The 72089-nt window shown below is 42.2% G+C and overlaps 2 non-coding genes across 2 annotated transcripts; both read left to right on the forward strand.

Annotated features, from left to right (window-relative positions):
- The first annotated feature begins 20690 nt into the window (after positions 1 to 20690).
- Positions 20691 to 20765, forward strand: Trnat-ugu (transfer RNA threonine (anticodon UGU)). Its single transcript has one exon. It is a non-coding gene; the product is annotated as a tRNA-Thr (tRNA).
- A 17858-nt stretch (positions 20766 to 38623) lies between these two features.
- On the forward strand, positions 38624 to 38698 carry Trnat-ugu (transfer RNA threonine (anticodon UGU)). The gene has a single exon. It is a non-coding gene; the product is annotated as a tRNA-Thr (tRNA).
- Positions 38699 to 72089: the final 33391 nt, after the last annotated feature.

Genomic DNA, 72089 nt, shown 5'->3' on the forward strand with positions numbered 1-72089 from the left:
CTTTACACGTGGGATATCTTCACCATTCAGTAATTCCGAAATATATTCAACAACGCGTGAGAGCAAGACGTCGCCTTGGTATCAGCTATTTACTTCACATAATTTCCTGCATAGACAAAAGGCAGACGAAGCGTTTTCACAAGCAATAGCGGCGAGCATCACACATTTCCTCCGTCACCCCATAGACATATCTCAATTTCAGTGGCCAGTTACCAAAACCTATACATGCCCTCGCAGCAGATAAGCCCCAAAACTCAACAGTGCACCACCACGATACCAAACCCGAGGTCCCATCAAGTCACTGATGGGATCTCTCGCTGACCCTGCCCATAGCGTACAGGTCTGGTACCACAGGCCTCACGGTAAACGTCAACAAGCCACCTCCGACCCTGCGAATCTCCACTCCGCTGTCTCTTTTCTCCCCGTTAACCGCCCGACCACCGGCCTGAATCGCGGATGGCAAAGATGGTGACCCTATAATCGATGGCAGCGATGCCATTGTAAGTGCGAGAACACTGGCGCCAGCCGCGCCACGGCTCAGCCATTAAGCAGTAGAAGTAATAAGTAATTCTTCTCTCCGAGCTATTAAGTTTAAGGCGCTGATGAACGTAGGTCGACGTGAGCTACTGCGTTAATTACTACACTCTAAGGGCAAAAAAGTTGAAAAACAAGAAAAAAAGACACACAACGACGGATTATGTGATTGGAACCGACGACGGTAGATGTGATGTACGTATATGTAAGACACGTCTTCGGTTTGGACTGTCAATGACGGTAGTAAAACTGTCTTCAGTAATGAGTCTCTCTTCGAACCGGCTCCAACAGTCAGTGGAGACATGTTTGGAGATGAACCATACAACTGTGAGATACCAACTTTCAGTGATGTGTGTCTCTTCGAACTGACCCCAACAGTCAGTGGAGACATGTTTGGAGATGCCCCAGACAGCTGATATCAACCTGACTGTCACCTTCCGTGCAGCCCGACAACCAGGAATGATGGTTTGGGGTGCCACTTCATTTCGTAACAGGGCCCTTACAGCAGATCGGTACGTCGACGATATTGTATGCCCGTTTTGCTGCCCTTCATGGTAAGCCATCCTGGCCAAACATTTCATTAAGATAATGCCCACTCAGACACGCCGAGGGTTTTTAATGCTTGTCTTTGTGCTTTCCAAACCCTACCTTGGCCAGCAACGTACTTGGATCTCTTGGCGCCTGCCGCGGTGGTCTCGCGGTTCTAGGCGCGCAGTCCGGAACCGTGCGACTGCTACGGTCGCAGGTTCGAATCCTGCCTCGGGCATGGATGTGTGTGATGTCCTTAGGTTAGTTAGGTTTAAGTAGTTCTAAGTTCTAGGGGACTGATGACCACAGCAGTTGAGTCCCATAGTGCTCAGAGCCATTTGAACCATTTTTTGATCTCTTGGCAACTGACAACTTTTGGGAGAATTGTGAGCAGGGCCCTCCAGCCACCGTGGGATTTTGACGGTGTAAAGTTCCATTTAGACAGAGTATAACAGCATATCTCTGAGGAGGACACCCTACAACACTACCAATCAATGTCAAACCGACTAACTGCTTGCGAAGTAGCCAGAGGTGGACCAAAGCGTTCTACATCTACATCTACGTCCATACTCCGCAAGCCACCTGATGGTGTGTGGCGGAGGGTACGTTGAGTTCCTCTATAGGTTCTCCCTTCTATTCCAGTCTCGTATTGTTCGTGGAAAGAAAGATTGTCGGTATGCCTCTGTGTGGGCTCTAATCTCTCTGATTTTTACCCCATAGTCTCTTCGCAAAATATACGTAGGAGGGTGCAATATACTGCTTAACTCCTCGGTGAAGGTATGCTCTCGAAACTTCAACAAAAGCCCGTACCGAGCTACTGAGCATCTCTCTTGCAGAGTCTTCCACTGGATTTTATCCATCATCTCCGTAACGCTTTCGCGATTAATAAATGATCCTGTAACGATGCGCGCTGCTCTCCGTTGGATCTTCTCTATCTCTTGTATCAACCCTATCTGGTATGGATCCCACAGCAGTATTCAAGCAGAGGGCCAACAAGTGTACTGTAACCTACTTCCTTTGCTTTTGGACTGCATTTACTTAGGATTCTTCCAATCAATCTCAGTCTGGCATCTGCTTCACCGACGATTAATTTTAGAAGGGTCATTCCATTTCATTCCATTTTAAATCACTCCTAATGCCTACTCCCAGATAATTTATGTAATTAACTGCTTCCAGTTGCTGACCTGCTATATTGTAGCTTTCTGTATATTCGCAGCACATTACACTTGTCTACAATGAGATTCAATTGCCATTCTCTGCACCATGCGCCAATTCGTTGTAGATCCTCCTGCATTCCAGTGCAATTTTACATTTTTACAACCTCTCGATAAACTACAGCATCATCCGCAAATCGCCTCAGTGAACTTCCGATGTTATCCAGAAGGTTATTTATATATATTGTGAATAGCAACGGCCTACGACACTCCCCTGCCGCACACCTGAAATCACTCTTACTTCGGAAGACTTCTCTACATGCTGCGTTCTGTTATCTAGGAACTCTTTAAGCGTTATTGGTTTTCTCAATGAGTGAAGCTCTTTTTCTTGAATAAATCACACAGTTTTTTCTGAGAGTGTAATCATTTGTTGGTCTCCACATGTAAATCACATCTACCGATTTCCGTCCCATTCGGGTAATTCTTTCGTGGTCCGTGGTTTTGTTTGTCTTTGAGTGTAATTGTAATACATTGTCGTACGTACTGTCATCCATAATTTTTATGTTATTTGGGAAACAGAATCGTGATTAAAGGCTTATGATTATCTGTTCCCTTTATATGTACCAAATCTGTGTCACAGAAATAAGGACATAACTTCGGTGCACAGTTGGGCGCTATAAGCAGAAAGCTACAAGGTGACGTAGTCCCTTTACGAATCAATACACTGATTGCGCAATGTAGAAGTACAGTATTAGATATGCGCGTCTATTTCCTTCCACTGCAACAAGTTTTGTGGACGCATTTGTGTTTTGGACAAGTCAGATTGCTTTTCCTAATTTGTTCTCAGAGGGATTAGAACTACATCTTTGGAAGTATTGTCCGTATCACTACTTTTGAGAGTAGTCTATGCTTTAAAGTACACAGTCAACAATCATTGTCATTGCAATTACGTGGCAATGTAAATACGTGTCTTACACTGATAAATTCTTTGATGATGGGTGATTACAATAGCCTACCACTTAACTTATGCATCTCAGTGTATGGCACATTAACATTTTCTGTGTGCAGTACATTACCGTTCGAATGAATGTTTAACATTTTTTAACGTTTTCCACATCGACGAGAACCATTTCACACCGACTTGACGAAGGGACATTAGCATACTTTTTGTAAAATAAAATGTATGATTTACTCTTGTTTTATGACTTTACGTCTTTGATGAACTCCTCACTATGAATGTATGGAACAAAATGTACATCCAGTCTTAACACATGTCACTGGCTTGCACTTCGTAATTGATGTTTCGACTACATAAATGACTACTATCTACCAGCAATTGGGAGAACTCACCCTTCATCTCTCAAGGTTTTGTACAGGCAGAAAGACCATAAAGAACCTGCTCCATACACAATACTATGCAGACAGCCCATTCGTAATTACCCCCGCAGCTGAGGGAGCATGTGTTGCTCACAGCAGTCTATGCAAGCTGGTGTGAAGCAGTCACAGCTGCTACTAGAAAGAAACGTTTAACACCCTGCATCGTGACATACCTATCTTGTAGCAGACCCTCAATACTGCTTTAATGGCTAATCCAATACCACTGATGATATCACTGAATAATGTACTGTTTCCAGACTGGATCTTCTACTCGGGATCCGAACATAATACTTGAAAAAGGGCACTCGGACATTAGTACTTTGTACTGTGGGTGGAAAAAATCAGAGACAGAGCACTTGATCAGTACTGAAAGCTGTAAACGCGAGTTAAGGATAATTATGAAAAATCGTTTCAAAATTATTAACACATATCTCACGTTATGGGAGAATAAGGTGACTGATTGTCGGCGACTTTCCCTGCCGAAGATGGAATGGACGTGTACAGCAGAAGAAGGTACTGGCGAGGATGCACTAACTTCTTTATTACCTCTTTATTAATTTATCCAGGTTGTACCCCACCACGTAAATGGTCCAGAGGATGAACAAAAGACTTTAATTAGTCCATTCAAATCCTACAGTCATCGGAGTGAATTTCTGTATTCACGTAATTTTCTGGCTATGGAGCAGCAGACAAGGTAGCACATCATACAATGGACGCAACTGCATGGGGGACAGCAAACTGACCTGGCATCTGCAGTATACTGGTACTGAGTTGAGAGCAGTGGGCAGGAATCACTTGTCGGTTTCTTTGGTGTAGGGCAGCTGGGGATATCGACCAGCGAAGCGGAAGGTGACGGTGTTCCAGCTACATGGTGGTGACAAGGCCAGAAGACAGACAGGTGCAAGTCCATTGGTCAAGGCCCGGCAGCGGCAGTGGCGACATCAGCAGCTTCTGTGTCACATGCTGACACGTTGGTTCAGGTGGCCTTAAATGCTGCTACAGCTCGCTGACTTTGCTTGAGCCATGGTGTGAATGAGTCACGCTGAATTATCAGGAATGGAGGCAATTATCAACAGTTGTAATTGGAGTGGGTTGAGTTACAGTTCTTCTCTGTCGTCGGCCCAGTTTAATTATGTAGACAGTTGTAATGCAGAAATAGCAGAAGTCTGTTGAGATTTAGAGTGGCTCTCCAACATCTGGCTGACTCCAGTACGTGGCCTAAATACCATCCTGACGCAACATCACTGGCCTGAAGCAAAAAACTTGGGAATTTGTGGTAAGGTTCTATAGGACCAAGCTGCTGAGGTCATCAGTCCCTGGGCTTACACACTACTTTAACTTAAACTAACTTACGCTAAGGACAACACACACACCCATGCCCGAGGGAGGACTCGAAACTCCGATGGGGCGTGCCGCGCGAACCGTGACAAGCGTCCTGTAACTTCTTCCCTTTACATTCTCTCTCTTCTATGAAGAAAATTTGCCCTCGAATTTTGATGAAACACTGACACTGGTTTGTTCACAATTATTTACGTTTCACATTTCTATTAACACTCATGATATCACTTTGACCTTTACACTATTTACGATATCCGCTCGATGTCTCTGGTACTTGGCTTATACAGAAGTTTTTGTACATGTGCTAAACGTTTACTTCTTATTTAGCAGCTTTTGTTTTCACTGTATGAGAGGGCGTACGTATCTAGATGGCTTTCTAGCACCACGATCTGATTTGTCTCATCTATATCATCTTCTACAAGTTTATGCTAGTAAACTCGAAAAAGGCAAATGCATGTACCGTGGGCTGAACTGTACCTTAACCTACGTGGAACAAAACTGACCTCTGCGAACAGAATGGTTCGTTCATTGTCCTCTTCTTCAGCGATACTGGCACGTGTGAGGTCTGCATTTTGCATTCATTTTGATTTATCTTCTCACGCCTCAGCGATTCACAAAAGTTAATTTACAAGCGTAAGCGATTCATCGTGGCCTTACTTCGAGCACATTCTTTTGAAACTTTAATTGCGGAATTTAGCCAGACTTCAATAAACTACCATTGCTCCCCCTCTCCTTATTAATTCCTAAATAATTCGTCTCGCTCTGAGAGATTTAGCCAGTGAAAACACTTGAGGAGTTCGTTGATACCACAGGCCCAGCCGCTGGTGCTATATCCGCGCCATCTGTGCTGTACTGTAACCCTATCATTTTCTAGCTACAGGCGATATATCAACCTCATCTATGTGTACAGCAATCCTATCATTACCTGGCTACCGGCGCTATATCAACCTGACCTGTGCCGTACGATGAAAGATCGCTTTTATTCCTTTGCCTTCACACACTTTCCAACATCTTTCTCGTATATCGCTGTTTTGATACACAGAGTGCACAGAGTAAAACCTAACCAAGCAACACCGTTGCGACTCCTTATTCTTGATCTAATACCGTGACTTAATAACTGTTAATGACCTAAGTAGTACCTGTCAGTGCTGTAAGTAGTACTTGTCAGTTCTTGAAACCCTCAAGGTAGTATTCAAAAAACACGCCACACGACTATACAGGAACTCGAGACACTCGAACAATCATTTCATCCTTACTGTGGGAAACTACGATCACAGCCATAGGTCGAAGGATAAGCGGCCAAAGACACTACTAGCTAGGGCATAACAACCTATGGCAAGCTAACGTACACCAACAAGCGACAAACGTCGGCAAGCCCCTGCATATCAGCAACGTTGACTGGAAATTACCAGCTGCTATTAGATCCGACAAGCAGGCCACAGCAGAGACACCGACTAGTTCCCCACTGACGCACAAACAAATAGCCAACATCACCCTACACTGTGAATCCGATATATGACCTATCGGACACAAAACGATGGTAAACCTAACTGTTGCAGGTTGCTGACGCTGACCGTCAGTTCAACACCGGCACCCAGCGGCAGCCGCCGAGCAACACCACCGCACAGCGTCAAAAGTATCGACATGCATGATACTCACTACTAACAAAGCCTACCATTGCATGACCTATCGCAGACAGCAAGACATCCGCTACTGGTCTTACCACCCGACCTAACTACCGCAGAGCTTTTTTTTTTTCACTTGGCTCTCGTCTTGGCACATTTTCCGCTCTGCCCTTCAAACCGCTACCCTTCGTTCGACTTCGACCCAATCTATCTCCAGACGTACACAAATATCGCAGTACCCACATCCTGCGACACCTCACTCTAGTGAAAACTAACAATTATGCAGTGATGGCAGTAGATCTTTTGAGTTGGCCATAATGCTGTGTGGGCGTGGAGGGGCTCCACCTTTAAGAAAAAAAAGTCTGGGCTTTTTCCTTGGTGTCACATTTTCCCATATTCCATCTCCTAATATATCCGACTTAGCCAGTACCTTAAATCCTACATGGTGTCTGTCGTTAACCATTGACTTACGTGTTACACCTGTCGCCGATACTCATACAACAACATTTACGCCATAGATACTGACGAACTTGTTAACAAATTAATCTGGTATACTCATTTAAGTTACGCACATTACGGAGCCAGAAAATGTTTTCTTACACTGAGACAGAACTGTTATTTTACCAACATGGAGAAACGTATTCGACGAGTTTTAGCGTCATGTAAAATCTGCCAGAAAGCTAAGTCAGATACGACTTCACATATTCCTCCATTACATCCCACTGTACCTGTTAAATTGAGGCACATGGCTGCTGTAGACATTTTTGGTCCGATTCCGAGAACTAATAGAGGTTTTTGCTACATCTTTGTCGCTGTTGAACTCACTTCAAAATTTGTTACCTTCACTCCGTTACGCAAAGCTACTGCTAAAACTATTTCGAAAGCATTTGTAAAACATTTTCTATTTCATGTAGGGCATGTATTGAAAGTAATTTCCGACAATGGATCACAGTTTCGATCTGCTATATGGACACGTATGCTACGAGCTAGAAACTTTTGTCCGATCTATATATCCAGGTACCATGCTTCTTTGAACCCTTGTGAACGATTAATGAAAGAAATTGGTAAACTGTGTAGAATATACTGCCATAAAAAACATATTGATTGGGACACACACATACTCTCATTCCAGGATGTAATTAATTCCATACCAAATGAATCTACTATGCTATCTCCGACTGTTATACTGAAAAATGTTGAACCACCTAATAAAATTAAAGAATTAGTAACCTTTCCTACATCTCGTCGACTACGACACCATGAAATAATTGACATTGCGCTGAACAACATCAAACGTGCCGCAGAGCGCCGGAGAAGACAGCAAAAACAGGTTTGTACACGCCGTGACTTTCACATTGGACAGAAGATATTAGTATGCACACATTATTTATCTAATAGAGGAAAAAGTAGATGTAGTAAATTTGAGCATTTATACGCAGGTCCATATCGAATTCGCAGCATTCCTCACCCCAATGTAGTACACGTCGATACTCTGAGAACCAGAAAAACCAAAGGGAATCACCATGTCTCCAACATCAAACCCTTTATTGAATGAACATACTTTATGATTTATCACACTGTCATGCCATTTCCTGATTTTTTTATGACCACTTATGCAATTATATTCACATGAACTCTTACTGATGATTATCATATTTTTTTCTTGGCAAGTGCCCGGCAAGGTAAGGTTAGCAGGTCGCTTTTCTTGTCGTTACACATCAGACCGTGCACATTTTCCATTCTTCATGTATATATGATTGTTTTGCTGTTTTGTTTGTATGCACTATGAAATATTTACGATATAACAAACACCAGTTGACTTTGACATTTTGCCTTATGATAGCTCAACATCGTAACTATTTTACATTTTTTTTTGATGCTACATTGTGATACTCTGTGTACATTTTTGCACCTGCACACTGTCTATGTTTTTGACATATTACGTTTTCTGTCATGCTATGCTGTACGCTTAATTATATCACTAGAAACCAGTTTTTATTTAATGGGTATATGATTTAAATGCAAGAAATTAATCATTGTTTATCATTTTCAGAAAGCAATAACGTGTCAAGGAAATAAATTAAACAAACCACAGTGGATTACTGTGAAATGGGAATTTCACCTTCGCAATGAACGAAAGAAGATGCAATACCTCGTCACGAAGAGTAAATGGATCAGATTTAACAAGCATTAACAAGTATATACTATACACATCGTATGATAGCAGTCTTATCTAATTTTTTCTTTCAGAATACGAGGCGATTGATGCAGGCTGTCAGACAGAACTACACATCTTAGTTTTAGTGATGAAATATGCTAGAAATAAGGAACTCTATACTATGAATAGTTGTATGATGATGTGTCTTTTTGCAGATGATAATGAATGATGATGAATAATGATGAAGAATATAGTGATATGGATAATGAAGTTTTTCTTTGCAGGTGATGATAGTAATGATAATGAAGTTTTTCTTTGCAGATGTGGATAATGTTGAAGTTTATGTATTTATGCTATGTAGTTATTTAAGTATTTGTTGCAGTTTGTCTTGACAGTATGTCTTATGTCGCATGGTATGATGACTGAAAGTTTTGGAAAGGACAGCTAGAGAACATATATATTTAATACACATTTCATTACCTTTTAATTCGAAGTTCACTACTTTTCAGCATAATATGCGTTTCTTCTTTCAGCTTAATAATCCATTTTGTATTTTTTGCAGGAGAAATTATTCATGAAATTAGTGTGCTATAGGCAGTTGGTCATTAAACCTGTGTCATTCATGAATGTGATCACATATACTCTATTTGTTTCATAACCTTGCTACAGCTGACTCATGATGAATGACGTTACCCATCTTCATTTGCAGCAATAAGTCAAAAGCAAATATTGTTATGCCCCAGTAATTAATTATCGATCCCAACGCAATGCATTGCTAGCACAAAAAAAAATGTATTATCAGTCCCAAATAATGCTACCAGTTTAACAGAGTTATGAGTAATACTGAATGATGTTTTCCAACCACAGAGTTGAGTAATAGTTACAGTATGTTACATTTTAAATATGTCTTATGTCACTTGAATGATGAGTTCTGAGTAATAATGAATGATATTTTGTAGTAATGCATGCATGCTAAACTCATTAGCTCCTGTTTTGACTGATGACTTCTGATGATTTGTAACTGATCAATGAGTGCCAATAATTATTTTAAATATGTCGTATGTCACTTGAATGATGAAAAATGTTTTGTAATATTCAGTACTTGCTGACCAATGAATGCCACTGTTTCTTATATTTTAAATATGTATTATGTCACTTACATGCTATATATACGAATACCAGTAGCTTGATGCTACACTCATTAGCTCCTGTTTTGAATGATGACTTCTGATGGTTTGTAACTGGTCAATGAGTGCCAATGTTCTCTGTAAACAGATGACTTATGAACATTATTCTGTAATACTTCATACATGGTACAGAAATGTTCAGTAACTGGGCGATGAGTGCCACCAGTTACTCAAATCAGTTGTTAGACTAGTGTAATTTTCAGTGAAGACTAGCATGTGACTTAATGTCCTTCACCTTCTGACCTAATTACCAGAAATTACTATAATATCCGTTTGTCCTGTCTATCCTCATGCTCATGGAGCACTATATTTGGTTTTTGCACTAATTCTACGTTGGTGTACCTTACAAGAACGTGGTGTTGACACGACATGCTGTCCACCACCATGAGCGATGGAGATGTTATTATGGTCCCACTGTTTGGTGTACCTAATGTACTACCAAAATGATAACATGGAATATTAATACGACATTTCAGTGTCTTGGCTACACTGATTAATACTTCAAGGAAAAGAACTTCAGATTGTCTCACTTGGTGTTGTGCTTCTGTAGAAAGATATGGACTTTCAGTGCAGCTACGTGCAACCTGTGCTACAACCATGATGCAATCCTTCCCTTTCCTATCCTAGTTCTTGTAAAATAGTAAAAAAAAACTACAGTGCGTGTGCACTTTTGTCATTTGTTAATATGATTTGTACTCATTGCCTATACATTTTGTGGTTTCCTGATATGTTCTGTACTACAGTGCGTGTGCACTTTTGTCATTTGTTAATATGATTTGTACTCATTACGTATACATTTTGTCATTGCTTGATATGTTCTGTACTCAGTGCATGTGCACTATATTTTATTTCATGTTCTGCACTTATATATATGTATATATTTTGTGATTGTAAACTTAGTTAATTAAGAAAAATTTGTTGCTCATGGCAAGTCCAATTGACTCACCATCGCTGCCAAATTTTTGCCCCCCCCCCCCCCAGTGGGGGGTTATGTAAGAGGTATGCGCTATATGCGCTGCCTGCAATAGGCAAGGCATAGGAGAGTCTCTGACCAGAGACCAGTATGTTGTTAGTTGTCGGCTTTTAGTCTTCAGTAGTCGGCAGTAGTCTGCAGTAGTCGGCAGGAGTCTGCGCGTGTCTGCGCTTGTGTGCAGTCTGCTCTGGTCACGACTCTGGAGGATGAGTATTATTGTATAAGGTAAAGAAGCAGCCTTGCGCATATCTAGTAATGCATGTGAACTGTCATTCCAATTTTTTTAAAAATGCCATAATAATAATTTTATGATATAATTTTTTTTAAAAAAAAGGATTCATTTCAATTTAAAGATTTTATCCAATGCATGATCATTCCTCTCACGAATCACAAAGCATAGGCCAGAATTGCACGGAGCTGTGCCGAAAATGGTTTAGGTAAGAGCAGATATATTCGCAGTTTTTATTGAGGTAAGAATTTTTGCTTTTTTTTTTTTATTCAGAATACAGGGCCGTGGCTCAGCGTTGCTGTCGTCCTAAAATTTACCAAGTTACTGAATTTTTTATTTTGTGGTTTAGGAGTTTTTCTGTTTCGAACTTAACATTAAATGAGAAAAGAATTTTGTGGGTACATTAAATGTGAATGCATTTCTGCACGGATATAATAAATGGGAACCAATTTTGTTCAGAGGTTACATTAAAATTAGAATCACATTCATTATTTATTCACATTTTTAAAATTCGTGTGTAGAATCACATTCATTATACATATTTAATAATTATTACGTGTGGGGAGGTTACACGGTATCATGTTTGACACAAACGTGAAGTTCTTGTGACACATTCTTGTTTTGGCGGTTAAAAAACGAAGAAATAGAATATACACTGATGGCAGAGTATTGTAACACCAAGAACGAGTTGTACACATGAAAGATGGTTGGTAGGCGAGTTTACACATCTGAAAGATAATGTCTATTCAATTTTCGCACCAGTCGCATAAGAGAGGCGCTAGCAGCGCCACTATAAGGGTGCTAGTGAGGTTTGCTTAAAATACGTGCAGCAGCGGTCGTGAGCATTAGTTAACTTGGAGATTTGACATGATGAGTTGATATTAATCAGGCATGTGTTTAAGGTGACAAAGACGGTATTATCAACACCCGACTGAGTTTCAACGACGTCAGGTAATAGAGCTACGAGAAACTGGACGTTACATCTGCGATATTGGAGGAAAACTTGACATGAATGTAGCCGCTATACTTGACTGCTGGCAGCGGCGGTCACAAGCATGTACAGTCGCTAGATGACCGGGCTCCGGACGGCAACGTGGCATTACCGACAAGGAAAACCATCGTGTTCGGCGTACTCTCTGGCGCACCGTACCGCATCTGCAGCAGCAATTTGAACAGCATTAGGCACCAGAGTGACACAACGAACTGGTACAAATCGGTTACATCAAGGACAACTCCTAGTCAGATGCCCTGAAGCTTAAAATCCACGAAACCCAAACCAGAGCCATTTGTGACTTCAGTGGTGTCAAGTGAGAGCTTACTGGAGGGAAAGTTTTGTATCCCGCCTGGAAGGCGGCACGTATGTCTGTTCCTGAAAACAAAGGTTGGCCGAATGAAGGAAGCGAGTAGGAGCAGGTGAGGTGAAACACGTCGGTACGAGGTGCGTTCAAGTTCTAAGGCCTCCGATTTTTTTTCTCCGGACTGGAAAGAGATAGAAACATGCGCATTGTTTTAAAATGAGGCCGCATTCATTGTCAATACGGCCCAGAGATGGCAGCACCGTACGGCAGATGGAATTTCACCGCCAGCGGCGAGAATCAGAACTGTTTTAAATAATTAAAATGGCGACGTTTTCCTTACTTGAACAGCGTGCAATCATTCGTTTTCTGAATTTGCGTGGTGTGAAACCAATTGAAATTCGTCGACAGTTGAAGGAGACATGTGGTGATGGAGTTACGGATGTGTCGAAAGTGCGTTCGTGGGTGCGACAGTTTAATGAAGGCAGAACATCGTGTGACAACAAACCGAAACAACCTCGGGCTCGCACAAGCCGGTCTGACGACATGATCGAGAGAGTGGAGAGAATTGTTTTGGGGGATCGCCGAATGACTGTTGAACAGATCGCCTCCAGAGTTAGCATTTCTGTGGGTTCTGTGCACACAATCCTGCATGATGACCTGAAAATGCGAAAAGTGTCATCCAGGTGGGTGCCACGAGTGCTGACGGACGACCACATGGCTGCCCGTGTGGCAGGTTGCCAAGCAATGTTGACGCGCAACGACAGCATGAATGGGACTTTCTTTTCGTCGGCTGTGACAATGGATGAGACGTGGATGCCATTTTTCAATCCAGAAACAAAGCGCCAGTCAGCTCAATGGAAGCACACAGATTCACCGCCACCAAAAAAATTTTTGGGTAACCGCCAGTGCTGAAAAAATGATGGTGTCCATGTTCTGGGACAGCGAGGGCGTAATCCTTACCCATTGCGTTCCAAAGGGCACTACGGTAACAGGTGCATCCTACGAAAATGTTTTGAAGAACAAATTCCTTCCTGCACTGCAACAAAAACGTCCGGGAGGGCTGCACGTGTGCTGTTTCACCAAGTAACGCAAGCGCACATCGAGCTAACGTTACGCAACGGTTTCTTCGTGATAACAACTTTGAAGTGATTCCTCATGCTCCCTACTCACCTGACCTGGCTCCTAGTGACTTTTGGCTTTTTCCCACAATGAAAGACACTCACCGTGGCAGCACATTCACCAGCCATGCTGCTATTGCCTCAGCGATTTTCCAGTGGTCAAAACAGACTCCTAAAGAAGCCTTCGCCGCTGCCATGGAATCATGGCGTCAGCGTTGTGAAAAATGTGTACGTCTGCAGGGCGATTACGTCGAGAAGTAACGCCAGTTTCATCGATTTCGGGTGAGTAGTTAATTAGAAAAAAAAATCGGAGGCCTTAGAACTTGAATGCACCTCGTACTGCAAGTAAGTAAAAGGGGTTTACTGGTGCATGAATATATACAGAGGCATACATAATTTTGTACAGATGAGCGCGTAGGTGCGAAGCCGCAGACCCGTCGTAAGTAGTGCAAGGTCTCTATACCAACCGCAGCTGGAGCGAAGTGTCCCGGCCGTCTGCTCTTGATGATCTCCGAAAGTGGAGCGGCGCTCGTAGAGCTGCACAGTGTCGGCTAGAGGGCGCTGCCGTCGGTGTGGATCGTCTGCTCTCGTAGTGCCAACCTAAGAACGGGCACCTACGCTGTGGCATCATAGCTATCGATATCACAGAAAGGTGGAAGCCTGCTGTATTTTCCGATAAGAGGTGGTTCTGCTTCGGCGCCAGTGATCGCTGTACGCAGGTTTGAAGGAGCCAATCGAGGTCCTGCAGCCAACCTGTCTGCGTGCTAGACACACTGGACCTACACCTAGAAATCTGTGCATCAATCTGGTTATTCGACTTGCCGAGAAGCCAGTCATGAACAGCATTCTAGCTGGTGTTCCCCAACAGGATAACACACACCCACTTACCGCTGTTGTAATCCAACAGTTCCTATATAATGTCGACACTCTGACCTGCTTGATCATCAGGTCTGTCTCCAACCGAGCACATGTGTTACATCATCGCACGAGAATTCCAAGGTCATCCACTTCTAGGAATAATCGCCCCTATGTTGGTTGTCCAACTGCCGCAGGCGTGGAACTCCTTCCCACAGACTGATATCCGGCACCTCTACAACACAATGCACACACATTTGAATGATTGGATTCAACATTCTGGCGGTTAGACCGTTTATTAATGTACATCTACATCTACATCCATACTCCGCAAGCCACCTGACGGTGTGTGGCGGAGGGTACTTTGAGTACCTCTATTGGTTCTCCCTTCTATTCCAGTCTCGTATTGTTCGTGGAAAGAAAGATTGTCGGTATGCCTCTGTGTGGGCTCTAATTTCTCTGATTTTATTCTCACGGTCTCTTAACGAGGTGTACGTAGGAGGCAGCAATTTACTGCTTGACTCCTCGCTGAAGGTATGTTCTCGAAACATCAACAAAAGCCCGTACCGAGCTACTGAGCGTCTCTCTTGCAGAGTCTTCCACTGGAGTTTATCTATCATCTCCGTAACGCTTTCGCGATTACTAAATGACCCTGTAACGGAGCGCGCTGCTCTCCGTTGGATATTCTCTATGTCTTCTGTCAATCCTATCTGGTACGGATCCCGCACCGGTGAGCAGTATTCAAGCCGTGGGCGAACAAGTGTACTGTAACCTACTTCCTTTGTTTTCGGCCTGCATTTCCTTAGGATTCTTGCAATGAATCTCAGTCTGACTTCTGCTTTACCGACGATAAGCTTTATATGATCGTTCCATTTTAAATCACTCCTGATGCGTACTTACAGATAATTTATGGAATGAACTGCTTCCAGTTGCTGACCTGCTATATTGTAGCTAAATGATAAGGGATCTTTCTTTCTATATATTCGCAGCACATTACACTTGTCTACATTGAGATTCAATTGCCATTCCTTGCACCATGGGTCAATTCGCTGCAGATCCTCCTGCATTTGAGTACAATTTTCCATTATTACAACCTCTTGATATACTACAGCATCATCCGCAAAAAGCTTCAGTGAACTTCCGATGTTATGCACAAGGTCATTTAAATATATTGTGAATAGCAACGGTCCTACGACACTCCCCTGCGGCACACCTGAAATCACTCTCACTTCGGAAGACTTCTCTCCACTGAGAATGACATGTTATGTTCTGTTATCTAGGAACTCTTCAATTCCAATACACAATGGGTCTGATAGTCCATATGCTCTTACTTTGTTCATTAAACGACTGTGTGGGACCGTACGAAACGCCTTGCGAAAGTCAAGAAACATGGCGTCAACCTGTGAACCCGTGTCTATGTCCCTCTGAGTCTCGTGGACGAATAGCGCGAGCTGGGTTTCACACGATTGTGTTTTTCGAAACACATGCTGATTCCTATAGAGTAGATTTCTAGTCTCCAGAAAAGTCATTATACTCGAACAGAATACGTGTTTCAAAATTCTACAAATCGACGTTAGAGTCATAGGTCTATAGTTCCGCACATCTGTTCGATGTCCCTTCTTGAAAACAGGGATGACCTGTGCCCTTTTCCAATCCTTTGGAACGCTACGCTGTTCTCGAGACCTACGGTACACCGCTGCGAGAAGGGGGGTAAGTTCCTTAACGTTCTATGTGTAAAATCGAATGTACCAGTATTTCACGTTTGTAATGTCTTGTCTCGCGCTTAGATAAACATGTGATCCTGCAAGGTCAATCACTTAAATATGTTACCTAGATAAATTTACTCTACATTCATTTTTTTGTGTTGCAGTTTTTTCAACAGTTTATTATTACATTTTATCGAGAAGAGAATTTCTTCAGCCAAGAAGTAATGAAGAGGAAAAACGTCCTTGAGAGCTAATCAAACGCCCTGGGTCTCGGGTTCGTTTCCAGACGCTCTTTGGGTTTCTGGAACAAACAGAATACCAGTCACGGTGGCCCAAGACTACAAGAAATCGTCCTCATTCTACCAACGGCTTAGACAAAAGTGGGTGAAGGAGCCGTTAAAGCTTCAAGGTATGCTCCACCCTCTTACAGTTTATAAGTCTTGCGCTGGTTTCTTACAAAATTTTGACAATGCTGATGTTGCTAAATGTTAATTGAGGCAATCAGATTCACGCTCTATATTCTTCCCCGAAGCGTGTTATAAAGGAGAAGGGGGACATTTGTGTTTAACGTCCCGTCGACAACGAGGTCATTAGAGAAGGAACGAAAGCTCGGGTTGGGAAAAGATAAGGAAGAAAATCGGCCGCGCCAATTCAGAGGAACCATCTCGACATTTATCTCGATACATGCTACAGTCATGTTAACAGAATCTCCCGTCGGTTCTTGGTAGAACAACATTGCAATAAATAAAAAGCTCTAGTTTGCTTTTGTTCTGTAGTATTAATTTTATTATTTTAACCGGTTTTCGGCTTACAAGGCCATCTTCAGAAATTTTCACAGTAAATGTCTGAATATGGCCTCAACAGAAACGCTTGTTTTATATAAAGTATCAATACTGTTGTCATCGATACTTATTATTCTTAAACAGAAATTTAAACACATACGTGAACACTGACGCCAGTCCAAACATCAACTGACTACGAAAGGCGAAAAGTCATAAGGTACATGAACAATCACAAAAGCACATAAAAGTACGAGAGTTAAGAATTTATTAGGTTCGTATGGTTCTTCATGACAGTTTGGCAATAAATTCAACAGATGCACACTATGAAACAACTTTAAGGACAGTATAGCTATAGCGGTGCTAAAATAGTAAGTGACGACGATACAGAAGCTCACACGTCAGCAAGTAGCAATTTAAACAATTGTCATTTTAAAGCTAAAAAATATGAGTGGCTGCGAGAACTCTCAGAAGCGTGAAGATAATAAATAAAACGAAAAGTGTGATAAGCGAATGTTACGCATTCAACAGTAAAAGGTCTGTGATAATAACCCCAGGATGTACGTTGGCTAAAATAAAGAATAAACTACCAGGATGTTGTAATATGAATTGTACCAACAGTCTCTGTATCTGCAATTCGTACGTTAATGAAAACATGATACGCTCATGGGCTACCTCACGTAGTGGTGATGCGATCCTTCCTGATACCAGGAATACGTAGCGTACTGCAAAAGAAATCTCATAAATAAATAGATGAGGGCAGTTAACGTTGTCTCACGTGGAAACTATCTGTAGAAAGGGAATAAATTATATAGGGAAGTTACTGTGCATTCATGAAACGGTGAGATTAGAAACAAGTAGCAATTCTGCTTACAAAAAATAAAACAATCCCATCGTCACAGCATTTGAAATTCCAGTTAAAAACACTGAATGAATTCAGAGATGCTACGACGGTATAATACTTAAGAGAGTGTAACACAAGTGACCGGGAAACATAACTGGGAACATTTGAAAGAAAAATGTAGTTCTTGCAAAACCTGGTGAGTAAATACAGCGATGTTACTCTTGCCGTCATGGAGTACCGATTGACGAAACTATGAGAGCACAGTGCAACGTTGTGGGCATCCCCTCAGACTAAACACAATCTTCCGTAATTTCTTCACCAAAGAAGACGAAGTAAATATCCCAGAATTCGAATAAAGAACAGCTGCAAACATGAGAACATATAAATGCACTGAAGAGGCAAAGAAACTGATACACTTGCTTAATATCGTATAGGGCCCCGGCGGACACACAGAACTGCCGCAACACGAACTGGCATGGACTCAACTAATGTCGGGAGTAGTTCTGGAAGGAATAAACACCATGAATCCTGCAGGGTTGTCCGCAAATCAGTAGGGGTACGAGGGGGGTGGAGGGAGGGGGGATATCTTCTGAACAGCACGTTGCAAGGCATCCTAGATATGCTCAATAATGTTCATGTCTGGGGAGTTTGGTGGCCAGCGGAAGTGTTTAAACTCAGAAGAGTGTTCCTGGAGCCACTCTGTAGCAATTCTGGACGCGTGTGGTGTCGCATTGTCCTGCTGGAATTCCCCAAGTCCGTCAGAATGCACAATGAACACGGAAGGATGCAGGTAATCAGACAGGATGCTTACGGACGTGTCTCTGTCAGAGCGTATTTAGACGTATCTGGGGTCCCATTTTATTCCACCTGCAAACGCCCCACATCATCACGGAGCCTCTAGCAGCTTGAACAGTCTCCTGCTGACATGCAGGGTCCACGGATTCATGATGTTGTCTCCATACCCGTACACGTCCATCCACTCAGACTCGTCCGACCGGGCAATATGTTTCCAGTCAGCAACAGTCCAACGTCAGTGTTGACGGGCCCAGGTGATGTAAAGTTTTGTGTCGTGCAGTAATCAAGGGTACACGAGTAGGCTTTCGGCTCCGTAAGCCCAAGTCGATGATGTTTCGTTGAATGGCTGGCACGCTGACACTTGCTGATGGCCCAGCATTGAAATCTGTTGTAATCTGCGGAAGGGTTGCACTTCTCTCACGTTGAACGATTCTGTTCCGTCGTCGTTGGTCTCGTTTTTGCAGGATCTTTTTCAGGCTGCAGCGATGTCAGAGATTTGATGTTTTACCGGATTCCTGTAGTAGGTAGTAGGAGTAATCCACTAAATTACAGGCTGATATGATTAACGTCGATATGCAGCAGGATTCTGGAACATATATTGTTTTCGAACATTATGCATTACCTAGAAGAGAAAGGTCTATTAACACACATTCAACATGGATTTAGAAAACATCGTTCTTGTGAAACACAACTAGCTCCTTCCCCACAAGAAGTGTTCAGTGCTATTGACAAGAGATTTCAAATTGATTCCGTATTTCTAGGATTCCAGAAGGCTTTTGGCACTGTATCACACAAGCGGCTTGTAGTGAAATTGCCTGCTTACGGAATATCGTCTCAGTTACGTGACTGGATTCGTGATTTCCTGTCAGAGAGATCACAGTTCGTAGTAACTGACGTAAAGTCATCGAGTAAAAGTGAAGTAACTTCTGGCGTTCCCCAAGGTAGTGTTATAGGACCTTTGTTGTTCCTTACCTTTATAAACGATTTACGAGAGAGACTGAGCAGCCGCCTTACATTGTTTGCAGATGACGCTGTCGTTTGTCTATGAGTGAAGTCATCAGAAGATGAAAACAAATTGCAAAACGATTTAGGAAAGCTATCTGTATAGCGCAAAAATCCGAAATTTAGCCTAAATAACGAAGAGTGTGAGGTGATCCACATGAGTGCTAAAAAGAATCCGTTAATCTTCGGTTACACGATAAATCAATCAAATCTAAAGGCCGTAAATTCAACTAAGTATCTAGGAATTACAATTACGAAAACCTAATTTGGAGGGAACACATAGAAAATGTTGTGGGAAAGACTAACCAAAGACTGCATTTTATTGGCAGGACACAGAAAATGTAACAGATCTACTAAAGAGACTGCCTACACTACGTTTGTCTGTCCTCTTTTAGAATATTGCTGGGCGGTGTGGGATCCTTACCAGATAGGACTGACGGAGTACATTGAGAAAGTTCGAAGGAGGGTAGCACATTTTGTGTTATCGCGAAATATGGGAGAGAGAGTCACTGAAATGATACAGGATTTAGGGTGGACATCATTAAAACAAAGGCGTTTCTCGTTGCGGCGGGATCTTCTCACGAAATTTCAATCACCAACTTTCTCCTCCGAATGCGAAAATATTTTATTGACACCAACCTACATGTGGAGAAACGAACATCATAATAAAAGAAGGAAAATCAGAGCTTGCACGGGTAGGCATAGGCGTTCGTTTTTTCCGTGCTTTGTACGAGAGTGGAATAATAGAGACTTATTGTGAAGATGATTCAATGAAAATTCTGGCAGGCCAAGAAACAGTAAAAGACCTTAGAATAATGTTGGATGAACATTTTCAACATGTCCCCAATGAAGTACATCAACGCCTCTTTGCAGCTAGGGTGTCCATTTAGTTATCATTTCATTTCTAGCAAAGCTGCATGGTCATCCACGGTAACTGTTCTTTCGGGAACAGATACTACCGTCATATATAGTTAAAATATGGCTTCCCGGCCACTGACCTTCTTGTGCGAACGCACACGCTAAGCCCGAACTCGTACGGGACTTGGTAGATCAATCTGCCACGAGTAATGAGTATGATGGGCAAACATCTATTAGGCGCACTACGAATGTAGTGGTGTGGACATGTTGGGAATGTGGATCTCACGGGGAGCGTGCAAGGGATAAGTCCCTGCAGACGCACTATACTCTGTGCCCACGGTGGCTCAGATGGATAGAGCGTCTGCCATGTAAGCAGGAGATCCCGGGTTCGAGTCCCGGTCGGGGCACACATTTTCAACATGTCCCCAATGAAGTACATCAACGCCTGTTTGCAGCTAGGGTGTCCATTTAGTTATCATTTCATTTCTAGCAAAGCTGCATGGTCATCCACGGTAACTGTTCTTACGGGAACAGATACTACCATCATATATACATTCCATTTTAAATCACACCTAATGCCTACTCCTAGATAATTTATGGAATTAACTGCTTCCAGTTGCTGACCTGCTATATTGTAGCTGAATGGTAAAGGATCTTTCTTTCTCTGTATTTGCCGGCCGCGGTGGTCTCGCGGTTCTAGGCGCGCAGTCCGGAACCGTGCGACTGCTACGGTCGCAGGTTCGAATCCTGCCTCGGGCATGTATGTGTGTGATGTCCTTAGGTTAGTTAGGTTTAAGTAGTTCTAAGTTCTAGGGGACTTATGACCACAGCAGTTGAGTCCCATAGTGCTCAGAGCCCTTTGAACCATTTTTTTTCTGTGTATTTGCAGCACATTATACTTGTCTACATTGAGATTCAATTGCCATTCCCTGCACCATTACCAAGGATTATGTTGATTTTGGTCCTGGATCGTCCACGCATCTGGTAGCTATATGTAAGTTGCGACTCAGTTCGGTGTTGTGTGCGTATTGTAGAAGGCAGACGTTATTAAAGATAAGGGAATACTTTTTGCATTTTTGGCACTTTGAAACTGCTCATTGGGTATTTTTTTTTTTTCGCAGAGCCGTGTAAGGATTCCGTAAAACATACAACTGATTTACTCTACAGGAACTTGCATTTCGGATGTTGGATGGTGCTCGAAGTAAGGTAGTTGCTTTAGCCGATTTCATTCTCGAGTGCACAGCCCCCTACAATGAGCTGGATAGTTAATGGAAAATCACCACCATCATAGTACTACCGTATTTTACGGACTATAGGACGCGCTTCTTTCTTCGAAAAATTGTCTCCAAAATTCAGGTGCCTCTTATACTCGAAATTAATATAAAAAGTCCAGTGTTTGAATTAAATTACCCACCTATCTGAAAAATGTCCATGAATTCGACGCCGCGATAAACCTGTCTCTATCTTGGCAACACTGGATGCAACCGGCAGCAGTGCACCGGTGCGACGAACGTGAGTTGCGGGGATTCACGAGCAAGCTAACAACACTGTCTGCCTCCCGCCCCAACATCACAAACCCAGAACACTGTCTGCCTCCCACCCCAACATCACAAACCCAGAACACTGTCTACCTCCCACCCCAACATCACAAACCCAGAACACTGTCTGCCTCCCGCCCCAACATCACAAACCCAGAACACTTCTGCCTCCCGCCCCAACATCACAAACCCAGAACACTGTCTGCCTCCCGCCCCAACATCACAAACCCAGAACACTGTCTAGCTTGTGATGCATCATTGTAGTGTACGGTGCCAGCAGACTTGAACTGAAAGCGATTTGTATTATCGGTAGCAGCACAATATTTTTGTTAGCAGCTAGCTTTCGGACTATGCTGATGCATTAGCTCCATACTTAACAATCATATACAACCGTTCGCTCGTCGAAAGAACCGTACCCCAAAGACTGGAAAGTTGCACAGGTCACACCAATATTCAAGAAAGGTAGAAAGAGTAATCCACTAAATTACGGGCCCACATTGTTAACGTCGATGTGTAACAGGATTTTGGAACATATATTTTATTCGAACAGGCCCGGCAGCGGCAGTGGCGACATCAGCAGCTTCTGTGTCACATGCTGACACGTTGGTTCAGGTGGCCTTAAATGCTGCTACAGCTCGCTGACTTTGCTTGAGCCATGGTGTGAATGAGTCACGCTGAATTATCAGGAATGGAGGCAATTATCAACAGTTGTAATTGGAGTGGGTTGAGTTACAGTTCTTCTCTGTCGTCGGCCCAGTTTAATTATGTAGACAGTTGTAATGCAGAAATAGCAGAAGTCTGTTGAGATTTAGAGTGGCTCTCCAACATCTGGCTGACTCCAGTACGTGGCCTAAATACCATCCTGACGCAACATCACTGGCCTGAAGCAAAAAACTTGGGAATTTGTGGTAAGGTTCTATAGGACCAAGCTGCTGAGGTCATCAGTCCCTGGGCTTACACACTACTTTAACTTAAACTAACTTACGCTAAGGACAACACACACACCCATGCCCGAGGGAGGACTCGAAACTCCGATGGGGCGTGCCGCGCGAACCGTGACAAGCGTCCTGTAACTTCTTCCCTTTACATTCTCTCTCTTCTATGAAGAAAATTTGCCCTCGAATTTTGATGAAACACTGACACTGGTTTGTTCACAATTATTTACGTTTCACATTTCTATTAACACTCATGATATCACTTTGACCTTTACACTATTTACGATATCCGCTCGATGTCTCTGGTACTTGGCTTATACAGAAGTTTTTGTACATGTGCTAAACGTTTACTTCTTATTTAGCAGCTTTTGTTTTCACTGTATGAGAGGGCGTACGTATCTAGATGGCTTTCTAGCACCACGATCTGATTTGTCTCATCTATATCATCTTCTACAAGTTTATGCTAGTAAACTCGAAAAAGGCAAATGCATGTACCGTGGGCTGAACTGTACCTTAACCTACGTGGAACAAAACTGACCTCTGCGAACAGAATGGTTCGTTCATTGTCCTCTTCTTCAGCGATACTGGCACGTGTGAGGTCTGCATTTTGCATTCATTTTGATTTATCTTCTCACGCCTCAGCGATTCACAAAAGTTAATTTACAAGCGTAAGCGATTCATCGTGGCCTTACTTCGAGCACATTCTTTTGAAACTTTAATTGCGGAATTTAGCCAGACTTCAATAAACTACCATTGCTCCCCCTCTCCTTATTAATTCCTAAATAATTCGTCTCGCTCTGAGAGATTTAGCCAGTGAAAACACTTGAGGAGTTCGTTGATACCACAGGCCCAGCCGCTGGTGCTATATCCGCGCCATCTGTGCTGTACTGTAACCCTATCATTTTCTAGCTACAGGCGATATATCAACCTCATCTATGTGTACAGCAATCCTATCATTACCTGGCTACCGGCGCTATATCAACCTGACCTGTGCCGTACGATGAAAGATCGCTTTTATTCCTTTGCCTTCACACACTTTCCAACATCTTTCTCGTATATCGCTGTTTTGATACACAGAGTGCACAGAGTAAAACCTAACCAAGCAACACCGTTGCGACTCCTTATTCTTGATCTAATACCGTGACTTAATAACTGTTAATGACCTAAGTAGTACCTGTCAGTGCTGTAAGTAGTACTTGTCAGTTCTTGAAACCCTCAAGGTAGTATTCAAAAAACACGCCACACGACTATACAGGAACTCGAGACACTCGAACAATCATTTCATCCTTACTGTGGGAAACTACGATCACAGCCATAGGTCGAAGGATAAGCGGCCAAAGACACTACTAGCTAGGGCATAACAACCTATGGCAAGCTAACGTACACCAACAAGCGACAAACGTCGGCAAGCCCCTGCATATCAGCAACGTTGACTGGAAATTACCAGCTGCTATTAGATCCGACAAGCAGGCCACAGCAGAGACACCGACTAGTTCCCCACTGACGCACAAACAAATAGCCAACATCACCCTACACTGTGAATCCGATATATGACCTATCGGACACAAAACGATGGTAAACCTAACTGTTGCAGGTTGCTGACGCTGACCGTCAGTTCAACACCGGCACCCAGCGGCAGCCGCCGAGCAACACCACCGCACAGCGTCAAAAGTATCGACATGCATGATACTCACTACTAACAAAGCCTACCATTGCATGACCTATCGCAGACAGCAAGACATCCGCTACTGGTCTTACCACCCGACCTAACTACCGCAGAGCTTTTTTTTTTCACTTGGCTCTCGTCTTGGCACATTTTCCGCTCTGCCCTTCAAACCGCTACCCTTCGTTCGACTTCGACCCAATCTATCTCCAGACGTACACAAATATCGCAGTACCCACATCCTGCGACACCTCACTCTAGTGAAAACTAACAATTATGCAGTGATGGCAGTAGATCTTTTGAGTTGGCCATAATGCTGTGTGGGCGTGGAGGGGCTCCACCTTTAAGAAAAAAAAGTCTGGGCTTTTTCCTTGGTGTCACATTTTCCCATATTCCATCTCCTAATATATCCGACTTAGCCAGTACCTTAAATCCTACATGGTGTCTGTCGTTAACCATTGACTTACGTGTTACACCTGTCGCCGATACTCATACAACAACATTTACGCCATAGATACTGACGAACTTGTTAACAAATTAATCTGGTATACTCATTTAAGTTACGCACATTACGGAGCCAGAAAATGTTTTCTTACACTGAGACAGAACTGTTATTTTACCAACATGGAGAAGCGTATTCGACGAGTTTTAGCGTCATGTAAAATCTGCCAGAAAGCTAAGTCAGATACGACTTCACATATTCCTCCATTACATCCCACTGTACCTGTTAAATTGAGGCACATGGCTGCTGTAGACATTTTTGGTCCGATTCCGAGAACTAATAGAGGTTTTTGCTACATCTTTGTCGCTGTTGAACTCACTTCAAAATTTGTTACCTTCACTCCGTTACGCAAAGCTACTGCTAAAACTATTTCGAAAGCATTTGTAAAACATTTTCTATTTCATGTAGGGCATGTATTGAAAGTAATTTCCGACAATGGATCACAGTTTCGATCTGCTATATGGACACGTATGCTACGAGCTAGAAACTTTTGTCCGATCTATATATCCAGGTACCATGCTTCTTTGAACCCTTGTGAACGATTAATGAAAGAAATTGGTAAACTGTGTAGAATATACTGCCATAAAAAACATATTGATTGGGACACACACATACTCTCATTCCAGGATGTAATTAATTCCATACCAAATGAATCTACTATGCTATCTCCGACTGTTATACTGAAAAATGTTGAACCACCTAATAAAATTAAAGAATTAGTAACCTTTCCTACATCTCGTCGACTACGACACCATGAAATAATTGACATTGCGCTGAACAACATCAAACGTGCCGCAGAGCGCCGGAGAAGACAGCAAAAACAGGTTTGTACACGCCGTGACTTTCACATTGGACAGAAGATATTAGTATGCACACATTATTTATCTAATAGAGGAAAAAGTAGATGTAGTAAATTTGAGCATTTATACGCAGGTCCATATCGAATTCGCAGCATTCCTCACCCCAATGTAGTACACGTCGATACTCTGAGAACCAGAAAAACCAAAGGGAATCACCATGTCTCCAACATCAAACCCTTTATTGAATGAACATACTTTATGATTTATCACACTGTCATGCCATTTCCTGATTTTTTTATGACCACTTATGCAATTATATTCACATGAACTCTTACTGATGATTATCATATTTTTTTCTTGGCAAGTGCCCGGCAAGGTAAGGTTAGCAGGTCGCTTTTCTTGTCGTTACACATCAGACCGTGCACATTTTCCATTCTTCATGTATATATGATTGTTTTGCTGTTTTGTTTGTATGCACTATGAAATATTTACGATATAACAAACACCAGTTGACTTTGACATTTTGCCTTATGATAGCTCAACATCGTAACTATTTTACATTTTTTTTTGATGCTACATTGTGATACTCTGTGTACATTTTTGCACCTGCACACTGTCTATGTTTTTGACATATTACGTTTTCTGTCATGCTATGCTGTACGCTTAATTATATCACTAGAAACCAGTTTTTATTTAATGGGTATATGATTTAAATGCAAGAAATTAATCATTGTTTATCATTTTCAGAAAGCAATAACGTGTCAAGGAAATAAATTAAACAAACCACAGTGGATTACTGTGAAATGGGAATTTCACCTTCGCAATGAACGAAAGAAGATGCAATACCTCGTCACGAAGAGTAAATGGATCAGATTTAACAAGCATTAACAAGTATATACTATACACATCGTATGATAGCAGTCTTATCTAATTTTTTCTTTCAGAATACGAGGCGATTGATGCAGGCTGTCAGACAGAACTACACATCTTAGTTTTAGTGATGAAATATGCTAGAAATAAGGAACTCTATACTATGAATAGTTGTATGATGATGTGTCTTTTTGCAGATGATAATGAATGATGATGAATAATGATGAAGAATATAGTGATATGGATAATGAAGTTTTTCTTTGCAGGTGATGATAGTAATGATAATGAAGTTTTTCTTTGCAGATGTGGATAATGTTGAAGTTTATGTATTTATGCTATGTAGTTATTTAAGTATTTGTTGCAGTTTGTCTTGACAGTATGTCTTATGTCGCATGGTATGATGACTGAAAGTTTTGGAAAGGACAGCTAGAGAACATATATATTTAATACACATTTCATTACCTTTTAATTCGAAGTTCACTACTTTTCAGCATAATATGCGTTTCTTCTTTCAGCTTAATAATCCATTTTGTATTTTTTGCAGGAGAAATTATTCATGAAATTAGTGTGCTATAGGCAGTTGGTCATTAAACCTGTGTCATTCATGAATGTGATCACATATACTCTATTTGTTTCATAACCTTGCTACAGCTGACTCATGATGAATGACGTTACCCATCTTCATTTGCAGCAATAAGTCAAAAGCAAATATTGTTATGCCCCAGTAATTAATTATCGATCCCAACGCAATGCATTGCTAGCACAAAAAAAAATGTATTATCAGTCCCAAATAATGCTACCAGTTTAACAGAGTTATGAGTAATACTGAATGATGTTTTCCAACCACAGAGTTGAGTAATAGTTACAGTATGTTACATTTTAAATATGTCTTATGTCACTTGAATGATGAGTTCTGAGTAATAATGAATGATATTTTGTAGTAATGCATGCATGCTAAACTCATTAGCTCCTGTTTTGACTGATGACTTCTGATGATTTGTAACTGATCAATGAGTGCCAATAATTATTTTAAATATGTCGTATGTCACTTGAATGATGAAAAATGTTTTGTAATATTCAGTACTTGCTGACCAATGAATGCCACTGTTTCTTATATTTTAAATATGTATTATGTCACTTACATGCTATATATACGAATACCAGTAGCTTGATGCTACACTCATTAGCTCCTGTTTTGAATGATGACTTCTGATGGTTTGTAACTGGTCAATGAGTGCCAATGTTCTCTGTAAACAGATGACTTATGAACATTATTCTGTAATACTTCATACATGGTACAGAAATGTTCAGTAACTGGGCGATGAGTGCCACCAGTTACTCAAATCAGTTGTTAGACTAGTGTAATTTTCAGTGAAGACTAGCATGTGACTTAATGTCCTTCACCTTCTGACCTAATTACCAGAAATTACTATAATATCCGTTTGTCCTGTCTATCCTCATGCTCATGGAGCACTATATTTGGTTTTTGCACTAATTCTACGTTGGTGTACCTTACAAGAACGTGGTGTTGACACGACATGCTGTCCACCACCATGAGCGATGGAGATGTTATTATGGTCCCACTGTTTGGTGTACCTAATGTACTACCAAAATGATAACATGGAATATTAATACGACATTTCAGTGTCTTGGCTACACTGATTAATACTTCAAGGAAAAGAACTTCAGATTGTCTCACTTGGTGTTGTGCTTCTGTAGAAAGATATGGACTTTCAGTGCAGCTACGTGCAACCTGTGCTACAACCATGATGCAATCCTTCCCTTTCCTATCCTAGTTCTTGTAAAATAGTAAAAAAAAACTACAGTGCGTGTGCACTTTTGTCATTTGTTAATATGATTTGTACTCATTGCCTATACATTTTGTGGTTTCCTGATATGTTCTGTACTACAGTGCGTGTGCACTTTTGTCATTTGTTAATATGATTTGTACTCATTACGTATACATTTTGTCATTGCTTGATATGTTCTGTACTCAGTGCATGTGCACTATATTTTATTTCATGTTCTGCACTTATATATATGTATATATTTTGTGATTGTAAACTTAGTTAATTAAGAAAAATTTGTTGCTCATGGCAAGTCCAATTGACTCACCATCGCTGCCAAATTTTTGCCCCCCCCCCCCCCAGTGGGGGGTTATGTAAGAGGTATGCGCTATATGCGCTGCCTGCAATAGGCAAGGCATAGGAGAGTCTCTGACCAGAGACCAGTATGTTGTTAGTTGTCGGCTTTTAGTCTTCAGTAGTCGGCAGTAGTCTGCAGTAGTCGGCAGGAGTCTGCGCGTGTCTGCGCTTGTGTGCAGTCTGCTCTGGTCACGACTCTGGAGGATGAGTATTATTGTATAAGGTAAAGAAGCAGCCTTGCGCATATCTAGTAATGCATGTGAACTGTCATTCCAATTTTTTTAAAAATGCCATAATAATAATTTTATGATATAATTTTTTTTAAAAAAAAGGATTCATTTCAATTTAAAGATTTTATCCAATGCATGATCATTCCTCTCACGAATCACAAAGCATAGGCCAGAATTGCACGGAGCTGTGCCGAAAATGGTTTAGGTAAGAGCAGATATATTCGCAGTTTTTATTGAGGTAAGAATTTTTGCTTTTTTTTTTTATTCAGAATACAGGGCCGTGGCTCAGCGTTGCTGTCGTCCTAAAATTTACCAAGTTACTGAATTTTTTATTTTGTGGTTTAGGAGTTTTTCTGTTTCGAACTTAACATTAAATGGGAAAAGAATTTTGTGGGTACATTAAATGTGAATGCATTTCTGCACGGATATAATAAATGGGAACCAATTTTGTTCAGAGGTTACATTAAAATTAGAATCACATTCATTATTTATTCACATTTTTAAAATTCGTGTGTAGAATCACATTCATTATACATATTTAATAATTATTACGTGTGGGGAGGTTACACGGTATCATGTTTGACACAAACGTGAAGTTCTTGTGACACATTCTTGTTTTGGCGGTTAAAAAACGAAGAAATAGAATATACACTGATGGCAGAGTATTGTAACACCAAGAACGAGTTGTACACATGAAAGATGGTTGGTAGGCGAGTTTACACATCTGAAAGATAATGTCTATTCAATTTTCGCACCAGTCGCATAAGAGAGGCGCTAGCAGCGCCACTATAAGGGTGCTAGTGAGGTTTGCTTAAAATACGTGCAGCAGCGGTCGTGAGCATTAGTTAACTTGGAGATTTGACATGATGAGTTGATATTAATCAGGCATGTGTTTAAGGTGACAAAGACGGTATTATCAACACCCGACTGAGTTTCAACGACGTCAGGTAATAGAGCTACGAGAAACTGGACGTTACATCTGCGATATTGGAGGAAAACTTGACATGAATGTAGCCGCTATACTTGACTGCTGGCAGCGGCGGTCACAAGCATGTACAGTCGCTAGATGACCGGGCTCCGGACGGCAACGTGGCATTACCGACAAGGAAAACCATCGTGTTCGGCGTACTCTCTGGCGCACCGTACCGCATCTGCAGCAGCAATTTGAACAGCATTAGGCACCAGAGTGACACAACGAACTGGTACAAATCGGTTACATCAAGGACAACTCCTAGTCAGATGCCCTGAAGCTTAAAATCCACGAAACCCAAACCAGAGCCATTTGTGACTTCAGTGGTGTCAAGTGAGAGCTTACTGGAGGGAAAGTTTTGTATCCCGCCTGGAAGGCGGCACGTATGTCTGTTCCTGAAAACAAAGGTTGGCCGAATGAAGGAAGCGAGTAGGAGCAGGTGAGGTGAAACACGTCGGTACGAGGTGCGTTCAAGTTCTAAGGCCTCCGATTTTTTTTCTCCGGACTGGAAAGAGATAGAAACATGCGCATTGTTTTAAAATGAGGCCGCATTCATTGTCAATACGGCCCAGAGATGGCAGCACCGTACGGCAGATGGAATTTCACCGCCAGCGGCGAGAATCAGAACTGTTTTAAATAATTAAAATGGCGACGTTTTCCTTACTTGAACAGCGTGCAATCATTCGTTTTCTGAATTTGCGTGGTGTGAAACCAATTGAAATTCGTCGACAGTTGAAGGAGACATGTGGTGATGGAGTTACGGATGTGTCGAAAGTGCGTTCGTGGGTGCGACAGTTTAATGAAGGCAGAACATCGTGTGACAACAAACCGAAACAACCTCGGGCTCGCACAAGCCGGTCTGACGACATGATCGAGAGAGTGGAGAGAATTGTTTTGGGGGATCGCCGAATGACTGTTGAACAGATCGCCTCCAGAGTTAGCATTTCTGTGGGTTCTGTGCACACAATCCTGCATGATGACCTGAAAATGCGAAAAGTGTCATCCAGGTGGGTGCCACGAGTGCTGACGGACGACCACATGGCTGCCCGTGTGGCAGGCTGCCAAGCAATGTTGACGCGCAACGACAGCATGAATGGGACTTTCTTTTCGTCGGTTGTGGCAATGGATGAGACGTGGATGCCATTTTTCAATCCAGAAACAAAGCGCCAGTCAGCTCAATGGAAGCACACAGATTCACCGCCACCAAAAAAATTTTTGGGTAACCGCCAGTGCTGAAAAAATGATGGTGTCCATGTTCTGGGACAGCGAGGGCGTAATCCTTACCCATTGCGTTCCAAAGGGCACTACGGTAACAGGTGCATCCTACGAAAATGTTTTGAAGAACAAATTCCTTCCTGCACTGCAACAAAAACGTCCGGGAGGGCTGCACGTGTGCTGTTTCACCAAGTAACGCAAGCGCACATCGAGCTAACGTTACGCAACGGTTTCTTCGTGATAACAACTTTGAAGTGATTCCTCATGCTCCCTACTCACCTGACCTGGCTCCTAGTGACTTTTGGCTTTTTCCCACAATGAAAGACACTCACCGTGGCAGCACATTCACCAGCCATGCTGCTATTGCCTCAGCGATTTTCCAGTGGTCAAAACAGACTCCTAAAGAAGCCTTCGCCGCTGCCATGGAATCATGGCGTCAGCGTTGTGAAAAATGTGTACGTCTGCAGGGCGATTACGTCGAGAAGTAACGCCAGTTTCATCGATTTCGGGTGAGTAGTTAATTAGAAAAAAAAATCGGAGGCCTTAGAACTTGAATGCACCTCGTACTGCAAGTAAGTAAAAGGGGTTTACTGGTGCATGAATATATACAGAGGCATACATAATTTTGTACAGATGAGCGCGTAGGTGCGAAGCCGCAGACCCGTCGTAAGTAGTGCAAGGTCTCTATACCAACCGCAGCTGGAGCGAAGTGTCCCGGCCGTCTGCTCTTGATGATCTCCGAAAGTGGAGCGGCGCTCGTAGAGCTGCACAGTGTCGGCTAGAGGGCGCTGCCGTCGGTGTGGATCGTCTGCTCTCGTAGTGCCAACCTAAGAACGGGCACCTACGCTGTGGCATCATAGCTATCGATATCACAGAAAGGTGGAAGCCTGCTGTATTTTCCGATAAGAGGTGGTTCTGCTTCGGCGCCAGTGATCGCTGTACGCAGGTTTGAAGGAGCCAATCGAGGTCCTGCAGCCAACCTGTCTGCGTGCTAGACACACTGGACCTACACCTAGAAATCTGTGCATCAATCTGGTTATTCGACTTGCCGAGAAGCCAGTCATGAACAGCATTCTAGCTGGTGTTCCCCAACAGGATAACACACACCCACTTACCGCTGTTGTAATCCAACAGTTCCTATATAATGTCGACACTCTGACCTGCTTGATCATCAGGTCTGTCTCCAACCGAGCACATGTGTTACATCATCGCACGAGAATTCCAAGGTCATCCACTTCTAGGAATAATCGCCCCTATGTTGGTTGTCCAACTGCCGCAGGCGTGGAACTCCTTCCCACAGACTGATATCCGGCACCTCTACAACACAATGCACACACATTTGAATGATTGGATTCAACATTCTGGCGGTTAGACCGTTTATTAATGTACATCTACATCTACATCCATACTCCGCAAGCCACCTGACGGTGTGTGGCGGAGGGTACTTTGAGTACCTCTATTGGTTCTCCCTTCTATTCCAGTCTCGTATTGTTCGTGGAAAGAAAGATTGTCGGTATGCCTCTGTGTGGGCTCTAATTTCTCTGATTTTATTCTCACGGTCTCTTAACGAGGTGTACGTAGGAGGCAGCAATTTACTGCTTGACTCCTCGCTGAAGGTATGTTCTCGAAACATCAACAAAAGCCCGTACCGAGCTACTGAGCGTCTCTCTTGCAGAGTCTTCCACTGGAGTTTATCTATCATCTCCGTAACGCTTTCGCGATTACTAAATGACCCTGTAACGGAGCGCGCTGCTCTCCGTTGGATATTCTCTATGTCTTCTGTCAATCCTATCTGGTACGGATCCCGCACCGGTGAGCAGTATTCAAGCCGTGGGCGAACAAGTGTACTGTAACCTACTTCCTTTGTTTTCGGCCTGCATTTCCTTAGGATTCTTGCAATGAATCTCAGTCTGACTTCTGCTTTACCGACGATAAGCTTTATATGATCGTTCCATTTTAAATCACTCCTGATGCGTACTTACAGATAATTTATGGAATGAACTGCTTCCAGTTGCTGACCTGCTATATTGTAGCTAAATGATAAGGGATCTTTCTTTCTATATATTCGCAGCACATTACACTTGTCTACATTGAGATTCAATTGCCATTCCTTGCACCATGGGTCAATTCGCTGCAGATCCTCCTGCATTTGAGTACAATTTTCCATTATTACAACCTCTTGATATACTACAGCATCATCCGCAAAAAGCTTCAGTGAACTTCCGATGTTATGCACAAGGTCATTTAAATATATTGTGAATAGCAACGGTCCTACGACACTCCCCTGCGGCACACCTGAAATCACTCTCACTTCGGAAGACTTCTCTCCACTGAGAATGACATGTTATGTTCTGTTATCTAGGAACTCTTCAATTCCAATACACAATGGGTCTGATAGTCCATATGCTCTTACTTTGTTCATTAAACGACTGTGTGGGACCGTACGAAACGCCTTGCGAAAGTCAAGAAACATGGCGTCAACCTGTGAACCCGTGTCTATGTCCCTCTGAGTCTCGTGGACGAATAGCGCGAGCTGGGTTTCACACGATTGTGTTTTTCGAAACACATGCTGATTCCTATAGAGTAGATTTCTAGTCTCCAGAAAAGTCATTATACTCGAACAGAATACGTGTTTCAAAATTCTACAAATCGACGTTAGAGTCATAGGTCTATAGTTCCGCACATCTGTTCGATGTCCCTTCTTGAAAACAGGGATGACCTGTGCCCTTTTCCAATCCTTTGGAACGCTACGCTGTTCTCGAGACCTACGGTACACCGCTGCGAGAAGGGGGGTAAGTTCCTTAACGTTCTATGTGTAAAATCGAATGTACCAGTATTTCACGTTTGTAATGTCTTGTCTCGCGCTTAGATAAACATGTGATCCTGCAAGGTCAATCACTTAAATATGTTACCTAGATAAATTTACTCTACATTCATTTTTTTGTGTTGCAGTTTTTTCAACAGTTTATTATTACATTTTATCGAGAAGAGAATTTCTTCAGCCAAGAAGTAATGAAGAGGAAAAACGTCCTTGAGAGCTAATCAAACGCCCTGGGTCTCGGGTTCGTTTCCAGACGCTCTTTGGGTTTCTGGAACAAACAGAATACCAGTCACGGTGGCCCAAGACTACAAGAAATCGTCCTCATTCTACCAACGGCTTAGACAAAAGTGGGTGAAGGAGCCGTTAAAGCTTCAAGGTATGCTCCACCCTCTTACAGTTTATAAGTCTTGCGCTGGTTTCTTACAAAATTTTGACAATGCTGATGTTGCTAAATGTTAATTGAGGCAATCAGATTCACGCTCTATATTCTTCCCCGAAGCGTGTTATAAAGGAGAAGGGGGACATTTGTGTTTAACGTCCCGTCGACAACGAGGTCATTAGAGAAGGAACGAAAGCTCGGGTTGGGAAAAGATAAGGAAGAAAATCGGCCGCGCCAATTCAGAGGAACCATCTCGACATTTATCTCGATACATGCTACAGTCATGTTAACAGAATCTCCCGTCGGTTCTTGGTAGAACAACATTGCAATAAATAAAAAGCTCTAGTTTGCTTTTGTTCTGTAGTATTAATTTTATTATTTTAACCGGTTTTCGGCTTACAAGGCCATCTTCAGAAATTTTCACAGTAAATGTCTGAATATGGCCTCAACAGAAACGCTTGTTTTATATAAAGTATCAATACTGTTGTCATCGATACTTATTATTCTTAAACAGAAATTTAAACACATACGTGAACACTGACGCCAGTCCAAACATCAACTGACTACGAAAGGCGAAAAGTCATAAGGTACATGAACAATCACAAAAGCACATAAAAGTACGAGAGTTAAGAATTTATTAGGTTCGTATGGTTCTTCATGACAGTTTGGCAATAAATTCAACAGATGCACACTATGAAACAACTTTAAGGACAGTATAGCTATAGCGGTGCTAAAATAGTAAGTGACGACGATACAGAAGCTCACACGTCAGCAAGTAGCAATTTAAACAATTGTCATTTTAAAGCTAAAAAATATGAGTGGCTGCGAGAACTCTCAGAAGCGTGAAGATAATAAATAAAACGAAAAGTGTGATAAGCGAATGTTACGCATTCAACAGTAAAAGGTCTGTGATAATAACCCCAGGATGTACGTTGGCTAAAATAAAGAATAAACTACCAGGATGTTGTAATATGAATTGTACCAACAGTCTCTGTATCTGCAATTCGTACGTTAATGAAAACATGATACGCTCATGGGCTACCTCACGTAGTGGTGATGCGATCCTTCCTGATACCAGGAATACGTAGCGTACTGCAAAAGAAATCTCATAAATAAATAGATGAGGGCAGTTAACGTTGTCTCACGTGGAAACTATCTGTAGAAAGGGAATAAATTATATAGGGAAGTTACTGTGCATTCATGAAACGGTGAGATTAGAAACAAGTAGCAATTCTGCTTACAAAAAATAAAACAATCCCATCGTCACAGCATTTGAAATTCCAGTTAAAAACACTGAATGAATTCAGAGATGCTACGACGGTATAATACTTAAGAGAGTGTAACACAAGTGACCGGGAAACATAACTGGGAACATTTGAAAGAAAAATGTAGTTCTTGCAAAACCTGGTGAGTAAATACAGCGATGTTACTCTTGCCGTCATGGAGTACCGATTGACGAAACTATGAGAGCACAGTGCAACGTTGTGGGCATCCCCTCAGACTAAACACAATCTTCCGTAATTTCTTCACCAAAGAAGACGAAGTAAATATCCCAGAATTCGAATAAAGAACAGCTGCAAACATGAGAACATATAAATGCACTGAAGAGGCAAAGAAACTGATACACTTGCTTAATATCGTATAGGGCCCCGGCGGACACACAGAACTGCCGCAACACGAACTGGCATGGACTCAACTAATGTCGGGAGTAGTTCTGGAAGGAATAAACACCATGAATCCTGCAGGGCTGTCCGCAAATCAGTAGGGGTACGAGGGGGGTGGAGGGAGGGGGGATATCTTCTGAACAGCACGTTGCAAGGCATCCTAGATATGCTCAATAATGTTCATGTCTGGGGAGTTTGGTGGCCAGCGGAAGTGTTTAAACTCAGAAGAGTGTTCCTGGAGCCACTCTGTAGCAATTCTGGACGCGTGTGGTGTCGCATTGTCCTGCTGGAATTCCCCAAGTCCGTCAGAATGCACAATGAACACGGAAGGATGCAGGTAATCAGACAGGATGCTTACGGACGTGTCTCTGTCAGAGCGTATTTAGACGTATCTGGGGTCCCATTTTATTCCACCTGCAAACGCCCCACATCATCACGGAGCCTCTAGCAGCTTGAACAGTCTCCTGCTGACATGCAGGGTCCACGGATTCATGATGTTGTCTCCATACCCGTACACGTCCATCCACTCAGACTCGTCCGACCGGGCAATATGTTTCCAGTCAGCAACAGTCCAACGTCAGTGTTGACGGGCCCAGGTGATGTAAAGTTTTGTGTCGTGCAGTAATCAAGGGTACACGAGTAGGCTTTCGGCTCCGTAAGCCCAAGTCGATGATGTTTCGTTGAATGGCTGGCACGCTGACACTTGCTGATGGCCCAGCATTGAAATCTGTTGTAATCTGCGGAAGGGTTGCACTTCTCTCACGTTGAACGATTCTGTTCCGTCGTCGTTGGTCTCGTTTTTGCAGGATCTTTTTCAGGCTGCAGCGATGTCAGAGATTTGATGTTTTACCGGATTCCTGTAGTAGGTAGTAGGAGTAATCCACTAAATTACAGGCTGATATGATTAACGTCGATATGCAGCAGGATTCTGGAACATATATTGTTTTCGAACATTATGCATTACCTAGAAGAGAAAGGTCTATTAACACACATTCAACATGGATTTAGAAAACATCGTTCTTGTGAAACACAACTAGCTCCTTCCCCACAAGAAGTGTTCAGTGCTATTGACAAGAGATTTCAAATTGATTCCGTATTTCTAGGATTCCAGAAGGCTTTTGGCACTGTATCACACAAGCGGCTTGTAGTGAAATTGCCTGCTTACGGAATATCGTCTCAGTTACGTGACTGGATTCGTGATTTCCTGTCAGAGAGATCACAGTTCGTAGTAACTGACGTAAAGTCATCGAGTAAAAGTGAAGTAACTTCTGGCGTTCCCCAAGGTAGTGTTATAGGACCTTTGTTGTTCCTTACCTTTATAAACGATTTACGAGAGAGACTGAGCAGCCGCCTTACATTGTTTGCAGATGACGCTGTCGTTTGTCTATGAGTGAAGTCATCAGAAGATGAAAACAAATTGCAAAACGATTTAGGAAAGCTATCTGTATAGCGCAAAAATCCGAAATTTAGCCTAAATAACGAAGAGTGTGAGGTGATCCACATGAGTGCTAAAAAGAATCCGTTAATCTTCGGTTACACGATAAATCAATCAAATCTAAAGGCCGTAAATTCAACTAAGTATCTAGGAATTACAATTACGAAAACCTAATTTGGAGGGAACACATAGAAAATGTTGTGGGAAAGACTAACCAAAGACTGCATTTTATTGGCAGGACACAGAAAATGTAACAGATCTACTAAAGAGACTGCCTACACTACGTTTGTCTGTCCTCTTTTAGAATATTGCTGGGCGGTGTGGGATCCTTACCAGATAGGACTGACGGAGTACATTGAGAAAGTTCGAAGGAGGGTAGCACATTTTGTGTTATCGCGAAATATGGGAGAGAGAGTCACTGAAATGATACAGGATTTAGGGTGGACATCATTAAAACAAAGGCGTTTCTCGTTGCGGCGGGATCTTCTCACGAAATTTCAATCACCAACTTTCTCCTCCGAATGCGAAAATATTTTATTGACACCAACCTACATGTGGAGAAACGAACATCATAATAAAAGAAGGAAAATCAGAGCTTGCACGGGTAGGCATAGGCGTTCGTTTTTTCCGTGCTTTGTACGAGAGTGGAATAATAGAGACTTATTGTGAAGATGATTCAATGAAAATTCTGGCAGGCCAAGAAACAGTAAAAGACCTTAGAATAATGTTGGATGAACATTTTCAACATGTCCCCAATGAAGTACATCAACGCCTCTTTGCAGCTAGGGTGTCCATTTAGTTATCATTTCATTTCTAGCAAAGCTGCATGGTCATCCACGGTAACTGTTCTTTCGGGAACAGATACTACCGTCATATATAGTTAAAATATGGCTTCCCGGCCACTGACCTTCTTGTGCGAACGCACACGCTAAGCCCGAACTCGTACGGGACTTGGTAGATCAATCTGCCACGAGTAATGAGTATGATGGGCAAACATCTATTAGGCGCACTACGAATGTAGTGGTGTGGACATGTTGGGAATGTGGATCTCACGGGGAGCGTGCAAGGGATAAGTCCCTGCAGACGCACTATACTCTGTGCCCACGGTGGCTCAGATGGATAGAGCGTCTGCCATGTAAGCAGGAGATCCCGGGTTCGAGTCCCGGTCGGGGCACACATTTTCAACATGTCCCCAATGAAGTACATCAACGCCTGTTTGCAGCTAGGGTGTCCATTTAGTTATCATTTCATTTCTAGCAAAGCTGCATGGTCATCCACGGTAACTGTTCTTACGGGAACAGATACTACCGTCATATATACATTCCATTTTAAATCACACCTAATGCCTACTCCTAGATAATTTATGGAATTAACTGCTTCCAGTTGCTGACCTGCTATATTGTAGCTGAATGGTAAAGGATCTTTCTTTCTCTGTATTTGCCGGCCGCGGTGGTCTCGCGGTTCTAGGCGCGCAGTCCGGAACCGTGCGACTGCTACGGTCGCAGGTTCGAATCCTGCCTCGGGCATGTATGTGTGTGATGTCCTTAGGTTAGTTAGGTTTAAGTAGTTCTAAGTTCTAGGGGACTTATGACCACAGCAGTTGAGTCCCATAGTGCTCAGAGCCCTTTGAACCATTTTTTTTCTGTGTATTTGCAGCACATTATACTTGTCTACATTGAGATTCAATTGCCATTCCCTGCACCATTACCAAGGATTATGTTGATTTTGGTCCTGGATCGTCCACGCATCTGGTAGCTATATGTAAGTTGCGACTCAGTTCGGTGTTGTGTGCGTATTGTAGAAGGCAGACGTTATTAAAGATAAGGGAATACTTTTTGCATTTTTGGCACTTTGAAACTGCTCATTGGGTATTTTTTTTTTTTTCGCAGAGCCGTGTAAGGATTCCGTAAAACATACAACTGATTTACTCTACAGGAACTTGCATTTCGGATGTTGGATGGTGCTCGAAGTAAGGTAGTTGCTTTAGCCGATTTCATTCTCGAGTGCACAGCCCCCTACAATGAGCTGGATAGTTAATGGAAAATCACCACCATCATAGTACTACCGTATTTTACGGACTATAGGACGCGCTTCTTTCTTCGAAAAATTGTCTCCAAAATTCAGGTGCCTCTTATACTCGAAATTAATATAAAAAGTCCAGTGTTTGAATTAAATTACCCACCTATCTGAAAAATGTCCATGAATTCGACGCCGCGATAAACCTGTCTCTATCTTGGCAACACTGGATGCAACCGGCAGCAGTGCACCGGTGCGACGAACGTGAGTTGCGGGGATTCACGAGCAAGCTAACAACACTGTCTGCCTCCCGCCCCAACATCACAAACCCAGAACACTGTCTGCCTCCCGCCCCAACATCACAAACCCAGAACACTGTCTACCTCCCACCCCAACATCACAAACCCAGAACACTGTCTGCCTCCCGCCCCAACATCACAAACCCAGAACACTTCTGCCTCCCGCCCCAACATCACAAACCCAGAACACTGTCTGCCTCCCGCCCCAACATCACAAACCCAGAACACTGTCTAGCTTGTGATGCATCATTGTAGTGTACGGTGCCAGCAGACTTGAACTGAAAGCGATTTGTATTATCGGTAGCAGCACAATATTTTTGTTAGCAGCTAGCTTTCGGACTATGCTGATGCATTAGCTCCATACTTAACAATCATATACAACCGTTCGCTCGTCGAAAGAACCGTACCCCAAAGACTGGAAAGTTGCACAGGTCACACCAATATTCAAGAAAGGTAGAAAGAGTAATCCACTAAATTACGGGCCCACATTGTTAACGTCGATGTGTAACAGGATTTTGGAACATATATTTTATTCGAACATTATGAATTACCTCGAAGAAAACAGTCTATTGACACACAGTCAACATGGGTTTAGAAAACATCGTTCCTGCGGATCACAACTAGCTCTTTGTTCACGTGAAACGTTGAGTGCTATTGACAGGGGATTTCACATCGATTCCGTATTTCTGGATTTCCGGAAGGCTTTTGACCCGGTACCACACAAACGGCTTGTAATGTAATTGCGTGCTTGTGGAATATCGTCTCAGTTATGTGACTGGATTTGTGATTTCCTGGATTTCTTGTCAAAGAGGCCACAGTTCGTAGTAATTGACAGAAAGTCATCGAGTAACAGATGTGATTTCTGGCGTTCTGCAAGGTAGCGGTATAAGCCCATTACTGTTCCTTATCTATGTAAACGATTTGGGAGACAATCTGAGCACCCGTCTTTGGTTGTTTGAAGATGATGCTGTCGTTTATCGACTAATATAGTCATCAGAAGATCAAAACAAACTTCAAAACGATTTGGAAAAAATATCTGAATGGTGCAAAAAGTGGCAGTTGACCATGAATAATGAATAATGAGAGGTCATCCACTTGAGTGCTAAAAGGAACTCTTTAGACTCCGGTTACATGATAAATCAGTCAAATCTAAAAGCCGTAAATCCAACTAAATACCTAGGTATTACATTTAAGAAAAACTTAAATTGGAAGGAACATATAGAAAATGTTATGGGGAAGGCTAACCAAAGACTGCGTTTTATTGGCAGGTCAGTTAGAAAATGTAACAGACCTACTAAGGAGACTGCCTAAACTACGCTTGTTCGTCCTCTTTTAGAATACTGCTGCGCAGTGTGAGATCCTTACCAGATAGGATTGACGGAGTACATTGAAAAAGTTCAAAGAAAGGCAGCACGTTTTGTATTATTGCTAAATATGGGAGAGAGTGTCACAGAAATGATACAGGATATGGGCTGGACATCATTAAAGGAAATGCGTTTTTCGTTGCAACGGAACCTTCTCACGAAATTCCAATCACCAACTTTCTCCTCCGAATGCGAAAATATTTTGTTGACACCAACCTACATAGGGAGGAACGATTACCACGATAAAATAAGGGGTATCAGAGCTCGTACGGAAAGAGATAGGTGTTCATTCTTCCCGCGCGCTATACGAGATTGGAATAATAGAGAATTGTGAAGGTAGTTCGATGAACCATCTGCCAGGCACATAAATGTGATTTGAAGAGTATCCATGCAGATGTAGATGTAGATGTAGCTTCGTAAAGAAAAGAAAAGTATTCATATAATGCGGACTATAAACTGAAAGTAATAACATATACGGAAGAACATGGAAACATAGGAGCTGAGTGGCATCTCGGCACTCCAGCAACAGAAAAGAAACCACTGGCGACTCGTGGGCTAGTAAAGAAAAATTGAAAAAGAATGAGCAAGTCTAAATGTGCAAACAGAAGACTAAATGTAAGGTGGGCAAAGCATATTTTAACCGATTCACGGAGACCGTCAAAATGGAATTGCAATTAATAGAAAAGTGATTCAAATACACACTCTTAAGCTTGTTCTACAGTGGAACATAACAGGCTTTAAGGGTGGAGTTGGTTGGTGCTACAGGTTTATGAAGCGTCATGGACTTAGCATGGGAACTAAAACCAAAATGTCTCAGTGTATAAACAGAAAATATTATCTTTCCATCGATTCGTCATTTAACATCGGAAGAAAACCAGTGTGGAACTAGGACAAATAGCTGGTACGGACGAAACTCCTCTGATATTTGATGTGTCCCATAATGGAACTACTGCATGAAAGATGCTAAAACTCTGACTATAAAAACAACTGGGCATGAAAAAATGCACTACACTGTAGCCGTTTCATGTTGTGCTGACGGTACTAAACTTAATCAAATGATCAAGCCCAAAACAATGCCGAAGCTTTCTGAAACATCGCCAAGAGGTGTTGCTCACGAACATGACAAGGGTTGGATGGAGGAGGATTGTATGAAATTATGGATTAACAGAGTGTGGGAGAGAAGGGAAGGTGCTTTATTGAGGAAGAGTTCTCTTTTTGTGCTAGATCAGTTTAGTAGCCATTAGAAGAACTGTCTGAAACAGAAACTGAAACAGCGAATTACAGAGCTTGCTGTTATTTCGGGAGGACGTACTTCACAACTGCAATCTCTTGACGTCTCGATAAATAAACCATTGAAAATGCATATGATGGAAGAATGGAACAAATGGATGACGGATGAAACCCAACATGAATTCACGCCGAAGGAGCTTTAAACGACCTTCAATCTAACAAGTGGGTCACTGGATAAAACAGTCGTGGTGTATAGTGAGAGATGACATTACTGTTAAATCTTTCAAGAAGTGCGTCATAAGTAACGGCCTCGATGCCAGTGAAGATCATATAATACAGGGTGATTCAAAAAGAATACCACAACTTTAGGAATTTAAAACTCTGCAACGACAAAAGGCAGAGCTAAGCACTATCTGTCGGCGAATTAAGGGAACTATAAAGTTTCATTTAGTTGTACATTTGTTCGCTTGAGGCGCTGTTGACTAGGCGTCAGCGTCAGTTGATGCTAAGATGGCGACCGTTCAACAGAAAGCTTTTTGTGTTATTGAGTACGGCAGAGGTGAATCGACGACAGTTGTTCAGCGTGCACTTCGAACGAAGAATGGTGTTAAACCTCCTGATAGGTGGTGTATTAAACGTTGGTATAAACAGTTTACAGCGAATGGGTGTTTGTGCAAAGGGAAAAGTTCTGGACGGCCGAGAACGAGTGATGAAAATGTAGCACGCATCCAGCAAGCATTTGTTCGCAGCCCAGGAAAATCGACTCGCAGAGCTAGCAGAGAGCAGCAAATTCCACAATCAACTGTATGGAGAGTCCTACGAAAAAGGTTAGTTATGAAACCTTATCGTCTGAAATTGGTTCAAGCACTGTCTGCAGCTGATAAGATTAAAAGAATCGATTTCTGTGATTTTATCCTTGCTCAAATGGAAACAGATGAATCTTTCGTTTCAAAGATTGTGTTTAGTGATGAAGCAACTTTCCACACTAACGGGAAAGTCAACCGTCACAATGTCTGTATATGGGGCACTGAGAATCAGCGGGAAACAACTCAGTATGAACGTGACTCGCCTAAGGTGAACGTTTTCTGTGCCATTTCAGCCAATAAAGTTTTTGGTCCCTTTTTCTTCGAAGGTGCTACTGTAACTGGACTACAGTATCTGGAGAGGTTAGAGAATTGGCTGTTCCCTCAGCTCGAAAAGGAAGCACAACAATTCATATTCCAGCAGGATGGAGCGCCACCACATTGGCACTTATCTGTCCGTAACTACCTGAACGTCAACTACCCGAGGCGATGGATCGGCCGCCAGGCAGCCCGTGACAGAGCACTTCATCAATGGCCTCCAAGAAGCCCTGATCTTACCCCCTGCGATTTTTTCTTATGGGGGTATGTTAAGGATATGGTGTTTCGGCCACCTCTCCCAGCCACCATTGATGATTTGAAACGAGAAATAACAGCAGCTATCCAAACTGTTACACCTGATATACTACAGAGAGTGTGGAACGACTTGGAGTATCGGGTTGATATTGCTCGAGTGTCTGGAGGGGGCCATATTGAACATCTCTGAACTTGTTTTTGAGTGGAAAGAAACCTTTTTAAATACTCTTTGTAATGATGTATAACAGAAGGTTATATTATGTTTCTTTCATTAAATACACATTTTTAAAGTTGTGGTATTCTTTTTGAATCACCCTGTACATGAAAAGGACTACGATGACGACGAAGAGAAAGTAGAAGAGGAAGTTCAGGTGCCGATCAGGGATTTTAAAGATTATAAACTAATAAAATTTTTTACCCTGGCTTCTAATACTAAAATGGTAAAAATGTTTTTTTTCGAAAATTGCTTAAAAATTAGGGTGTATCTTATAGTCCGTAGCGGCCTATAGTCCGCACAATACGGGAGCTCTGCTGGTGTTACAGCGTATCAGCGTCGGCCAGCACAGAAACAGTACGTAGGAACTTAGCGACTGCAAAGAGTAACTTACGTTTCACGGCGGCAGTTGCGATGCTTGCGAAAGGGTCGGGGCTAACTCCCACCATTGTTAAGTACGACGGCTGGGAACAACATATACGATACACGGGTAATACGAAGCGACCCGCGATACGCAGCAGATGCGGCCCGGAAGGGCGGAGCGCGTAGAAATGTAGCTGAAGCGACTAAAACGTGGCACACTGGAACAGCAGTAGTACGACGGGGAGACACGTCTGTGTCGCTTCTCCCAGCGCCATATGGAATGCAACTTGTGTCGCACTGCACATGGCGCGGGAAATTTCAAGTAATACGATGTGCCTTAAAAAAAAATATGCGGAAGGAGAAAAACTACATCCGCCTATGCAGTTTCTTTCTCAATAATACTTCTAATTTTTGCAGAAAAAAATAAAAAACTGTGTTAGCATGCTGTGTATCTACGTCGCTTTTGAGGAAGCTGTTCGGTAAAATATATATATACAAGGGGGTCCGTTGATCGTGACCGGGCCAAATATCTCACGAAATAAGCGTCAAACGAAAAAACTACAAAGAACGAAACTTGTCTAGCCTGAAGGGCGAAACCAGATGGCGCTATGGTTGGCCCGCTAAATGGCGCTGCCATAGGTCAAACGGATATCAACAGCGTTTTTTTAAACAGGAACCCCCATTTTTATTACATATTCGTGTAGTACGTAAAGAAATACGAATGTTTTAGTTAGACCACTTTTTACGCTTTGTGATAGATGGTGCTGTAATAGTCACAAACATATGGCTCACAATTTTAGATGAATAGTTGGTAACCGGTAGGTTTTCAAAATTAAAATACAGAACATACGTACGTTTGCACATTTTATTTCGGTTGCGTAAATGTGATACATGTACCTCTGTGAACTTATCATTTCTGAGAACGCATGCTGTTACAGCGTGATTACCTGTAAATACCACATTAACGCAACATATGCTCAAAATGATGTCCGTCAACCTGAATGCTTTTGGCAATACGAGTAACGACATTCCTCTCAACAGCGAGTAGTTCGCCTTCCGTAATGTTCGCACATGCATTGACAATGCGCTGACGCATGTTGTCAGTCGTTGTCGGTGGATCACGATAGCAAATATCCATCAACTTTCCCCACAGAAAGAAATCCGGGAACGTCAGATCCGGTGAACGTGCGGGCGATGGTATGGTGCTTCGACGACCAAGCCACATGTCCTGAAATTTGCTATTCAATACCGCTTCAACCGCCCGCGAACTATGAGCCGGACATCCATCATGTTGGAAGTACCTCGCCATTCTGTCATGCAGTGAAACATCTTGTGGTAGCATCGGCAGAACATTACGTAGGAAATCAGCATACATTGCACCATTTAAGTTGCCATCGATAAAATGGGGGCCAATTATCCTTCCTCCCATAATGCCGCACCATACATTAACCCGCCAAGGTCGCTGATGTTCCATTCGTCGCAGCCATCGTGGATTTTTCGTTTCCCAATCGTGGATATTATGCCGGTTTACGTTACCGCTGTTGGTGAATGACGCTTCGTCGCTAAATAGAACGCGTGCAAAAAATCTATCATCGTCGCGTAATTTCCCTTGTGCCTAGTGGCAGAACTGTACACGAGGTTCAAAGTCGTCGGCATGCAATTTCTGGGCGTAGAAATATGGTACGGGTGTAATCGATGTTGATTTAGCATTGTCAACACCGACGTTTTTGAGATTCCCGATTCTCGCGCAATCTGTCTGCTACTGATGTGCGGATTAGCCGCGACGGCAGCTAAAACACCTACTTGGGCATCATGATTTGTTGCACTTTGACATGTGGCTGAACACTTCCTGTTTCCTTAAATAACGTAACTATCCGGCGAACGGTCCGGACACTTGATGATGTCGTCCGGGATACCGAGCAGCATACACAGCACACGTCCGTTCGGCATTTTGATCACAATAGCCACACATCACCACGATATCGACCTTTTCCGCAATTGGTAAACGGTCCATTTTAACTCGGGTAATGCCTCACGAAGCAAATAACGTTCGCACTGGCGGAATGTTACGTGATACCACATACTTATACGTTTGTGACTATTACAAAGTGAAAAAAGTGGTCCAACTAAAACATTCATATTTCTTTACGTACTACACGAATATATTATAAAAATGGGGGTTCCTATTTAAAAAAACCCAGTTAATATGCGTTTGACCTATGGCAGCGCCATCTAGCTGGACAACCATAGCGCCATCTAGTTTCCCCCTTCAAGCTAGACGAGTTTCGTTCTTTGTAGTTTTTTCGTTTGATGCTTATTTCGTGAGATATTTGGCCCGGTCACGATGAATGGACCACCCTGTATATATGACATGAGCGAGAGGTGACATTATTGTTAAATCTTTTAAGAAATCCGGCATAAAAACTACGATGACGATGAAGAGATTTGGTTGTGATACTTCTCAAATAAGTAAACCATCAGGCATATTCTGAAAAGTTTACAGTGTAGAATGTAGTCACCGGCCAGTTTAAATTTGGTGGGTCTCAGATCATAGTTTGCTGCATACGAAATGTGGCTGACATATCGAAATTGTTTTTTAAGGTTGGGAGGAGGAAGATACCCCCTTCCATTTCCGAGAAAATATGTGACATATATTGGAAGTTGTCTCCTGCGAAGCTGACAGCTGGAAACCTCGACGCAACGCTGTTTCCTTCTGCTGTGGGGTGTGAAGGTGCCTCGTGCTTCTGTTTTTCGTATGCCGCCGATACAAGTTCAAGAATGGAATTGAAAACTTACTGAAATAAAAAGAAACTGGGAGTCATCAGCTGATGATGCTGACTGGATGTTTTTCCTGTGTATGCTCCCCGATTTCAGGAAATCTTGTGAGAGGCGTAAAAGAGATAATTTCCTGTTCCTTTTGAATGAGCAGTTGGATGAAGGCGAGAAAGACATTTTGAGATTTTCCTTAACGTCATAGGCTTCATCCAGTAGTTTAGATAAATTGTATACCTCTACGCAGCCTTCACCACCCACTGCTAAGCTATCGATGGCGGCTGATCTTTCAAATGCAGCAACGTTTCTTTCTGAATACTTGTCAAGTTGAATTATACAGCATTTAGCGAAATTCAATAGTTGTAAAAATATTATCTCAGGTTCATTAATTTGTAACCAGTATTTATACACTACTGGCCATTAATATAGCTACACCAAGAAGAAATGCAGATGATAAACGGAAAAATGTATTATACTAGAACTGACACGTGATTACATTTTCCTGCACTTTAGGTGCATAGATCCTGCGAAATCAGTACCCAGAACAACCACCTCTGGCCGTAATAACGGCGTTGATACGCCTGGGCATTGAGTCAAACAGAGCGTGGATGGCGTGTACAGGTACAGCTCCCCATGCAGCTTCAACACGATACCACAGTTCATCAAGAGTAGTGACTGGCGTATTGTGACGAGCCAATTGCTCGGCCACCTTTGACCAGACGTTTTCAATTGGTGAGATATCTGGAGAATGTGCTGGCCACGGCAGCAGTCGAACATTTTCTGTACCCTGAAAGGCCCGTACAGGACCTACAACATGCGGTCGTGCATTATCCTGCTGAAATGTAGGGTTTCGCAGGGATCAAATGAAGGGTTGAGCCAACACATCTGAAATGTAACGTCCTCTGTTCAAAGTGCCTTCAGTGCGAACAAGAGGTGACAGAGACGTGTAACCAATGGCACCCCAAACCATCACGCCGGTTGATACGCCAGTATGGCGATGACGAATACAAGCTTCCAATGTGCGTTTACCGCGATGTCGCCAAACTCGGATGCGACCATCATGATGCTGTAAATAGAACCAGGATTCATCCGAAAAAGGACGTTTTGCCATTCGTGCACCCAGGTTCGTTGTTGAGTACACTATCGCAGGCACTCCTGTCTGTGATGCGGTGCCAAGAATAACCGCAGCCATGGTTTCCGAGCTGATAGTCCATTCTGCTGCAAACGTCGTCGAACTGTTCGTGCAGATAGTTGTTGTCTTGCACACGACCCCATCTGTTGACTCAGGGATCGAGACGTGGCTGCACGATCCGTTGCAGCCATGCGGATAAGATGACTGTCATCTCGACTGCTAGTGATACGAGGCCGTTGGGATCTAGCACGGCGTTCCGTATTACCCTCCTGAACCCACCGATTCCATATTCTGCTAACAGTCGTTGGATCTCCACCAACGCGAGCAGCAATGTCGCGATACGATAAACCGCAATCGCGATAGGCTACAATCCGACCTTTATCAAAGTCGAAAACGTGATGGTACGAATTTCACCTCCTTACAAAACAACGTTTTACCAGGCAACGCCGGTCAACTGCTGTTTGTGTATGAGAAATCGGTTGGAAACATTCCTCATGTCAGCACGTTTTAGGTGTCGCCACCGGCGCCAACCTTGTTTGAATGCCCTGAAAAGCCAATCATTTGCATATCGCAGCATCTTCTTCCCGTCGGTTAAATTTCCCTTCTGTAGAACGTCATCTTCGTGGTGTAGCATTTCTAATGGCCAGTACTGTATATGTACTAAACTGAACTAAGTGGCATAGAGGGTCGTCTTATCAGAATAAACATCTCATGGCGGCTTTTTTAACGTTGGCATTTTTAAAGTCATTCACGCACTTTAACCAGCCTACCTTATTGTAATGAGTAGCTCCACAGCAGGAGAAACACCAAGCCTGAAACTTGTGACCTGCTTTGTCAGAACAGCTGATAAAAGCTTTTCCAAAAGGTGGACACTGTCTGGATCCATTCTGTAAAAGTTGTGGAATTTTTCGTGCTGAGCGACCACATGGGAAACCACAGCCGAATTATGTTGCTTTTGGAGGTTTTTTAGCTCTAAATAATGATAAGCCATACTAACGTCGTCTTCAGAAGAGCACATGGTTTCAATTTAAACTAAAGCAGAAGCGTGACTCAATGCTGTCTGGATGTCAGTCGCACGGCGAGTTGCACCGTGTGCCGTAGTACGTCCCAAATCGGCGCTGTGGAAATATGTGTGCCATACCCATAAGTGACGTGTCGCCCGGCCTTGATTACGAAGTGTAGTATCTAGCATCGCGTCGTCTTACTATGAACCGCGCCTTATACCAATGAGCTACGCAATCTTATCCAATAGTAACTTTATACTGACTTCTGTATAAACTACTTCTCTAACGTCAGTTTATGCGTTGTAATTAATTTCTTTCCATTGTTACTCGAACCTACCGAAAGCCCTAAATTATGGTCTTCAAATTCACGTAAAATTTTCACCAAGAGAACAATTAATAGTGTACTGCGTGCGTAACCGTTTAAACAAACCACTTAAAGCAACTCCTTAGACTATTTACTTATTTACAAGTCACGTTCCGTAGGACCAAATTTCAAAGATCATGGAACGTGTCAGTAGAAGAAATTACAAGTCTCAGTAGAAGAAATTACAACATAAAAGTAATAACAGATAAAAATAAATGTTTATGAACAAGAAAAAGTCAGTCCATAAGTTTAAGTAAACACAATCAACAATAAAATAAGAATCAGCTTAATTTTTCAAGGAACTCCTAAACAGAATAGAAGGAGTGACCGATGCTGAAACTCTTCAGTTTCGATTTGAAAGCGATGGATTACTGCTAAGATTTCTGAATTCCAGTGGTAGCTTATTGAAAATGGATGCAGCAGTATACTGCCCACTTTTTTGCACAAGAGTTAAGGAAGTCCCATCCAAATGCAGGTTTCATTTCTGCCGAGTGTTAAGCGAGTGAAAGCTACTTATTCATGGGAATAAGCTAATATTGTTAACAAGAAATGGCAGTAAGGAATATATCGGGTGATCAAAAGAGTCAGTATAAATTTGAAAACTTAATAAACCATGGAATAATGTAGATATAGAGGTAAAAATTGACACACATGCCTGGAATGACATAGGGTTTCATTAGAACAAAAAAAAAAGTTCACAAAATGTCCGATATGTGGCACTGGACAGCAAAACGTCAGTAACTGCTACCGTGACGGGTAAGAGGTACGTCGATATGTTACAGAATCGCATCATCCCCAGCCTGGCTGCTAAACACCTGCTGGAACGTACGATATTTACACAGGATGGCGCTCCTCTCCATATTGCTAGACGCGTGAAAGATCTCTTGCTCAGCCACCACTTTCGTCATGCTTGGCCTCCCAGGTCCCCAGACCTCAGTCCGTGCGATTATTGGCTATGGGGTTACCTGAAGTCGAAAGTGTATCGTGATCGACCGACATCTCTAGGGATGCTGAAAGACAACATCCGACGCCAATGCCTCACCATAATTCCGGATATGCTTCACAGTGCTGTTCACAACATTATTCCTCGAATACAGCTCTTGTTGAGGAATGATGGTGGACATATTGAGCATTTCTTGTAAGGAACATCATCTTTGCTTTGTCGTACTTTGTTGTGCTAATTACTGCTATTCTGATCAGATGAAGCGCCATCTGTCGGACATTTTCGAATTTTTGTATTTTTTTTGATTCTAATAAAACCCCAAGTCATTCCAAGCATGTGTGTCAATTTGTACCTCTCTATCTACATTATTCCGTGATTTATTCAGTTTTCAAATTTATACTGACTTTTTGATCACCCGGTATACATCGAGAGGCCAATATCAAAATATCCAAAATCGTGAACAGGGGTCGAAGAGATGGTTGTTAGTAGGCTGTTTAGGTTTTTTTATTGGTAACGCCACGTAGCGCTCTGTATGAAATTCACTGGCTGTGCTGTGTGCAGTCTGTGGCTGGTTTCCATTGTTGTTTGCTATTGTAGTGTTGAGCATTTGGCTGTTAACAGCGCGTAGCGTTGCGCAGTTACCGAGCGAGGTGGCGCAGTGGTTAGCACACTGGACGCGCATTCGGGAGGACGACGGTTCAATCCCGTCTCCAGCCATCCTGATTTAGGTTTTCCGTGATTTCCCTAAATCGTTTCAGGCAAATGCCTGGATGGTTCCTTTGAAAGGGCGCGGCCGATTTCCTTCCCCATCCTTCCTTAACCCGAGCTTGCGCTCCGTCTCTAATGAACTCGTTGTCGACGGGACGTTAAAAAACAATAACCTAACCGTTGCGCAGTTGGAGGTGAGCCGCCGGCAGTGGTGGATGTGAGGGGAGAGATGGCGGAGTTTTGAGACGTGTGTCCATCAGAGACAGTAAATTAGTAAGACTGGATGTCATGAACTGATATAATAATAGTGTTCAAAAGTCATTATATATATATATATATATATATATATATATATATATATATATATATATATATATATAAAAAAAAATCTTTCATTTGCTAACTATGCCTATCAGTAGTTAGTGACTTCAGTAGTTAGAATCTTTTATTTAGGTGGCAGTATTGGCGCTCGCTGTATTGCAGTAGTTCGGGTAATGAAGATTTTTGTGAGGTAAGTGACTGATGAAAGGTATAGGTTATTGTTAGTCAGAGCCATTCTTTTGTAGGGATTTTTGAAAGTCAGATTGCGTTGCGCTAAAAATATTGTGTGTCAGTTTAGTGATGATCAGAATAAGTAAAGAGAGAAATGTCTGAGTACGTTCAATTTTGCTCAGCTGTTTGAAAATCAAATAACGTAAGGGGTTTACCGGCACAATCATTCATAAATTTTTCTAAGGGGACGTTTCATATGCCGATCCATAGCTGAGGACACTCACTGGATTCTTCTGAATTTTTTCTTGTAGTTTTTGTAATTAGTGTAGCTATTGTTTATTGCTAGCACGTAACTATAGAGGAAATTTCCTTTGTAGTTGTAGTTTTTCATTGTTGTACAGTAAAACAGTTGTGGCATGTATGTAGATTTGCACCAAGTATTTCGCAGCTGCACTAGCAATGAACGAGATACTATTTTCAGTGCTATATTAATGTGTTTTTTTTTTAATTTTGCTCTCCAAATTGTGCTTTTCTGTGTTATCGCGTGAAATATTGCGACAATAACGTAATACTAGGCTCCAAAGTAAACTGAGAAATGACAGTGAAGACGAAAGCAGTGTGTTAGCGCCACCGTGTAATGAATTAACTAATGTTCAACATAGTAATTTGGTAATTGTGCATAGGGAAATGGAGCGGGAGGCAAATAATGGTGTAGACAGCGAAACAATTAGTGAACAGGGAAGTATTATCGATCGATGGGTCGGCAACAGCTGGCCTCAGGAATCCGGAATGACAGGACTCAATCTTGCAAATACTGCAGATTCAGGTTTTGGGTCCTCACCGTTTTCTCAAATGAGTCAAGACACATTTTCTGCTTGTCAAGATGTGAATATTGCCGGTGAAAATGCACTGCCAAAAAGCGTAGAGAAACAGATTCCAGGCAGTAATATATTATTATTGCAATTAATGCAACAAATGAATTAAAATCAGAGACAAACACAGCAAAAGTTGGACACAATGGAACAAAATCTTCAAACGTTAGATACAATGGAACAACACCAGAGACAAACATAGCATAGCCAGTGATTTTCATACAGAGCGCTACCTGGCGCTACCAATAAAAACACCTAAACAGCCTACTTACAAGGTTCGTGAACTTACACCACTTATTGCCCGAACCGCCCGTTTCTGAGCCAAAAATATCCCTTTAGAATGGGAAGAGTTACCCCAAAATATGATTCCATACGACATAAGCAAAGTACACTAATTTTCGTGTCGAACTATTTCTCACTTCTGATACCGTTCGAATAATAAAAATGGCAGTATTAAGTGTTTGCAAAAGGTCCTGAACGTGGGCTTTCCACAACTGCTTACTATCTATCTGAACACCTAGAAATTTAAACTGTTCAGTTTCACTAATCATATGCCCGATCTGTGAAATGAAAACGTCAGGATTTGTTGAATTGTGTGTTAGAAACTGTAAAAACTGAGTCTTACTGTGATTTAGCGTTAGTTTACTTTCTACAAGCAAAGAACTTAGGTCATGTACTGAACTATTTGGAACCGAGCCAATGTTGCACACAACATCCTTTACTACCAAGCTAGTGTCATCAGCAAACAAATATTTTAGAGTTACCCATAATACTAGAGGGCATACCATTTGTATAAATAAGGAGCAGCAGTGGCCTCAACACTGATCCCCAGGGCAGCCCCTACTTGACAGTGCTCCACTCAGACACCGTTATCAACGTTAAGAATAATGATCTTTTGCTGCCTGTTGCTAAAGTAAGAAGTGAATCAATTGTGAGCTACTCCCCGTATTCTGTAATGGTCCAACCTCTGGAGCAATATTTTGTGATCAACACAATCAAATGCCTTAGTTAAATAAAAAAAACATGCCAAGCGTTCGAAACCTTTTCTTTAGCCCGTCCAGTACCTCACAGAGAAAAGAGAATATAGCATTCTGAATTGTTAAACGACTTCTAAAGCCGAACTGTGCATTTGATAGCAAATCGTGTGATATAAAATGGTCAATTATCCTTAGACACACAGAATTTTCAATAACTTTTGCAAACACTGATGGCATAGAAATAGATCTAAAATTATCTGCATTATCCCTTTCTCCCTTTTTATAAAGCGGCTTTACTACTGAGTACTTTAATCGCTCAGGAATCTGATCATTACTAAAGGAAAAATTACAAATATGGCTAAATACATGGCTAAAGCGTGCAGCACAGTACTTTAATATTCTACTAGACACTCCATCATAACCATGAGAGTCCTTAGTCTTCAGTGACTTAGTTATTGACTCAATGTCCCTCTTGTCCGTATCACAGAGGACTATTTCACACATCAGTCTCGGAAAGGCATTTGCCGAGAAAGGTATATGATTTCCTGTAGAAACTAAATTTTCTTTTAATTCACTAGCAATGCTCAGAAAACGATAGTTAAATACTGTACATATATCCGCTTTATCAATAACAGAAATATTTTTACTGAGAACTGACTTTATATCGTCGACCTTGTGCTGCTGACCAGACACTTCCTTCACAACTGACCATATGGTTTTAATTTTATCCTGTGAATTAGCTATTCTATTTGCATATCACATACTCTTTGCCTTCCTAATACAATTTTTAAGCATCTTACAGTACTGTTTGTAATGGGGTACTGTAGCTTGATTGTAACTACTTCTAACAGTTTGATGAAATTCCCCTTTTGTTCTACAAGATATTCTTACCCCACTAGCCAGCCACCTGGGCTGCCTATTACTGCTAGTACCCATTTTAGAACGTTCTTATGGAAAGTAACTCTCAAAGAGCACGAGAAATTGGTTAAGGATTGCATTGTATTTATCATCTATGTTGTTGGCACTCTGAACATCCTGACACTCTTGTTCATTGACAAGGTTTAAAGAATTCTCCACTGCTGTTTGATTAACTTTCCTACATAGTTTTTAATTAAATATAACATTGGTTTGAGTACCAAAGCCTTTTGTGCATTGTGGTCTGAAAGGCCATTCACGCTTTTACTAACAGAATGCCCATCTAATAACGAAGAATGAATAAAAATATTGTCTATGTCTGTGCTACTGTTCCCCTGCACCTTAGTTGAAAAAAACACAGTCCGTATCAGATCATATGAATTTAGGAGATCTACCAACATCCTTTTTCTTGTACCATAATATACAAAATTAATATTGAAGTGACGACATGTAACTAATTTCTGGTACTTCCTACAAAGTGAATCAAGAACCCTCTCTAGCTTGAGCAGAAATGCTCTGAAGTCGGAGTTAGGGGACCTATAAACAACAACAATTCGAGGTTTAGTTTTACTAAATTCAGCTGCCCCTGCACAACATTCAAATATCTGTTCAGTGCAGTGTCGTGATACGTCTGTGGACTCAAATGGAATACTGTTTTTTACGTACATAGCCACACCACCACCCCGCAAAGGATTCCATGCTGCTGCAATCGTCGTCGAACTGTCCGTGCTGATGGTTGTTGTCTTGAAAACGTCCCCACCTCCTGACTCAGGTATCGAGACGTGGCTGCACGATCTGTTAAGCCATGCGGATAAGATGCCTGTCAGCCGGCCGCGGTGGTCTCGCGGTTCTAGGCGCGCAGTCCGGAACCGTGCGACTGCTACGGTCGCGGGTTCGAATCCTGCCTCGGGCATGGATGTTTGTGATGTCCTTAGGTTAGTTAGGTTTAAGTAGTTCTAAGTTCTAGGGGACTAATGACCACAGCAGTTGAGTCCCATAGTGCTCAGAGCCATTTGAACCATTTGAAGATGCCTGTCATCTCGACTGCTAGTGCTACGAGGCCGTTGGGATCCAGCACGGCGTTCCGTATTACCCTCCTGAACCTACGGATTCCATATTCTGCTAACAGTCATTGGATCTCGACCAACGCGAGTAGCAATGTCACCATACGATAAACCGCAATAGCGTTAGGCTACAATCCGACCTTTATCAAGGTAGGATACGTGATGGTACGCATTTCTCCTCCTTTCACGAGGCATCACAACGTTTCTCCAGTCAACGCCGGTCAACTGCTGTTTGTGTATGAGAAATCGGTTGGAAACTTTCCTCATGTCAGCACGTTGTAGGTGTCGCCACTTGCGCCAACCTTGTGGGAATGCTCTGAAAAGCTAATCATTTGCATATCATAGCATCTTCCTCCTGTCGGTTAAATTTCGCGTCGGTAGTAAGTCATCTTCGTGGTGCAGCAATTTTAATGGCCAGTAGTGTAAATGGGACGAAATATCCTGTCGTTGGAATTACGTGGCAGAAGCTCGAACAAAACAAGGTATAACCAAAGTGAATTAAAAACTCTCAGTGGAAAATTTAAATTTTGGGTCAGTTTTGTTGTCGAAATATCAGCGAACGCTTTTCTAAATGTGTCTTGTCCAGCGAAGGCCGACTCTTTGCTTCGTCAGTGAGGAAGTTGTTCGCTTTTTGAGAACTTGCTGCAGGCAGATGTCGTACGCACGTGGAGCAGAGCTGGCCGGCGCGCACAGTGGACTGGCGCACGCATTGTTAGAGTCCGGCACAAAGCAGCACAGTGCCGGCGCAACGCACGTCTAATGACGCGCATTCAGCCGCGCGGGTCCCAGTGTGTCGCGGGTTGCCTGCAGCGAGGCGCGGGCTGACACGGCCGTCTCCCCCAGACGCCAGAGAAAACTGCCGCCGCCGCCTGCAGGGAACTCACCCGCTGTTGCTACTCTTGTGAGGCTAGCAGAATTTATGTCACCGCATTACGCCGCAGCCGTAGAACTTCGTACTAGCTACTTTTAATTAGTTTTGCTTTTTCATGTTTATTTGTCTATTTTCTCCTCTTATTAGCTTCCTGGTTTACACAGAAGTTTCTGTCGTCTAAGGCAGTGGTCGTCAAACAAACTGCAGCCCGCGGGCTGCATGGGTCCGGAATCAATAGTCGTGTGGCCAGCGGTCCTCAGCCGTATTTTATAATGGTATGCATCCAGCAACTAACAGCCCAATCAAGTAGCCTCAACTAACATTAAGATCTTAAAAATTGCAGTTTTCCAGCTAAGTAACAAAGGTAAATACATTGCAAGCGACAGTAATATTTTAAGATGTGCTTAATTTCAATTAACGTTCGTGAATTTGACGGTAGATAAGTAAAGGTGGCCGCTTACATCAGGGACAGAGAGGTGAATAGCGCGGCCACTGCAGTGTTGGAAGATGTGAGAGGAGAAGTGTCTGATTATTTGTGTTGCACGTGCGAGCGCGACTCGCGTCGACCAACTGCTACACTATAAATTTAGACATGGTGGTAACAGATTCTTGAATACACGTTATATAGAGAGTCATCTTCAAATATGGTGCATATCTGTGGCAAGGAATATGAAATTAAATTAGGGCTGTGGGAACAGAAGCAGTGAGTAGAACAAAAATGACATTCAAAACATTTAATTAACATTTGTCATTGTTTGTCATGTTGAATGATGCATTTAAAAATGTACAGTTGCTGTCATTAACCAGTTAATCATTCACTCACTACGTCAGACAATTACAATGCTAAAAATTTTGCGTCGCTGAGGGTGGCAGTAGTGTGAAACATGGAACAGCCGACAGAGAGTGTTCCGAATAGTGCCGATTTTCCACGATCAGTACTCGGGGGCCAGCGGGCAACTTACAGTGCCCTTTACTATAGCTAGTTCATTGGACGCTCATAACATAAAAATTTATGTAGGTTACCAATCAATAATCTGTACATATGGGGCCCGACGTGCTGCCCCACAATCTCAGTATTGGATCTTCAGCAAAAACCTTTGGCGATCACTGGTCTGAGGTTGATAATGTACATGGTGACTCCTAATTCCAACAACGAAATTTAAAAGGTTGTTCGGGAATGTTTTCTCAATATTTTCGTAAAAAGGACCCATCACCTTCGGTGGCTCATTGCAGAGTAACTGCGTTTGGTCCGTTTTATTACTCCATTTTTATCTGTAGTGCAGTGAGACCCATGTCGGCGGTGTGCCTTGTGTATCTTGTTTGAAACTTACACAAAACAGGAATGGTACTTAATACCGACAACAGTAATATCCTCTCTACTGTTCATCACCAAGCTTGCATTCATTGCTGGACGGTTCTGTCTCGGATCAGTTTTTTCTGGAAATGTTATACGTACATAAACAGTGACACACAGAAATACGGAGAACTTTACTGATGCTGACGAAGAATTAACCGACACTTCCATCGTAAGCGTCTTCACTGAACACAATGAAAGAAAGGTTGGCTCAAATGGCTCTGAGCACTATGGGACTTAACTTCTGAGGTCATCAGTCCCCTAGAACGTAGAACTACTTAAACCTAACTAACCTAACGACATCACACACGTCCATGCCCGAGGCAGGATTCGAACCTGCGACCGTTGTGGCCGCGCGGTTCCAGACTGTAGCGCCTAGAACCGCTCGACCACTCCGGCCGGCGTGGCGCAAATGGCTGTATATTTTGTTACATTGGATTATAACGCTAAGGGACCGTATTACTCAGTGTAACACATAAATTTCAACTTGATATATCAATCCGTTCCTCAGAAAACTGGGTTTAACAGTCGGACATACTGTTGGAAAACAAATGATAAAAAAAATTTTTTTTCGTGTGACAATTACAAATTAATAATTTCCCGATTTTATTTCTGTTTTGCTGTAGTTGGACTATGAAAACTTGATTGTCTCCAAATTTCATGAATCGTCGTTTTGGTGAGTGAGTTTACGGGTGTAAAACTTGCGACATAAATGCATATATCTTTTGATTACATTGACTTAGAACCTTAAAGTTTTTACACAGCTATGGGACTTTGGACCTTAGCATGAGTCGTAAATTTCAACTTGATACGTCAACCCATTCCTGAGAACAAGTAGGTTAGCAGTCAGACAGAGACATTCAGATAGACAAGTTATCCCTTAAAGGTTTCATCTTTACCGAATGAGGTATGGAATCCTAAAATGAGTGTATTTTCATTTTAAAACACAATTTTTGAGTGACGGAACCTTCTTACAATTCGGTGAAAAGAGAGAATCATCTGAAGCAAACGAGTGAAATTAACCTTGATGAGGTAGTGTGTAGTTCAGCCACTGTATTTCCTTTCCCAGGTAAATCACTGAAACTTCTCTAGAGTTGTCTTTTGCCCTAGTTACACTTCTCTCCTTATACTCATCCCCATTGAGTAACCTGTTGAGATGGAATTCAAGTATGTCTGTGTTTCTGCATTCGATACCCTTTTGTTAGAGGGTTGCCGTGCTTCCTACATGGAGGTGATTAGGGACAAACTTCCTCTTCCTTCACGTCAGGCGTCTCTCCAACTTCATGCGGAGGAATTCCAGTTCCGTTTGGGATTTGCATGTCAAAGGCGACATTTTGCTTTGTGAAACGACAAGGCGTTTCTATCACATGAGATCCTAAGTTGAAATGAAGGCAGAAAGTTTCTGAGTTGTTTAGAGTCACAGGATGTTACGTCTGAAATAAGGTACATAATGAATAACTTGCATTTTAATGTAGACAGGCGCGCTGGATAGAGTGACACGAATAATTTGAAGGTGATGAAGCGTCACCCTGTTTGAATTTTCTATGCTGTCTTTCAGTTACCACACAGAAACAGTGTCATACACTTGCTTACTACCGTGACGCTCGATGTGCTGGATGTTTTTGGCTACGGCGTGTTTTCTCCCTTGATCGTTATCCATCATAATTAGGTATTCAGAGAAGGAAGGAAAATCGTATTTTTAACAAGCAGCGACAAATATCACTTTCTCTACGTTGCGTTGGTGCAATTTGTCGGATAGGATTACTTGAGCAAACTGATGTTTGCTTGCTGTGGGCAAAAATACACTGCTCGAAGCTGTTAGATTCGTGAATGGTAACTTTAGTATACTCCAAAGGCGTTCTCCATATTTGAACTCTATACAGCTTCGAAAGGCGTGTCTATTGTAAGGAAAGATGTACAACTAATGCCGTAGTATCAGAGAAAATACCACCACATCACCTGTTTTAGCCTATGCACATATTTGCAATTTATATTGACCCAGTAGCGTGGAGGAGCACCGGCCACGTTGCTGCTCTTCAACCTTTCAATAAAAGAACTGAAATACATACAAATACAATGAAAGCAATAAATAAAAATTCTGTGTGCACAATATTTCGTGAAAACGTCGGCAGAAAATAATGAAATAATGACAAGTATGTCGTATTATATACGTACATTAATTGTTAATCTAATACAATGGTTGCCCCGTAAGTAGTCGCCTTGGGTCAAAATGACCCGAGAGATTTTTTGTTTTATTTAATTTCACTGGCAGGTGACGTTTTGAAACTTTTCAGGAGTGTGTATTTTCTTTCATTGTTGAGTCGTTTCAGATAGTGTATTCTGAGTCATTGTTAGCTTAATTGTTTCACATAAAGTGCCATTATTGTGTGATTTATATGAAGCTGCTATTGGTTTTCTGGCATTATCGCCCGTCCGACCCAACGAGAGTGACATAGTTTCTGCATCTGTGGTCCGACGCAAATATGTGTGTTCAGCCGTAAAATACGGAGGCTACAAAAGTTAAAATGAAGTGTATTTCTTCTTTTCTGCGTAAGTATATCGACTTATTTACCCTTTTTATTTTTATATCATATTTTCTTCTCTTAATCGAGAGTAAAGTGACATGGCTGTTCTTTTTTCTTCACAGTTTTATCTAAAAATGACTGGTGATGAAATTACTGCAGAATTATCTCGCGAAGATGATGATGACTCTGTTGGAGCATTCTCTGATTTTGAAGTTGACAATGACGAAGAAACTGACACGACACAGACTCCGACATTTCTGCAGCTTATGGCGACGAAACGTGCAGCTTATGGTGACGCAACGGTGACTGTGAAAAAGAGTATTTTTTACTGGCAGTGGAAAATGGAACAAACAGAAATTTAATTAAGAAAGGCCGCACTGCGGATGGAAAGCACAATGGTACACTCGTGTTCAGAAAAAACAGAACACCTTGAACGACTGGAGATTGGACATTCCTACTCACAGAAGATGGACGTTAGTTCGTTCTGCAGAAATGATTAGCATTCGAAACATGTCGGCCTGCGAGTTCAAGGGCTAAACTACCCAGGGCTCTCACTATCACTACAAACCGAAGATAATGGGTCAGTGTGGCTTGAACAGATGTTCATGATGCCTCGCAGACGTATGCGAGAACTGTATTGTCAAATCAGTGAGTTCGAAAGAGAGCGTGTTATTGGAATGTGATTCATCCAACCGGGAAATTGCTTCTCTTGTGGGGCGAAGTGTTTCGACAGTGCAACGGGAATGTGCAGAATGGTTCACGTGACGAGATGGGTCAGGTCGCGGCACCCAGAACCTCCGATAGGCACTGCAGGACAGATATGCTTCCTCCTCTGCTCTGGCACAATAGTGGAACATTGTAACAACAATCACGGGTGATATGGAACGACATCACTGGGGACCGGTGTAGATAGTTTTTTCGGACGAATCCAGGTTCTGTTTGTTTGGTTCTCCGCAGACGGAGGAAGCGGCATCACAGTGACTGCATTCGCACAAGATATACAGCACCAACTCTAGGACTCATGGTACGGTAAACTATTTAGTACAATCGGAAATCACAGTTAGCGCTTGTCCACTGCGGTTTGACAAGTGTGACCTATGTGGCCGAAAACTCTCAACCAGCAGCTATAACCTTTCTGTATAACACCCCAGATGCCATTTCTCAGCAAGACAATGCACGACCACGTGATGCTGCACGACCACTCAGCATACCAGACTTTTTCCCTGGCCCACTTGATCACCAGACTTCTCACCAATCGAAAAAGTGTGAGATATTGTGAAAGGAAAGATGCAGCGCTGTGACCCAATGCCAACTACCACAGATGAACTTTGGAACAGCATGGATGGCTATACCACAGGATGCCATTCGCGCCTTATACGCGTCGTTACCATCTCCCCTGGAACAAGTTATCAGGGCCCATGGCAGATCCTGTGGCTACTAGGCAACTGGATACACGCTGAACTCAGGTGAAAAGCTAATCCTTTCTGCAGAACATACTAATCCCTCCATGTCCTGTGAATATGAACGTCCTATCTCTACTCATTCAAGGTCTTCTGATTTTTCTGAAGATGGGTATATGACCTCACATTAACCTGGAGCGCAAGGCACAGCAAAGGGAGCAAGGACACAAGAGGAGAGTCCCCTCCCAGTGAACATCGGAACGTGAGTTCAAGTTTTTTATCTTACGAAAGAAATGTGCATGGTTTCGTGTGTTCCCAGGAAACCATACCCTGTAGTGCTAGTATCATCAATGGACAGTGATACCTAAATAGATGCAGAGACAGTCGGTGATAAACACCAGCAACTGATACTTTCTACAATTTTACAAAGAGAGGAATGAACACTTGTGACTAGCTATGCAGCAACTATAGCACTGGCCGAAGGACAAGGAGGTGGTGCCCTACTGTGTTATTTCACTTTATAAACGTCTCTGCACTAAAATCATGTGTCATTTACAAGATGAACACTAGCCAAAAGGTACAAAGAAGAATATTTCTGAAGGAATCTGCAAGCAAACTTATCATGGAGTGTGTTGTCAGTAAGACTGGTAACAGCTATATTCCCCACAATGTTAGGGAGAGAATGAAGTTGCTTCCGATGTTTAAAGGCACATTTGCCAAATGGACGTGGATATATTGAAACAACGTAGGTAAGTTGTGAACATAAGTAAAGAATTACTGAAGATACTAATTAGTATAAGCGGTTGTATCGATTGTGGCGTGCATCCGTTGAAACATTAGAATAATTACGCAGTTCACTCGTCTTGCCGAGAAGACGGCACCATTATTTTCTTCTTGAAGCCGTTCTGATGGAACGCATATCTGCTATCGCTGGAGACAATTATTTGGCACACCACAATTATTCTCCTTGCAGTCTCGCTAGGCGTACTCATAGTTACACACAGCAACAGAATTAACGTGTCTATGTAATTTAGTATAAAATTTTGTGAATACAGTATATTATTTAATCTTGTGTTTCATTTATGTTGCAAGCTATTGTTCCATTTGAATGACATCTTGGCATGGCTAAAGGTTCCGTGTTACAAATGGACCAGCACGAGCCATAACTTTGGAATTATTCAATCTACGAACTGCAATAAAGAAATATTTCAGGAAAATCACTCACGGTAAAACTTACAATGAACAGACCTTATGCAAAAAGCCGTTGTCAAGCGCCCAAAGTTTTTATTAACACACTCTAATCACACACTATTATCATTATCCATTGTTATTTGTCTCTTGGCTGATATACACAAACCAGACCGGAAAAGCCACGGTAGATAAAAAATGGCGAGAGGCACAGAAGTACCACAAAAGCTTTGTAATATTGGTGTACAGAATAGTTTTAGCATTTCGTTACATTTCCTTTGTTCTTCACATAATAAATGACACTGTCATTAAATGACGTTAAGTACAAACTGTTTCAATACGTGGATGTTCTAGGATTGTCCATAAATCATAGCAACTCTTTTTTTCTGAGACTAGACATATATATTCGGCTTAATTTGTACCTGGGTCAAACTGACCCCAAGTGAGTTTTCATGTAACTTCCTGAGATGTGCGTACTTAAGGGTTACACAGAACCGATAAATTTTGAGCTCGTACTGTCGCTGATTGTTGCATACCAGATGAGCCACTTACTTAGTTGCTTTGTGACGTTTTCTTTCATTTCCATTTCGACGTTGCAGTTGCTCTCGTATTCGCTGGCAATGGACTTATTAAGCTTTATGGATTCCTTTCGCTAGGGGCTTTCCTCTGATTTGTGTTTCACGTATTTCTGAGATATTTACAAATCGTATGAGGCGACATCCCTCATTATTTTGTAACATTCGATTTAATAGCGATCATCACTTACACTATGTGACCAGACGTATCCGGACACCCCCCAAAACATACGTTTTTCATATTAGGTGCATTGCGCTGCCACCTACTGCCAGGTACTCCATATCAGCAACCTCAATAGTCATTATACATCGTGGGAGAGCAGAATGGGGCGATCCGCGGGACTCACGGACTTCGAACGTGGTCAGGTGATTGGGTGTGACTTGTGTCATACGCCTGTACGCGATATCTCAAAACTCATAATCATCCCTAGGTCCTCTGTTTCCGATGCGATAGTGAAGTGAAAATGTGAAGGGACACATACAGTACAAAAGCGTACAGGCCGACCTCGCCTGTTGACTGACAGAGACCGCCGACAGTTGAAGAAAATCGTAATGTGTAATAGGCCGACATCTATCCAGACCACCACACAGGAATACCAAACTGCATCAGGATCCACTGCAAGTACTATGACAGTTACGCGGGAGGTGAGAAAACTTGGATATCAAACGACGCCTCACTTGGTGTAAGGAGTGTAAGCATTCGACGACTGAACGATGGAAAAACGTTGTGTGGAGTGACGAATCACGTTACATAATGTGGCGATTCGATGGCAGGTTGTGGGTATAGCGATTGCCAGTGAACGTCATTTGTCAGCGTGTGTAGTGCCAACAGTAAAATTCGGAGGCGGTGGTGTTACGGTGTGGTCGTGTTTTCCATGGAGGGGGCTTGCACCTCTTGTTGTTTTGCGTGGCACTATCACATCACAGGCCTACATTGATGTTTTAAGCACTATTCTTGCTTCCCACTGTTGAAGAGCAATTCGGGGATGGCGATTGCGTCTTTCAACACAATCGAGCACCTGTTCATAATGCACGGCCTGTGGCGGAGTGGTTGCACGACAATAACATCCCTGTAGCGGACTAGCCTGCACAGAGTCCTGACCTGAATCCTATGGAACACTTCTGGGATGTTTTGGAACGCCGACTTCGTGCCAGGCCTGACCTACCGACAACGATACATCTCCTCAGTGCAGCACTCCGTGAAGAATGGGCTGCCGTTCCCCAAGAAACCTTCCAGCACCCAGCATTACCGACGGAGGGCACCTCGAACTTGTTATGTCATTTTTAGCTAGGTGTACGGATACTTTTGAAAACATAGTGGATATTCCGGCAAATATTTTAATTGTTCACTTTGTATGCTTCAAGTTCTCCGCAAACTCATCACAATGGCAACCAGATCAATGTCCTAGCTAAAAGCGTTTCCAAGATACACCAATTTGTAACTTTACACAAAGGTAGTTCGTAATTGTCGCGGGCTTGCTCCTAGACTGGTTCGGTGACATAACAGGCAACATACTGCCCGACAAGCACGTACGGAGATGATCTATCCGTTGTGGACTCAATGATTGTTTACGAGTTATTAGTCTCGTATTTACTAGCAATTCAAGTCTGGTGCTATTTTGTCACACAAGGAAGTTCGACTGAGGAACGAACAGATGGATTCATGTCAAAGAAATAATCTCAGGGTTGACTGAATATTGGTAATGTACTATTGAATCTATGATGATGATGATTTTGTGGGCTTGAGATGACGTTCTGTGGGTAAGGGATTGGAGATTACGTATGTGAGAAAAAAATACCCGATGATCCCTAGGAAGGGTCTAGAGAAGCGATATAGTCCATAACATGCCAGCAGAATATATTTAAGTAGGGAGAGCGTGGGTTGGAGCTTTAAATTGGATTGGAATAGGCCGGGTACGCTGTAGTTCATAGCCTTTAGCACACTACTGTGAACTCATACAAAGCAGAAGACCCCCAACTTCACTGTTGAACTTCTGCTCTGGAGAATCCACCCTTCTGAATGTCGTGGATTATTAATTTTGATCTCTGTCTAGCTACTCACCTCCGTCGCCAAGCTCACACACACTCATTTGCTATTAACAGGCCGGTGTTACTACTGGTTGTGGAAAAATTTGTCATGGAATGGGGACAAGAGGTGATGCTATACATTTCCGAATGGAACTGTCAGAAATATCGCGGGCTACATCGTAAGTGACGCGTGAGGTGAAGACATACCACGCTTATTTCTGGTGAATGATGTTATATAAGAACTGCCTATCTCCTTTGAGGATTAGGATGTGTGCCACCACCGAGTTCCACCTCCTCTTTCTTCTGGGTTGTTGTTGTTAGCAACACACCTGCGACGCTACACCCTACTGGAAAACATGACAATCACCATAAATGAGCAGTCATACTTACGACCAAAATGTCATAGAGCGAATGGAAAGGACTATTGTGCTCTGAGGCAGCGACATCACTGACTCTCGCAGCCGTAAGTGCAGTATAAGGTTACTTTCATTGTGGATATGGACGGTCATTTCCGTATAAAGGGTGAAAAGTATTTAAACTGACAAACTCTGGGAGGTTGTAGGGGACATCAAAAGAAATATTTTTATTATGAGAAGTATTTAAACCGGTAGAGGAAGATTTCTCTGGCGGCAAATTAATTAAACCAACAAACACGTTCTCTGGGAGGTTGTAGGGGACATCAAAAGAAATATTTTTATTATGAGAAGTATTTAAACCGGTAGAGGAAGATTTCTCTGGCGGCAAATTAATTAAACCAACAAACACGTTTCCATTTTTTTATGACCAAGAGACAACACATTAACAGAACCCAATTTCAGTTACAGTAGATTTTCAAAATTGCCTCCATTGACACGTCACAAAGGTTACACCGTCGGATCATGTTCTGTCTGACGCGGGCAAAAACCCGTAGAGTATCATGAATTGTTCCTGCTGCTGCTACTATCCGGGCAACCAGATCCTCTTCTGATGCAACAGGAGTTGCGTAAACAAGGTAGTGAATCGCTCCCCACACAACAGAGGGGAAATATCTGGGGATCGAGCAGGCCATGGTACAGGACCACTTCTGCCAATCCACGTTTCTGGGAACCGTCGGTCCAGGAATCGACGCACAGGACGACTGAAATGTGCCGGCGACCCGTCATGTTGGAACCACATGCTTTATCTTGTAGGGAGCGGGACGTCTTCCAGCAATTCTGGCAACGCTCTGGCGAGAAAATTGTAATAGTGCCTGCCATTTAATGGCTTAGGTGGCAGATACGGCCCAATTAAACAGTCCCCAACAACACCGATCCACACATTAACGAAGAACCGCACTTGATGAGCGCTAGGAACTGTGGCATGTGGGTTATCCTCACTCCAAACATGCGAATTGTGCATGTTGAAGACTACATCACGCCCGAACGTTGCTTCATCGGTAAACAACACAGAGGATGCAAATGTAGGATGCATTTCACACTGTTCCAGGTACCACTGCGAAATCTGTTCTCTGGGTGGATAACCAGGTTGTGGACACGCTGTAAGTGAAATGGACGTAACAATTGAACTCGAAGAACTGTTCTTACATTCGTCTGATTCGTCCCCATGTTACGTGTAATTGCACGAGTGCTGATTGAAGGATCCAGCTCCACATGCTGCAAGACAGCTTCCTCAAATTGCAGCGTTCTTACCGTGCGACGGCGTCCCTGTCCACGTAATCTGCTAAATGACCCAGTCTCACGCAGACGTTGGTACACAGCAGCACAGGTCGCATGATGCGGGATACGGTGATTAGGATATTGTTGTTGATTAACCCGCTCTGCAGTTCGTCAGTTGTGGTGCGCTACGAAGTACGCACCAACCATATCAGTGTACTCACCCCAGGTGTATCGCTCCATTAATACAGACAATGCACTACTACCCTGGTGGACAGTAATTGCCTACAACTGAAGAGCGTAATACGCCCTCTAACAACCGAAGATCGTAATACGGCCTCTAACAACTGAAGAGCGTAATACGGCCTCCACCGTTTTAAATAATCCTCATAGGAAAAAAACGACATTAGGGAAAAATATTTGTTTTTTTGTCCCCTAAAACCTCCCAGAGTTTGTCGGTTTAAATACTTTTCACCCTGTATACGCTTCAGAGACCTATAATTGGATGGTTTTATGAAAAAGATATTACTCGCCCTCGTTAATATCCCGTCGGTAATGAGGTCATTAAAGAAGGAATCTCGATTGGAAGGGAACTGGGGAAGTAATAGGCTGCGTCCTTCTGAAAGGAACAGTTCAAGCAACCTTCTCTAATAATTTAGGTAAGTTAGTGATTCAAAGAAGGTATAGGAACAAATTCAATTTCATGTATAGTTATGGTAACTGAATATGTCATCGTTTACCATATTGCGTCTTGTCATGTGTGAGCTCTTTCCGAAATTTCTTCAGCTTGCTGAGAATTTCTGTCCATGTGTGTTGTATGTACGTGAGGCGGTAGGGAGATGTTAGGAGCGTAGTAAGGTGCTGGATTAACGGAACTGTGTATAGTTGAACAGCAGTTAACTATCAAAAACAATCGAACACTTAAAAATTAGTAAAATACACAATTTAACAGTGGCAACACTGATGACCATTGCCGGCCTCAGTGGCCGAGCGGTTCTGGGCGCTACAGTCTGGAACAGCTAGACCGCTACGATCGCAGGTTCGAATCCTGCCTCGGGCATGGATGTGTGAGATGTCCTTAGGTTAGTTAGGTTTAAGTAGTTCTAAGTTATAGGGGACTGATGACCTCAGAAGTTGAGTCCCATAGTGCTCAGAGCCATTTGAACCATTTGAACTGATGACCATTAAGTCAGGCATGTAAGCCCAAGACTCACTACAACGATAAATACAAAGCATTGCTGCAAGGTAATCTTTTTAAAAACATATCAGCGCAAGATGTAGGAATTAAAATTAAATCTCCGTCCTTTTCTTATCAAAATAATTTAAAGCAGTAATCAGTTGCAGCTAGAATTCTTAATTCCCATATGGCTTTACTTGTTGACAGACAATTAAAGGTCAAGAACAGCAACTGATGGAACAAATAATTACTATTAGCAATGGCACAAACGGCTTAAGGCTGAATAATAAATTCCACCTGCCACGGCAAAGTTCTTTTAAGTAAATAAATTTTACATACAAATTTCATTAAGGAACAAGATGCCTCTCCCCTAAAGGCAAGGTTACGGTAACACTAATAAATCGTAAGTGAAAAAAATTTCAGTATTCAAAAAACTTGAACAACATTTAAGACAGATACAGAATAACCGAATCAACAGCCGGCGGCAATGGAAACAAGATATACATGGGTGAAGGTTCTTTAGTATTTACACGAAGTCTTATTAAGAGTACAAGACGCACATGACTAATTATTTAAAAGGGCCTTATGCTTATGGTCAAATACGCCTCAGAGGACTGACAGGCTAACACGCTTATAAACATAGAGAGCCATAACAGTGCATTGGCTGATCAAAAACATCAGGTACAAGGCGACGTCCGTGAGACCTTCACGGTACGTTGCGTAGAACATACAGAATGCCGAAAACGGCCAAACCAGATTTGTACTAACTAGACGTTGTTGGTCAGATTTATTGAAGTGGAATTTATTAAATCATAAGAGAAACTAAATGTAAATATAAATATTCACTGGTCAGTATCGTATATAGCTGAACGCCAAAGTAACGCAAAAACTTAACCTCAGGGGGTTACAGGCAAGCAAACAACGTCAGTAGCTGATCAAATATACAGAAAGAGTTATCAGAGCCCAGTGGGCTGAAACCGCAAACAAACAAATACACATCTCATCTTATAAGAGCTATGCACGGTTTATATAAGCATAACAAAATGCAAATAAAAATTGCAGGCAGCAGTCAAAATAGGGCTGAAATAAACCAAGGAATGAGGGAGGGATATCTCCTATCACCCACTTTTTGTATGATGTATGTCGACGACGTATCCATAACTTTGTTACAGACAATAAAATATTTTAAAATTAACGATGTAGATGTTAGTACACTACTTTTCGCTCACGACCAAGTAATTATTAGTCAGAATGAAAATGACTTGGAAGAAGCTGCCTTCAAGTTAAAAAAATAGACAAAGAATAAAATCCGAAATTCTCCATCACACAGACAAAATTATTAGCATTTTAGGACACCATCCAATGCGAGTAAAAATTGAAGTTGACAAGCGGATCATAGAACAAGTTAACATATTTAAATGCTTAGGGTGCAGTATTATATACAGGGCTTATGATGAAATATAAAATAAATTAGACTTATGTAATTATTTCTGTGGAACTTTATCCAGAACATTGGAAAAGAAAGTCTACAGAGATACTCTATCAAAGTTCTATAAGTTTATTTCTATACGAGCACTGCTCTATGGATGCGAGAACTGGACTTTTAAGAAGAGGTATGAAAAGAGGATAGCAGCATTTGAAACGAATTTCCTTAGATAGGTGGCTGAATACACTTTGACGAATAAAAAGAGAAATGATGACATCTGAGCTGAACTGCAAATGCAGAAAATAATTGACATAATAAAACAATATCAGTCAAGATGGAAAGAACATATATACCGTACGCCAGATGCAATGATCACTAAAGCCCTACGGAAGTATAAGCCAAGAGGTAAAGCATGTTTAGGACGACCAATGAAGAGATGGTTTGACCAGTTTTGAAGGAGTCAGTACAGTGCAAAAGGTCCTATCTTTGATGTAGATGTACGTATGTAAATAAAAGAAGGCTAGCAAGTACTGCGTAAGTTATACGCCAGGCAAGTAGCTTACAGAAAAATTTTAACAATAAACGCGCGCATGCATACGCTTCCAAGCCATGCTACCCAGTAACGTGGTAAGTAGGAATAAAAATTGAAATTGCAAATACAAATTCGCCACAAATCACTAATACGAGTCTAGTAAATCAGCTAATCACAATCTAGTAGAAAAATACAAACGTTCGCTTTCAGTCACTAGAGAATATCGGTGGAACGACCACAAATATCAGCCATGTACGAAACGAGCCAGTACGCTGTTTGTAACACTGAAGCGTCCCCTTAAAAAAATTATAAATGACTGTGCTGGAAAACCCCTTTACGTTATTTGATTTTCAAACAGCTGAGCAAAACTGAACGTACTCAGACATTTCTCTCTTTACTTATTCTGATCATCACTAAACTGACACACAATATTTTTAGCGCAACGCAATCTGACTTTCAATAATCCCTACAAATGAATGGCCCTGACTAACAATAACCTATACCTCTCACGAATCACTTACCTCACAAAAATCTTCGTTACTCGAACAAATGCAAACACTAGCGCCAATACTGCCAGCTAAATAAAAGATTCTAACTACTAAAGGCACTAACAACTGATAGGCATAGTTAGCAAATTAAAGATTTTGATAGAGAACAAATAATGTATTTACCTTAATAATGCCCGAAAGTCATCATATATATATCTATCAATTCATCACATCCGTCTTTACAAATTTCCTTTTTCTGGCGGACACACGTCCAGATCGTCCGCTTATAGCAACCTCTCAAAACTCTGGCATCTCTCTGTCCGCATCCAACACTGCTGGCGGCTCACCTACAACTGCCCAACGCTACGTGCTGTTCACATCCAACTGCCCAACTCTACACAAGCGAGTGGGCATCCACCAGCAACAGAGTCCACACAGCACAGTCAGTGATTTTCATACAGAGCGCTACATGTCGTTGCCAACTAAAAAACCTAAACAGCCTACTTACAACACTTCAGTTAAGAACAAAATTATTGCCCATTGGAGAAAAAGGTTCACCACAAAGTTTACAACATAGACACGTAGTGATTCTCCGAGCAGGCTCGCTTCCTGCAATGGTCGAGAAGCTCATAGTTAAACACTACTGGCGTCAGTGTCCCAGTAACACTCCCCCGCCTAGATCACCATTTCCGAACTGTGTTCGACCCGACGGTGCGCTCACACACCCTAGGACATCCGTCTCCCCACTCTACTGCCATCCCGTTTACTTCTCGCTGCGCACACTCCTGTATCTCCCATCGCCACTGCTCACACGCCCTGCTGCGTGCTGGCATCCTCATTTCTCCTAGCAGTGAGGCAGAGATGTACACAGGGCAGATGACTGAGCGCCATGGATGTTGCTCGCGCGTGGCACAGTATGTGTGTGTGTTCCACATCGCACCAGACGGAAAAGCTCCCATTAACAAAAGTGGGTAACATTACCATTTTGAGTCTGTCAATACTTCATGAGCTCAGTTTTGGTCATAGTGGTCGGTTATAAGTCTCTATTGATGTTATACGCTTCTGAAACTAGTTTTCCTGACTTTGAGTCATGATCGAGCACCGATGTTCATTTACGAAGATGAAATTTTTCGTATCACCGCAAGAACTTAGTCATAATAATCTTAGAAATGGATTTTCTGTAGTCGCAACATCGACGACAATTTAATCTACTTAGTAATCAATCTAATAATTAAGTTAATTAATAATCATGTTTTCAACCACTT

This window comes from Schistocerca nitens, chromosome 7 (assembly GCF_023898315.1).
Source record: "Schistocerca nitens isolate TAMUIC-IGC-003100 chromosome 7, iqSchNite1.1, whole genome shotgun sequence".
In the NCBI taxonomy this organism is placed as follows: Eukaryota; Metazoa; Arthropoda; class Insecta; order Orthoptera; family Acrididae; genus Schistocerca; species Schistocerca nitens.